Raw genomic sequence first — 72089 nt, forward strand, 5'->3', positions numbered from 1 at the left:
TCTTGAAGCTTGTCCTTGCCTTTTTGCTTGTGGTCTTGTGGTGGAAGATCATCTTGAGCTTGTGTCCCTTTGAAAGAAGTAGGATCATTCTTCTCTTGTTGAGGAACAAACTTTGTCTTGGGGTATTGATCTTCTTCCCACTCAACTCCATTGGCATTGAACTTTCGTTCAAAACCAACACCTTGATTCTTCCGGTGTCTTCCTTGCTTGCGTAAAATTTCCTCAAATTAATTACTTCCGGCAAGGCTCTTGTAAACACCTTTCTCTATAGTTCCCTTCAATAAGCTATTTTCTTTCTCAAGTGTAACTTGGCTAAGAGAATCATTAGTGGAATCAAGAGAACTACTAGAAGCAACAACATTGGATTTAGCATGATTGTTGTTACTACTAGATGAAGCATCTTTCTTGTTCTTGTTGCTAGATTTAACTTGTGGCATGTAAGTAGACAAGAGTAAATGCTGGGCAATGTAAGAAGAACTTTTCTTGCGAAGATCATCATTGATTGCCTTTAAAAACTCATGCTCTTGCTCAAGGTTGAGCTTTTCAAAGCGTAGCTTATCATGAGTCTTTAAAAGTTCTCGATGATCTTCCAAGGTAGTCTCATGAGCTAACTTAAGAGTGTTTAGTTCTTTAGTTAGACGCTCAATCTCCTTCTTATCATCGTCATTCGTTTTAGCATGATTAATTGACGTTTTGATCATAGTCTTCATCACTAGAGTTGTCAACAAGTAAATCATCATCACCTAGCAAATCATCTTCATCACTATTGAAATCAACATACTCGGGACGTGTTACCTTTGGACCTTTGGCCATGAAGCATCTTCCAATTCCTTCATTTGGTGAATCAAATATGTCATAGGAGTTGGTTAACACAAGTGCTAGACCGGCAACACCTTCATCTTGAGTGTATTCGGAGTCGGAGTGATAACTTCTTTCGGAGTGGTTGTCGGAGTCGGAGCCGGATACCCATTCACCAACATGAGCTTTATGTCTTCTTTTTATGTAGCTCCTTGATGACTTTTCCTTTCTTTCTGAGTCTTGCTTCTCCAAGAGGGTTTTCGTTCATAACGATCATCTCTACTCCTCCTTTCTCTTGGTGGTGATTCTTCTCTTCTACTTCTTCTTTTGGGAGAATCTTCTCTTCTTTTGTAGGGGGCCGTACACTCATTGGAGTAGTGTTCAGGTCTTCCACAATTGTAGCAATTACGCTCACGACTAGAAGATCTTTTGTCATTGTAGGACCTTGACTTGGAACTTCTTTCTTTGCTTCTCACTTGATGATGTGGGAGCATCACACGAGGCTTTGTAAGCACCGCTTGACTTGTTGTGAAGCTCTTCCTTATCCTTGAGTGACATGTCATGAGCAACAATTCTTCCAATGACTTCCGTTGGTTTGAGATCTTTGTAATTGGGCATCATTTGGATCAATGTGCACACGGTATCATATTTTCCATCCAAGGCTCTTAGGATCTTCTTGATGATGAATTTGTCGATCATCTCCTCACTTCCTAAGCCGGCAATCTCATTTGTGATGAGAGCAAGCCTAGAGTACATTTCAGTGACACCTTCACCATCCTTCATTTTGAACTTGTCAAGTTGACTTTGAAGCACATCCAATTTGGATTCCTTGACGGAGTCGGTACCTTCATGCATATCAATCAAAGTATCCCAAATTTCCTTTGCATTCTCAAGACGGCTGATTTTGTTGAATTCTTCGGGGCACAATCCATTGAAGAGAATATCACAAGCTTGAGCATTGTATTGTAGCATCTTCAACTCCTCTGCGGTAGCTTCACGGTTAGGTTCTTTCCCATCGAAGAATTCACCTTGCAAGCCAATACACACAACAGCCCAAACGGCGGGGTTATGTCCAAGAATATGCATTTTCATCTTATGCTTCCAACTAGCAAAATTTGTACCATCAAAGTAAGGACCTCTACGGTGGTAATTTCCCTCGCTAGACGCCATACTCTCCTAGGTTGTGAAACCAAGGCTATGACCACCAAAAGCTATGGGACTCAATGCAAATGGAGACCAAAGCTCTGATACCACTTGTAGGATCGAAAGTATGTCTAGAGGGGGGGTGATTAGACCACTTGATCAAATAAAGATCTAGCCTTTTCCCAATTTTAGTTCTTGGCAGATTTTAGCAACTTAGCACAAGTCAAGCAATCAACCTACACATGCAATTCCAAGAGTATAGTAGCGGAATGTAAAACAATTGCATATGAAGGTAAAGGGAGGAGTTTGAGGGAGCAACCGCAATGTTGACACGGAGATTTATTATCCGTGGTTCCGATAGGTGGTGCTATCGTACATCCACGTTGATGGAGACTTCAACCCACGAAGGGTAACGGTTGTGCGAGTCCACGGAGGGCTCCACCCACGAAGGGTCCACAAAGAAGCAACCTTGTCTAGCCCACCATGGTCGTCGCCCACGAAGGACTTGCCTCACTAGGGTAGATCTTCACGAAGTAGGCGATCTCCTTGCCCTTACAAACTCCTTGGTTCAACTCCACAATCTTGACAGAGGCTCCCAAGTGACACCTAGCCAATCTAGGAGACACCACTCTCCAAGAAGTAACAAATGGTGTGTTGATGATGAACTACTTGCTCTTGTGCTTCAAATGATAGTCTCCCCAACACTCAACTCTCTCTGATAGGATTGGATTTGGTGGAAAGAAGATTTGAGTGGAAAGCAACTTGAGGAAGGCTAGAGATCAAGATTTATGTGGTTGGAATGGAATATCTTGACCTCAACACAAGTGTAGGTGGTTCTCTCTCAGAAAATATGTGTTGGAAGTGTAGGCATGTTCTGATGGCTCTCTACACGAATGAAGAGTGGGTGAAGGGGTATATATAGCCTCCACACAAAATCTAACCGTTACACACAAATCACCAAACTCGGTGGGACCGATTCAAAGAACTTGGTCAGACCGATTTGGTTCATAATATGACCGTTAGGCATTTCGGTGGGACCGACATGTCAACTCGGTGGGACCGATATCATTAGGGTTAGGGCATAACGTAATCTTGGTGAGACCGATTACACAAACTCGGTGGGACCGATTTTGGTAATAGACTAACAGAGAGTTGGTCAGGCAAACTCGGTGGGACCGATTCGCGCATCTTGGTTGGACCGAAACATTACTAAAAGGAAACAGAGTGTTTGCATTGCAATCTCCGTGGGACCGATCGCTCATCTCGGTTTGACCGAAACGTTACGAAGGGACAGAGAGTTTGCAATCCCATCTCGGTGAGACCGAGATCCCTATCGGTGAGACCGAAAAGACTAGGGTTTCTGGCAGTGGTTATGTCAACTGAACTCGGTGGCTTCGGATAGAAAGAATCGGTGGGGCCGAGTTGGACTTTGGTTTGGGACATATGTGGATGTGAATAAGTAGTGGAGGGTTTTGGAGCATATCACTAAGCATTTTGAGCAAGACCCTCATTAACCAACACCTCATCCCTTCTTAATAGTATTGGCTTTTCCTATAGACTCAATGTGATCTTGGATCACTAAAATAGAAAATGTAGAGTCTTGTGCTTTGAGCTTGAGCCAATCTTTTGTCCTTAGCATTTTGAAGGGTCCACTTTCTAATCCATGCCATGCCAACCATTGAGCTTTCTTGAAATATTCATCTTGGAATAGAATTAGCTCAATGAGCTATATGTTGTTAGGAATTACCAAAACCACCCAGGGATAGTTGCACTTTCACTACGCCAGCAAGGCACTTTTTGCCACAGCATAGCTAGGCTTTTTCCACTAGTGCGCCCACATATCAAATTATCAAAGTAGCGAACGTGAATCAAATAAACATGATGAAAGTGACTACATGAAGTTCCCATGTGTCCTCGAGAATGCTTTGCTTACTATAAGAGAATGTTCCAGCCTGTCTTTTGCTATAAAATGGATTGGGCTACCTTGATGCACCTTTGTTACTACTGGTACTTGTCAGTTGTTATGAGTTACTTTGCTATCAAACTATTTGTTACAAATAATTTCAGTAATTGTAGAGAATACTTTGCTGAAAACCGCTTGTCATTTCTTTTCTACTCCTCATTGGGTTGACACTCTTACTTATCGAAAGGAATATGATCAATCCCCTATACTTATGGGTCATCAAGAAGTGTTCTCAAAGTGGAGTAAGTGTAGTAGCCATCAGTAAGCTTAATGATCTACTTGTCACAGACGTAACGCCTATGTATCGATCATGCCATGAATATAGGACCGGTCCTGAAAATTCAGGGGCCCAGGGCGAAACTATAACTTGGAGCCCCTTTACGGAAAAAACACTAAAAATGTTGCCAATAAACACTAAAAATGCAGAGCCGGGGTATACCTCCTTTGCGATGAAAAGACACTAAAAATGCATCCAAAACTAAGTAAGTATATATATATATATGTATATATTATGATGGAATTTTCTCCTAAATGGGAGGCAACCCCCAAAACTCATAAATAATAGTTTTGCAGCATCAAAACCATGACATGGATAATCAATTTGAATAAACAAGTTTATAAAGAACTCAACACAATTTACTGGTTCATCTTTCTTTAGAAGACATTGTCCAATAGTCAATCATGGAACACAACTACGTAAACACTTCGTCTTCACTCAAATTTAGTAGGTGTTCTATCCTGTCCTCGACCACAGTTTTGTCATGTACTGATTTTGGTAATTTATGACTTACAAGATGTCCATTATGATCTATTACTCGGAATCAAGATGTGCTTCTGACACATTTTGTGTTGTTCCTGCTAAATTACGCAAGTGTCAACCATAGCGAATTAACAAAAATATTGTGCCTCCTGACTCGGGTAAACACATCATGTTGACTAGTACGTATATGATTTGCTACAAGAGTCAATAGTGTTTCTGGTAAATAATGCTTAATCAAAAAAAAATGATGGCTCCTTGTTTTGAATACCAAGGGAAAATCCTGCACATGGTGAAAACAATTTTTGTTGTAAGTAAGAAAGGCAGAAATCTCAAAATCCATACAATGATACAACCTCACAAGATTAGATAAAAAAGGAGCGAAGCATTCCTTACTGGAGCCTGACAAAAAGCCTACTTGTGCGCTACTCCTTCGTCACCGCTACTGCGGTATCGGCGGCAATTGCTTTGCTACGATTAGGGGTTGAAGTTTGATGTGAGCGATGGGCGTCGGCGGCGAAAAAAAAGACATGGGCGTCTACTACCTAGACTCCTGGAGGGCTTCATGTCCTGCTACCCATGCGGTGGGCCAGGCTCAGTATAATGTGGATGCACTCCTACTTTGTTTGTTTTGAGTCTATACAATGCGCAGCTACTTCTTCAGCTTGCGTTGGTTTTTCCCTTGAAGAGGAAAGGGTGATGCAGCAAAGTAGAGATAAGTATTTCCCTCAGTTAAGAACCAATGTATCAATCCAGTAGGAGGAACACACAAGTCCCCAATGATTGCACCTACACAAACAAACAAATACTTGCACCCAGCGCAAAAAAAGGGTTGGCAATCCCTTCACGGTTACTTGCAAGGATGAGATCTGATAGAGATGGGTATAAGTGATAAGTAAAAGTGAAAAATAAAGTAAAGATAAATAAATTGTAGGAATGTATTTTTGTGTTTTAGATTTTATAGATCTGAAAATAATATGGTAGAAATAGACCCACGGGCCATAGTTTTCACTAGAGGCTTCTCTCTCGAAAGAAAGCATACGGTGGGTAAACAAATTACTATTGAGCAATTGGTAGAAAATCACAAAGTTATGACGATATCCAAGGCAATGATCATGAATATAAGTTTCACGTCTGTGACAAGTAGACCGACTACTGCCTGCATCTACTACTATTACTCCACATCGATCGCTATCCAACATGCATCTAGTGTATTAAGTTAACAATAAGGGAGTAACGCCTTAAGAAAGATGACATGATGTAGAGGGATAGTTCCAATCAATATGAATAAACCCTACCTTTTTATCCTTAGTGGCAACAATACGAATACGTGTCATGTCCCCTTCTGTCACTGTGTATGAGCACCGCAAGACTGAACCCACTACAAAGCACCTCCCCCATTGCAACAAACATCAATCTAGTTGGCCAAACCAAATCAATAGATTGGAGAGATATACAAAGCTATATTAATCATTCATAAAAGAGTTCAGGGAGGACCCAAATAATATTCATAGATAATCTGATCATAAATCCACAATCCATCGGATCTCAACAAACCCACTGCAAAAGAAGATTACATCGAATATATCTCCTAGAACATCAAGGAGAACATTGTATTGAAGATCAAAGAGAGAGAAGAAGCCATCTAGCTACTAGCTACGGACCCGTAGGTCTGTGGTAAACTACTCACACATCATCGGAGGGGTGGCAAGGTTGTTGTAGAAGCCCTCCATGATCGAATGCCCCTTCGGTAGAGTGCCGAAAAAGGCCCTAGATGGGATGTCATGAGAACAGAAGCTTACGGCGGGGGAAAAGTATTTTTGGTGTGCCCTTCGGTATATGGGGAATATTTGGGTATTTATAGAGCAAAGATTAGGGTTGGAGGGTCATCAGGGGGCCCACAAGCCTTGGGGGCGCGCCTCCTGAGCTTGTAGCCAACTGGTGGTCCCTCTGACCCCCTCCCGAAGGTTCCTGGGTGTCTTCTGGTCCAAGAAAAATCCTCAAAAAAATTTGTTCCATTTGGACTCTGTTTGGTATTGATTTTCTGTAAAGACAAAGACAAGGAAAAAACATCAACTGACACTTGGCACTAGGTTAACAGGTTAGTCCCAAAAATGATATAAAATAGCATAATAATGCATATAAAACATCCAAGATGGATAAAATAATAGCATGGAACGATAAAAAAAATTATAGATACTTTGGAGACGTATCATGCGCTGCTACTGGGATTGAAAGAAAAAAGGTCGGATGACGAACTCCTGGTCGTGGGCGACCTTGCATAGTGTACATGAGAGGGGGCCCCTTGGATGTTGGGGGCCCAGGGCGGCCACCCCTGCTGCCCCCTCAGGGCTGGCCCGACATGAATAACATCATAACTATGCGCTTTTCTATCAATTGCCCAATAGTAATTTGTGTGCCCACCATTTTCTATGTTCTTGAGAGAGATGCCTCTAGTGAAAGCTATGGCCCGTGAGTCCATTCACCTCATATTACTAAAACCCTAAAATCTTGCTGCAATTTATTTACTTTTGCAATTTATCTATCTACCACTATCAAAATTAATCCTTGTGTAGGAATGAAGTATGTCTACCAGAGGGGGGGTGGTTGGGAGTTTTAAAATTTCTTTGGAAATATCAAAACTCTCAGAACCCAGTAGCAGAGCAAATGAAAATAGTGTACAGTGAGCAAATACAAACTAATGAACGGAAACTAAAATCATGCTTCAAGACAAATCACATGATTAATTTAGTTCGAAAGTAAAGAGGAGAATCAGAGGTAACCAGTGATGCTCGATGGCGATAAGGAATTTGGTAGACCAGTTCGTCCTTCTACACAAGGACTACGTCTGGTTGGAGGGGCTGTGATTTAACACAGAAGATAAACTCTCTTCACCCTATTCTCCTCGACAATTGGTCCGTCAACCAATGCTGATCACTCATGGTAGATACTTGAGGCGATCTCTGAACCTTTACATACTTCTTCTTCGACAACCACAATTACTCTTGGTCTCTGAAGAAATTGACACCTAACTGTCTAGCGAGTTTGCAGCTCTCAAGAGTAATAGGCGGAGCGTTCTAGACTTGGATTCGAGTGATGTTGAACCACTATCTAATTTTTTGGCTCTAGAGGTTTTCTCTCTATTTATTTTAAACTCAAATCACTCAGGAGAGGGGGTTGCTCAACAATCTTCTCACAATCAAATGGAGCAGCCACCGGACAACGCCGGTGCGGGGTGGCTATTTATAGCCGCAACCTTCGCTGGTGGGAAATGACCATTTTGGACACGTGGTCCAGCCAATGGCCAACCGACACTTTTCAACGGTCGGATTTTAAGAGCAACGGTAACATTACTTGAGGACCAAGTAATGCTAACTCCTCGGTCAGAGACAAATCCGTCGCAGCGAAGAAGATCACAGTCTCTTGCTGGCAAGTATTTGCTCGGAACACAAAGAGATTTCTCTCACAACTTTCATAGGATATGGGTTTAGCATCAGAGAATCAAAGTTTCGAACGCTACACCCCTCTTAGTAGTATGGTGGTCCTCTGACTCAATAAAGCAGAGAGAAACAACGAAATAAATGGTACGTCTTCACTTAGTCTCCAATCTTCTCGGTGCAGTCACTTCCTTCGGACGAGCACCGAACCAATTGCTTCACGTCCTCAATTTTTGAGGGGTCACTCTTGGTATCATACTCTTCGGTAATAACCTTCACTGCCACGTAGGGGGGTTATCTTTGTCGTTTGAATCAAACTCCTCGTGACTCCAGGGACATGTTACTCTTTGTGCACTAGCAAACACATAAGTCCCATACTGTTTATGTCAAGAAACTCCAAAATGTAAGGAGGCAAATTGTTGCACAAACACCTTGCAATTAACGAGTACAAGGGGATTGACAACCCTCATGCCCGCGTTAGGTGCAAGTATTTGTTTGTGTGTGTGTAGGTACTGATGACCTTTGTTTACGTCATTCTCCAATTGCTCCGATAAACCTTGTTTTTTTTACTGAAAAATAGTAGGAGAGGCTCCTACTATGCTATATTAATATATAATAGGTACTTACATGACTGGGAGGGAAGTCCCCCAAAAAGAAAACAAATAAGCAGAGTCTAAAGTGAATTTACAAAAGAAGTGATATAATCACTCAGATCAGGGACACTCTGTATCTAAGCCAGGTAAGATCAGCCTTGGTTCTCTCAAGCCAAGCTCTATATGAAGGACTGATCCAATAACCTTGGTTCTTTACTGAGGAAAATACTTTTTGCTACTATACTATTTCGCCCTTCCTCTTTAGGGAAATACCAACGCCTATGACAAGTAGCACGTACCCTGAAAAGCTACATGTTATAGATGGTTGCTACACTGGGCAAAGCACTAACAACTTGATATTTTCAGTAAGAGATCACCCTAATAATTGACTACGGTGCAATCAAGGGTGCAATAAAAAAGGGATAAACATCTCAGGCAATTCATAATAGTATGATATGGTATAGCCCTTGGCAACGGGGATGTCTCCATGATCCTCAAAGGTGTTCATGAAAGTACTATCAGGTGTTGTCGTAACAACCACCATGACCTCATGCACCTGCTGAAGCCACCTTGCTCCGGGGTCCTCCGTAGCACATCCGTCGTGTCCATCGATAAAAATAAAATAATGAGGTTGACATGCAGGTCATTAAGGTGATAATCCTTTGGCTCCAACCATCATGTCGTACTATGATGCGCATTTCAATTAACATTACATCATATAACCATCAAATACATAAACTCATTATCATGACGAAGGCTATACCACATCATATCCATCCTACAAAACCAAGTTAGACGCCCTATAATCGGTTTGGAAAATTTTAATTACGTGGCTTATAGGGTTTTCAGAGAACTCTAGCTACCTACGTCAACCATTAAGGCTATAATTCTTGTTGCTAGATTAACTTTCAGGGTGTGTGAGGGAAGAGACTTAACTAAAAATCAATACCCCACACTAAACTTCATCAATACGTGTGACCTCCCTAGAAGATCGAACATCTTCATTTCCCTTTTGTGTCTGCGACAGTTCACTATTCTTGACTACGATGAAGCCCAAAGAACTGTTAGCAGATCGTCGACAGCCAGAGTCGATCGAGTTTGTCAGAACTTTGTACAAAGCTACATCTTGCCATCAATGAACTAAACCAGAGCAACATTTAAGGGAAGCATAAGAATAACATCAAACCCTCACATCCACATGTGATCTAGATCAAAACCTACATCTACTCATAGAACCGCTCATGATGCCACTTTGGGAAACATAGTAGAAAACAAAAAAACATCCTATGATCAAACAAGGAACACTATGAAGATGCATAAACGGTTTAGATCGTATTGTTACGAACTCTGAGTTACAGCGGAAGAAGAGTCAGTGTATATCATACTTGACGTCCCTCGAACCGTTCAAGAACGATCCCTCGAAGGGAAGAGCGAAAGCACAACCTCTCCATAGTTTGCAAGTGTACGGTCTTCACGATCCAGCAGCGCTTCACCATCCAGAACTAATCATTGCCGGCGAATTAGAGGGAGAAGATTAGAACCACACGGATATTCTAATTATGAGGACTGGAGAGGATTAGATCTAGCTCTAACTGGATCAACTAGAACTAGCACTACTGCAGGAATGCTGCTAACACGACACTACATTCAGAGACCCTTCGACGAAACTATATGCGATGCATTAATCGCAAACGGCGATGTAAAAAAAAGTCAAAAAGATGCAAAATGTTTGCGATGGTGGATACATCAAACACGGTTCAGATTTTAGATGTGTTTGCGATGCGGGGCATACGGTTGATCCATACGAACTGTTTGCGATGAGACAGAACAACAGAAACAGGCAGCCAGATCAAGGTGTGCACGATATACGACATACAGTTCACCCCGATAAACTGTTTGTGATGAGGGGAAACAAAAGAAACGGGCAGCCAGATGAAGGTGTCTGCGATATACGGCATACAGTTCACTCGGATGAACTATTTGCGAATAGGCAACACAAAAGAAACGGCAGCCAGATGAAGGTGTGTCCGATATACGGCATACAGTTCACTCGGATGAACTGTTTGCGTTGAGCCAAGAGAACAGAAACGTTCAACTTAACAGGTTGTGTGTGATACGCGGCAAACAGGTCTGTAATCAGAAATGTGTGGGAAGACCAATAACAACACAGACGATTCCTATTAACAAGCCATGTGTTTTGTGAGCAAACGATTGCTGGTATACAATTGTGAGTGATTGATGAAATCATCACCGACGGGTTCCATTGTTTAGTCCGTGTGTGATGTGATTTGCCCTGTCTACAGAACATCAACATATATACTTATAAGAACAACATTGCATAACCAAATTAAGCATACAATTACATAAGTGACTACACACATAACATTTCCACACACCAAAGTAAGCAATTACATGCATACTAAACTAGGAGAAACGAGCATCTAATCATCTAAATCTTGGTACGATGACGCTTGCCATTGCACTCCTTCCGGCTGGATCCCTGGCCGTTTTGGGGAAGGAGGCACTTCCTCATGTCAACAATCCGCCTATACATCTCGTAGCTCATGTACGCCTCCTTGGCCGCGTACACGACGTGAGCTTTGTCGAGTTTCTCCATCCAGGACGAGTGCCAGGCATGCTTGTCCTTGTTGCAGGAATCCTTCATGTCTCTGTAGTAGGGGTCGATGATGGCCTCGGCGAGGTTAACAAGTGAGACCTTCCCATGCTCCTTGCTACCCCAGATCTTGTATTGGCCCTGAATGTCGACAAGATTCGGGCATTCTTAAGCACCTTTACATCGCTGGTGATGTCCACCATAGCGAACATGTAGTGGGGGCTGGCGACAAACCTGGCGAAATGCTCGCAAGGCCTTGTGGCCAGGCAGTAGTGGTAGACGAGGACATGATTGCGCATGCACATCTAGGCGACGGCGACCTTGGGACGAGACCCGGTACGAGCGCGGGTGTACTCGAGGTTGAACCCGACCACCTTGTACTTCTCCTCAGCAAGCAACAGCTCCATGATGTGGATGGAGTGCTCCACCCAGACCGGGTTGTTGGTGTACACCACTGAGAGCTCCGTGAACCTACTGTGGGTGTCCACCGCGGCATGCATGGTGAACTGATGCTCGTCCTCGTTAGCCGCTCGGAGCACCATGGGAGCCGCGCAGGATACCCGCTAAGAATTTGTCGTCGTGGGTGTGCTTCTTGCAATACTTGGGCGTGATCGAAAGGTTGAAGAGGCACAAGGGTTAAATGGCCGCTATAATAAATGGGGGCCGACCGACCTGTAATCGTCACGTCTTGTCACCACGTTCATAGCGGAGGATTCCAGTGCACGCTTGAGAACACCACACGCATTTCATTTGACCACACGTGGACTCGAAGAGGCACCAAATGTATCGTTGGTGAGCCTGTTCCCGCGCAACCGTGCATTTTACCGCGCAGGCTTCCTGCCCGGCTAGTTTGGCCACGCAATGGCTAGAAGAGGGGCAAATCATGGGCGTTTATTAGCAAAAAGCTTTGTAAAAATGAAGTGTGTGGAATGACTTCGGTCATAAGTTTACCCGTGAGTGATGAGGTCAAAGTTACATAGAAGGGTGATGATGGACACTCGAGTGTGATAATTAATTATGCGCTCTGCAGGGCACATGGTTGAAGAAACCAACTGTGTGAAATAATGTCGAAGATCGCAGTCGAGTTAGCTATACAGATCGTGTGCTATGGGATCGAGAAGGTAAACACAGTCGAGAATGGTTAATAAAATCTAAGTCCATTGCATATTAAGGTCAAAATAGTGCTACCAATATACGAGTCTCATACGATGCCATTTCAACGATTGTACCACAAAAGCTGGAAATATTACAAGGTTCAAACTGATATTAGAAATGAAATTTAGCTCATCAGCTGCAAATGCCTGTGCTGATCCGCCGAACATGGATATAAAAGAGGTTCAAACAAATATTACCACTTGTAAGGCTAGTTTCGAAACTTCATCATTTTTGCAAAGGGATCAGCCACTGAGAAGTCATGTATGGGGTTGACACGATGATTTTCGATTACTCTGTCATCTGAAGTTCCAAAACAAAATTCAGCTTTTTTGGAGCCTTTTCCATTCTGCCGCAGCCGCCGGTGCTGATCAACAAACCATTCATTTTTGCAAAATAAATGTAGGGCAAACCTCATTACCTTCAGCACCCTTACTCTGACAACAAAGAACCTGGCGAATATAATCTCCGGTAAGGTCCCTCAGTATGAGTTCAAAGTAATTTCTGAGAGATGCAGATCTAGGCATTCGATGTGATTGTTATATTGTATCACATTATCCACCACCGGGCCTAATCTTATCTGCAAAAGAAGAAAACATGTTAGTGCCGACATGCAGTTTTGTACACTGCTACATGCCTATTTGGTTTGCAGGATTTGTAAAATGCACGAACATGCCATCTTCGATCCGACATGATTAACATGGGCATTTGATTACAATCTAGAAAAATATAGCCTTCTTACAAGAGGTTGGAGTGGATGAAAAAATCCCTTAGAAAACTAGTACAGATGAATCCAAAGGAGAAATGCTTATGGATTGTAACCATATGGATCAAGCAACCAATGGGGGGCATGTATGTACTGAAATCCTCCAAAATTCCTTCAGAAATCATAGTACATTGTCATTGTAAACTTGGGGAAAGGTGTCAAAAATTGAACTCCCTTATGGTTAACATTTATCAAAGAAAGGAACATCACCTCGATATATAGCTTCTCCAGGCACGGAAAGCATCTCAGGAAACTGACAACTTGGTCCAGGTTGGGGCCGATAGATTCTAGTGCCAAGCCCGTCACTGTGCACAGATTCATGGTCAAGCTTGTCGGAATCATTTTCTGGATGACAGATGAACATACGTCTTCAAAATTAGAAATAACGTTAATTTCAAGAAGGAGAGGTAGAAGGCGACTATTGTACCTGAACGGGTGTGGATCCAATAATAAGTTCAGAGTATTTGTCAGACGAGTAGCCCACCACTGTCAATTTCAGCATAGAAATGACATTGATTCTTGTTGGACCTTCTTGATCAACTACAAGTAGTCTCTCAAGTGAAGGAGTGTCCTCAATGACCATACCATGGTACACATTTGGTGATGTCTTGTTGCAGCACCAGCAACACACATAAATAGTCCGGAGAGTCATGGAGGTGATGTGGAAGCTACTCAACCCATTGATCGCCTGAAGACGAAGGTGCTTGAGTGTAGTACAGCCCCGGAGCAGGCGCTCAATGTCACCGTTTGGGAGGCAGACCGCGACGAGTTCAAGGTGCTTCAGTCGTGGTCAGGGGCGGAGCCAGAAATTTTGTAAAGCCTGGGCAAGTTTAAGCCTAAGTGTATAATCTGGAATTTTTGGGTGTTTGGCTCAAGTATTTTTTTTCTTGATGCGGGGTTTTCTGTAGGAGGCGAAAGAACCAGTTTTTTGAAAATTCTCCATTTTTTTGGCTTTTTTGCCTAAAAGCATTTAAACAAACTTTTAATTTCAAATTTATTTATAAGCGGAATATATAATATTTAACCCTTTGTATACACAAATCTCTTTGCATTCTAGTGGTCAACACACGTCAATCCTTTCCCTAATGCGCGGGTTTGACGCCTCGGTAATCCTTGCCCTAATGCGCGTGTTTGGGGTATGCTGGCAAGACGGGTAATTGATCATGCGACCACGAAAGCACTTCCACCAGCCTCTGGGTTATTTTGTGTTAAGAGATGCATACGGATTTTATTTTACAGTACCTAAATGTGTAGCAAAAAAATCAGGTTCCAAAGAAATATAAGGTAATCCATTGGTTTCCAAAATTTCTGACCAGTTAAAGTAAACCTTGATTTGATTACAGTACATATAAAAGAGCACCAAAATCCCAGACCAATTCTACATTAAATGACGAAGTGAAATTATGAACATAGTTGTCATACAAATGCAATTTTCAATTGAAGTAATATATAACCACAATGACGAACTCTGCACGCTCTAACCTCGAAATTTAAATCCTAATACCAATCTTTAAAAGTTAGCATTATTAAATAATGAGTAATCACGAAGGAACGGACAAGCAGCCACTGGCCGATGATGTAACAAGCCGCTCCTGTGATGGATCAGCTCAGGCTCAGCCCATCGCCGGCCACACGCCCAGCCCAGGCCAGACGAACCAGGGTGCCGCCGTCTCAAACAGAGGAACAGACGGGGTTGTGGGGAGGTGGAGCGGTCGACAAACCATCCTCTTTTTTTCTGAGAAAAAGATCATGGCCCTTTTTGTCTGGAGTAAACAACAGCCGAACGGACTGCTTACTAGGCCATGGCCCACTACGCCTCCCACGTCCGATATGCAAGTCTCGCATAATTACAGAAGGAAAAAGAAGTCAATTAGCTGATTAGACAAGCAGCCCAACTGCCTGGGTAAAAGCACGATGCGTTGACGTGTTTTGCCAACGTAGCGGGGCCATCATAGCTGGAGCGTACCGAGCGAGCCCGGGCAAGTGCCCAGGGTCACCGGGCGCTGGCTCCGCCACTGGTCGTGGTAGAATAAGAGCGGACGCGTCATTAAGGGGGGATGGCAGTTCATGAACTTGGCGATGCGCATCGTGGGCACGAGGCGGAGCACGGATGTTGGCAGCGAGCACATATGCCCATCATCAAAAATGAGCTCCTCGAGATGATCTAGGGTGGGGGATCGGAACCACTCGTCAAGCTTGGCTCAGTCCTTGCCATTGGAATGGAACTTGCCCATGCTAAGGCCTCTGGTTGGGCCATGGTGACTGCTGAGAATCTAGGAGAATGCATCCAAGCTTTTGCGATAGCCATGGCAGAGCTCGCGGGTGTCGATGAGGTCGAGAGGGGTGAAGTGCCGTAGGGGGCACCACCACTGAGAAAGGAAGGTTGTCCGCGCCCCATATTTGAATGGGAGGAGGGATATGATGACTATCAGCATATCATCGCGGAGCCCGATGATGAAGTCTAGGCCTGCTGGAGTGGCTTGCGGTTCTTGCTCGACCCGCCTCCGCTTGTTGGCAGCCCCATTCTCCACCTCCGGAGTCTCCTCAGCGGTTCTTTCTGATAGAAGTGGGAGTACAATGAATATTTAGTTAAAACATGGCAATAGAAAAGTGTATAACTAGAAATTAGTAGGTAGGAATAGAGTAATAAAATGGAATAACAATTGGGTGCTTAAATACTACACAATTCCTTTGATATCCTTGGGTAAGTCAACATGTAGAAACTTGAAAAGAACACTTACATCGATCGAAGTCTGGACGGATGATATCGTCGGGGAAATTAGCATATATCTCATGACCAGGCTCTTTTATGTGCAGTGCAATTTTAGTGCCAGCTTTCAGTACATAAAACTTAGAAATTTCTGTCCAAAGGCCCGTGGCAAAATAGGAGTGACCACATTCATCAAGTCTTACAGAAGCAACGATTGTAAATCCATGGTTTGTGTTCAGTGTGACATCCCTGCAGTCTTGATTTATGTAAAGGGCAAGATTGTGTACTACAAATGTTGTTGCATAGCAAGGGATGTGCTGCAGAAAATGGTAGGATTGTTAAAGAATATGGTAACATGCAAATATGGGCGAAACTGAAAGAACTGTACAGAAGTTGAAATCAAAGGACAAAAATCTATAATTAAACAGATAGGGTAACCATGATGCCATGGAAATATGAAAGTAATCGAAAGAACAATACATCATTAATTTGCTTAATATAGAAAGAAGAGAGAAAAACCTTTGACGTATATGCCGCATGTGGCACCTTTTATCCAAATGTAGCAATATATAGTATATGTTTAGGAAAGTAGGCCAAGCCAACCGATTTAGGGTGAGATTGAACATACCGCGCACATCCTCTCCATGGATGTCTGGCCACAAAGTCCTGATGTGTCCACGCACTGTACACTCTATGAATGAAAGAAAACCCTCAAATAAGCTCGAATAAAAATGAATTCATGGCGATTTCGGCCAGGTGATTAAAGGAGGCAGATGAACTGGGATAAGAGATGAGATAATATCTCATTAAATTGGCTACCTTGTTGTCCATGAGAAAAACCCTCAATACGGCGGATTCCCCAATCGGGCGGAGTTGGGTTGACCGCGAGTAGCATCGAGAAAGTCGATGGCGATAGGCAGCGACAAGCGGAAGTGGCGAAATGCAGTGGGGTTTGCCGGTAGCCTGGCGGCGGCGACAGGCGTCAAGCTAAGTGGTTGGTGTGGCAAGAGGCGGTGCCATACAGAGTCGCGGAGGAGCTTGTGCAGGTGTGAATGGGGACCGGAGGGGGTGGCGGGCGGGGTGAGGGTTTTTGTGACGTGGGGATGGTGAGGGTTTTCTTTTGTTTTTTTTTGAATTGGGTGGTGAGGGTTTTCTGTCCCACAAAGAGTTTCGGTGGCAACGGTTTGCTAGAGCCAACCGTGCGTGATTGACGCAACTGAGAAAATGAAAGCCATTGCACACGGTTCCAATTTGGGAACCGTGTGTGATTGACGTACTACCTCCGTCCTGATTTATTGGCCCCCTTTGTAATTTGTACCAAATTTTGACCAAATATTTAACTAACAAATATTTATGCATGTCACCAAAAATTATATCGTTGAACACTATGTTCAAATATGCATCCAACGATATAATTTTTCCTGACTTGCACTAACATTTTGTTAGTTAAATCTTTGGTCAAAATTTAAAACAAGTTAGAAAGGGGACCAAAAACTAGGACGGAGGCAGATTCCATCAACCGAACAGATTGCATCCATATCCCACATTTAGACATAAGTAAACATAGATTAAACATACTCAGGCATAGATAATAAGCATACACAAGCATAGTTCAACCATAAGTATATAGTTCAACCGTCATTAAGCATACTCAAGCGCATTTATAATTAAGACAGTACATAGCCATACATAGTTCAATCCCACATCTCATTTTATCTGCTGGCACGATCCTGAAGCTTGTCCAGGTACTCGGCGTACACGGCGTGCGCCACCCTGCGAGAATACTTCTGCTTGAAGGAGCCAACGGCTCGTCCTCTTGCATGTGCCAGAACACTTTGATACGTGTCATGAAGCTTTTGGTTACAAAATGGGCATTGATAGCCCCAGTTCCAGGTCCTAATATGCCTGTTATGCATTCCCGCATAAAGCTCCCTGAGGATTTGCCTCTTGTACCTCCTCTGGCCATCTTCATCCTCATTGTCGACATCGTCAGATAGCACCTATACATATAGTAAAAAAATGTGGCGTCAAATTTGGAATACAAACTAATCTCTAGCGAACATTTGGCAGTTGCCAAAATTTGGCATCAAATCAATGTTTACATGTCGTAAAGTAGGATTAGGAATTTATGGTTATTTTTTAGACATATCCATAGACTATGGTTTGATTTTTAAGCACAATCGTTTATGTACAGACCAATCTTGAAAAAAATAATGGCACAAACATATATGAAGGTCATTCAAAATCAATTGTCAAGACCTGGCTAGGAATTATATTGCACGGACACTAACCCTAGTCGGATTATTAGCAGATATCATTTGCACATATGAAACAACTAATCACTTATCATTTGTACCATTCAAACAATCAATACACTACATAGATCTAACGAAACTTACTCAGATTTCATGGATGGAGAGAAAATAACCATAGGATTTCTATTCCAAAAATGGGGAGGCAGGAGTAACCAGAGGAACCCTAGGATATATTTGACACACAAATGGGTATAGATGACTAACCGGTTCTCCGTCATCGTCGGAGTCATCGCCCGAGTCATCAACGGAGTCTGTGTGGACCTCCGGCACCGGCTGTGGTAGCACGACGCCGTCGACGATGTCATGGTATAGCAATACCTCATCGGCGGCAACGACAACCTCTGTCTCCATCTTCACGCCATGCTCCGGTGCTTCAGCAGCCCTAGTGTCGCCACTCCCTCCGATGGGGCGCTTCGGCGGCATCCTCATACACTGACGGCTTTGTGGACTGAGAGCGGCGTCAATGATGCAGGCAGAGAGAGAGAGAGAGAGGATTGTCTGTGTGGCAAGGATGGGGGTGCGGCCGCTCGGGCGCGCCATTAATATAGAGTAGTGGGAGAGAGGCGAGCGACAGTCAAACCGCTGGCTCGCCTCCTGGTGAGCCTACGCACCGGACTGCTGGCATGCCTACCGTCATTTCACACAGCTACTCGCACGCCTCTCAATGACACTGCGCAACAAGCACGCCTCCCGTCAATTCACACACCTGCACGCACGCCTCCCGGTCTACCTACGCGGCGGACTGCTCGCATGCGTCCTATCAACTCACGCCTGCTCGCACGACACATGGGTCGCGTGGCGGCACATATATTGTTTTTCTATTTTGATGATTAATGATGCCACTTTATTGCTTAACCGAAGCATGGCATGTATCTATTGTTGGTCTAGCGCCCACGGTTCGAATAAATAATCCGTTTGCGATATTGGTTCCCAATTATTAATAATCTTCTGTTTGTAAGAAGATAAAGATTACATCAAAACTTGTCTCAAATTCGACAAAAAAAGTACAATGCCACTGTGTATTGGTGTCCATATGACAACACGATAAGTTTCAGGAATTCCAAATAAGTTTTAGATGTACTATATTTTAAAAATCAAGATTCCCAATATTTGAAATTTCTTGCATGGGGAGTAAATATGCACCCAGTGAGACACATGTGTTTTTCCAATCCATTTAGATGCACTGTCACGTGTGCATGTAGCTCAAATTTGATTTTTGCACATTATACCCCTAGAAAATTAATCAATGTACTAAACCATCTTAATGATCTCTGTTTTTTTTCCAAAATTAAAACGTCCCTCCTTTGGTAACATATGTTCACCGCAGGAAAATTTAACATGCATCGTAGTTGCGGCGGATGCGCGCTGTGTGTGTGTGTGCGCACGCGTGCGCGTCTGGGTTGGGGGTGGGCTGGTAGTACACTACGAGTTGTGAGCCCCCGTGTGGGTTGGCCGTTTTGAGAGGCAGGTGCCACATCAAAGTCGGGAATTCGTTATTTAAAACATTACACAACCCTTTCATGCATACATGTTTTGGCTATATGCAGTCGGTGGTTGTCCTACACGACACTCACTAGCATGTGACGCTTTCTATGGGCCCGCGAGGTTGTCGTCCATCACTTCGACCAACAGCCGGCAGAGAGGTTAAATTGACCAGCAAGGTAGAATCTTTTTTTTGTTTTATGGTGGGAGTATATATAGTACGCGCCGAAGAGGTGGGAGGGGACGAGCATATATACTACGTACACGTCCGTGAACACATCTTACTCAGCGTCGGGACTTTTCGGTTTCCGAGGCACATGCCACATCAAAGTTGTGCATTGGCTATTCAAACATCACACAACACCTCTTTGGGCCACATGCATGCAGGCAGTGGTTATCCTAGGACACTCACGTGTGATGCTTCCATCTGTGGGCCCGCGAGGTCGTCGTCAATGCATGCATCACTTTGACCTACATCGGGAGAGGTTAATTAATTTCACCATCAAGGAGGATTATTTTTAGTTTAATTATGGTAGAAGCATATAGTATGCGTCGAAGAGGGGGAAGGGGACCAGCATATGTAGTACGCTTCATGAACCTCATTCTGTGTGGGGACTTTACGGTTTCGAGGCATGTGCCACATCAAATTTGTGCATTTTGGGTATTCAACATATGTTTGACCCACATGCAAAGCGATGGTGGTTGTCCTCTAGCACCCACTCACACGGTTATCAGCGATATCGATGCTTTCCATCTGTGGCCCCGCTTGGTCCATCACTACTTTGCTTGACAACGAGAGAGGTTAATTTGACTTAGGAGGGATTTTTTTTGTTTGTATTATGGTATATAGGTCATGCTCTGGGATGACATGATATAGTTTGAGCACACATGCATGTGTACGCATGAATCCCTCCCATCGAGTCGAAGTGGCCAGTACCATGACACGTCATGAACCGATCTCGCTCTGTGTGGGGACTGTACGATTTTTGACGCACGCGCCACATCAATGTTGTGAATGGTATTCAAACATGCATGCACGCACCACCTCCATACATACATATGCATGTAGTGGTTGTCTTTGAACGGTACACTCCCTCACGTGGTTATCGATGACAAGCCTATATATTCATGGGCCCGTGTGGACATCCATGATCACTTTGACCGACAACGAGATAGGTTACCATGGTGGATTCTTCCTTTGGTTCGTGTTATCGTAGTAGGTCATGGTGAAATTCACACCTAAGTTTGAGCGCATACTAAGCATGCATGAATGAATCCCTGTCATCGGCTCGAAGTGTGGTGTCACATACATATGCATCGTCAACTAACCCTCGCTCTGTGTGGGGATTTCTGGTTCCAAAGCACAGTGCCACATCAAAGTTGTTCCACTCTGTATTCAAACATCAACACTCCGTACATATGTTTGGGCCACATGCAGGCAGTGGTTGTCTTCGGGACTAGATACTTGCATGATTATAGGTGAGCTGTAGCGACCCGGCCTCAAACGGCCAAGTCTCTGTGCTTCAGTGTCATCCCTGGATCGGTAATGCTGACACACACAGTACTCGAAGGATTTATAACAGAGTAGCAATCACACACTTATTACATCGAATGTCTCAAGAGAGAACTTATTACAATAAATATGGCTTAAGGCCATCTAAAACGATAACAACGGAAGGCTTGGAAGATAAAGTGAGTCCATCAACTCCAACGGCATAGCTGAGTGCAAGACAACGACCTATCGCACCTTTACTCGTCGTTTGAAAAGTCTGCAACATAATACGTTGCAGCCCGAAAACGGGTCAGCACATGGAATATGCTGGGAATATAACACAGTAGAGCAATGAACAATAAAGGCTATCACTACATGCATATATGGCTGGTGGAGGCTCTATGGTTGTATGGTCTTTGCGAAAAGCCAATTTTTTCCTACAACAAAGGAATATATTTTATTTAACTATCATGGTAGTTGAAACATCATTGAGAAGGTACCTCCAACTCAATCCCAATTAAAAGTAATTATCAACCCAGCAAATTAAATTAGAGTGATGAGATACAATAGGATAATCCAAGTACTAGATACTAAAAATGTCCATAACCAGGGACACGGCTAACCATGATTAGTTTGTACACTCTGCAGAGGTTTGCGCACTTTTCCCCACAAGACTCGATCTCCTCCGTTGGATTTCTCGCACTACAGGGTGTTTGAGAAACGGGTGACCGAGACACAGTCTTTCAGAAGCATTAACTCTTTACTCCGGGTGGACAGTTACACCTACTTTCCCTCTACATCTGCTAGCCCACCACTGAAAGAGGTCACACAACATACTCAACTATGCCAGAGCCCATAATGGCTTGTGGCTGCACACGGAATTTTCTAGCATGAAATATCTCACGATCCCTTTGAGCCTGGGTGGCGGACCGTAGGAGGATCACACGGTATATCCCCGGGATCTCCTAGGACAACACTGGTATGACCCCAGGTGCCCAAACAAGCAATCCACCCAGATGTGTATTAAAGTTGCCACCTTAAGTTGAACCATTAATTAACAACTCACATCTGTCATGGATACACTCAAATCCAATCCACGTCTACGAGCATAGCATGCACTACAAAAAAAAGACACTTCCGTGATGATACATGTTTGTCACAGTAGGTCGCGTTTTTTGTCATGCATGTGCATCCATGACAAGTTTATGACAGAATCAAGATAGTCATACCTGTGCTGTCGTAGAAGTGTTCCATGACATTACCAAAATTATCATCACGGAAGTGTCCAATTCCATGACGATAAATCGCGCGTCACAGAAGTGCTTTCGTCAAGGGTGACCAACACGTGGCATCCACCATAACGGAACGCCGTTAAGCTATCGGGTCCGATTTTGGATCCGATAACCCGTTAACGGCCCCGACCAATGGGGATTTTCCACGTGTAAAATCATCATTGGCTGGAGGAAACACGTGTCGACTCACCGTTGGGACAGATGTCATCCACTCATTGGACCCAAAGCGCCTATGATACGTCGACACGTGGCACGGCCCAACAGAGGCCCATTCCTTTGAAAAGGCCGGCCTGTTTGACTTGGTCAAAAGGTGGCGGGCCGGCCCACGGCAAGCTTGTTAACGGCATGTTCGCATATAGCCCATTTACAGCCTGCTAACCCAGGGCCCGTTTACGGCCTATCCAAATTAGGCCGAGTAGTGTCATCTAGGCCGTCCAATATAATTCCAGCCCGTTTTAACTTCCGGCCCATGTATGGCCCATGATGTCTTTTGGCCCATCTGAGGCCCTTAGTAACCCTCGACACGTTAATGGCCCGTGGTAAAACTGGCCCGTAATGAACAGTGTATCACTTTATACCCATTAATGGCCCATTATTCCGTTGGGCCATTTCCAACCCATGTTATCTTTCGGCCTTCTCAGGGCTCATTTATTCTTGGGCTCATTTCCAGCATTCGGTTACTTACGGCCCGTTACTGTCATTTTCTGCATGTGGGCCAAATTCAGCCCGTGCTTACAGTCGGCCCGTTTGTGGCCCGTTAATACGTTGGGCCGTTTTCATAGCGTCATCAAATACGGCCGATTAACGACGGCCCATTATGGTCGGCCCATGAACGGATGATTCCAACTCTAGCCCGTTTACGGCCATAAAGCGGTATGTTATGGGCCCATGTTTGGGCAATCGATCATACGACCCGTAGAAGGCCCATTGATAATACGCCCTGTAGAAGGCCCATTGATGATATGGCCCGTAGAAGGCCCATTGTTTCTATGCCCCGTAGAAGGCCCATTGTTTCTACGGCCCGTAGAAGGCCCAGTGTCACTACAGTAAAAATGTAGCCCATGGTTATTGTGGCCTAGTTTAAAAAAAGGTTATTGCGGCCACTAGCAAACCGCGGAAAAAGAACAGCACTGACTACAAGCAAACAAATAAACAAGACAACAAGGAAATAAATAAGCAAGCAACTTAAGCTAGGCTATCACGACTATTACACATATTACATCCACTGGGCATCAAAGTTCTCCACCAGTGCAAATATAGGGAACAAAGCAGCATATCATATACACTAGTTGTCAAAGTTGGCGACTAGTGCAAATAAACGCCGCAGCAAAACATGTCCAGAACTGAAACCACTTCAGAAGATCTCTAGAAACAATATCCTGGGTACCCATAATGCTGGCAAGATGCTTAGCAAGCTTATTAACTTTCTCTTGTTTTTAAATCCTCCAGCGCTTGCTGTTGCACCAGAAAGTATGCATCTGAATTCTGCAGGGACTTCCTCAGTCCTTCAGCTTCCTGTCGCAACACATTTGATCGATGTCTTTCAACTTGAAGCTGAGAATCAAGAAGACGAACTGATTCAGGTAGCGAGTTCGAAGAGCTTGTGCCAGCGGTAGTGGCCAGTAACTCGAACACTACATCAAGACAGGACTTCTGGGTTCTCTCACTATCGTCAAGGTAGTTTTTATCAGCTTTCTTGGAGACCAACAGGGATGTCTCACTATCTTGAACCTTATCTCCATTACTTCCTTCACCATTGCATAACGGGGTACTATTCTCCAATATTTTGTCCGCATTCTAAAAGAGCAACAAGCACACACATCACAGGTTTACCATGTTGTATATGAAACTCATTTTGGTAAACCAGTTCAGTAGTAAAGTGCACAGGATAACTGCATGAAACAAACATATATCTATGTACCATGGTCACTTTATGGTCTATATCATTCTATTTTTGTTGCCAAATCAAGATAGAGACACAGTTCAAATAATATTTGTTCAAGACAAAGCAGAATAGACAAAATATAAGTGTGGGGAACTATAGAGACACTTGTAATGTGCATGACATGAGAACATAACTGTTTGTTCAATTGAAACTGAAATCAATATAGAGCAAGTTACAACAGCAAACCAGTTAAAGAAACAAGTTTAAAACATACCTGTTGTGCCATTGGAGTTTCAATTCCATCCTTCAAATTTGAAAATAGTTGGTCTGAGTAAATATAGTGATGCAAGAGCAAAGGAGTATGAACCATAGCTACAGAACCTGACTTGAGAACAATTCTTCTTCTCCTTTAAGCGTTGAGTTGGGATTCGGAGTGGTGGTACTCGTGCTTTGGGCACTGCAGTTCCCTTACTAACTGCTCGTGTTTGGGTGCTCTGTGGTGGAGACGGTGTTGTGTCAACTGGAACTGGGTTACTATCTGCTAGGGTTGGGGTTAGAAGGGGTGTAGCTGGTTCTCTGTCCAACTGGGTAGGGGTACAATCTGCGGGAGTCTGGGTTATGTGTGGTGGGGCTGGTTCTTGGGCAAGTACAACCATGGTTCTATCTGCATCAACTGGTAGCACTATCTTTTCTGAAGACCGTGTTGTTACTCCCTTAGATACTGCCATCACCCTCTCCAATTCAAATGGCTGATAAACAAGAAAAGTAATTGAATGTACAGACATTGTATGATAGACAGGTGCAATGGATAGTGGGGAATAAAAGAGGGCATGAAATAATTCACATTTATGTTGTCTAACCAAACAGGATAGCATGACATAATTTCACATATATGATGGCTAACTAAATAGGATAGCATGATACAATATCACATTAGGATGGCTAACTAAAAAAGATGGAAAGACATAGTTCAAAATATGATGACTATGTAAACAAGATGACATGATATAACTATATAATGTGTTTATTTAATAGGTTGGCATGCCATAATTCACATACATCCCGCCTATGGAAACATGATAGCATGATATATCCCGGATAGAATGACATAATTCAAAATATGATGACAAATGGAACACGTAATACAAAAAATGATAGTATGATATAATTCACATACATGATGATTGGGGCAACAGCATGGCATTGAATAATTCACATATATAATGCCTTTGCAACAAGATAGCATTGCATAATTCACATATATAATGTCTTGCAACAAGATGGCAATGCATAATTCACATATATGGTAATTAGACACTAAACAGGTGGCATTCACACAAAGCATGTCTAAACTAATCAAATGGCATCGCAATGCAAGGCACCATACGCACGATATGAGCAACATAACCCTGCCAAGTTAATTAGAGCATACACCTCAGGGGGGAAATAGGACTGGTCATCTGTCTCTGGATCCTCCTCTGAGGAGCTATCCGTAACCAGCTAGATATGCGCTTCGGCAGATAGCATAGTCTGCTATGAAGACCTTGTTTTCACTCCAGAATTTTCCATCACCGTGTCAAATGGCTGATGCACACGAAGAGTAGTTGAATGTACTAACATTGTTGACAAATGTAATACGTAACAAAAAAAAGGATGGCCTGATATAATTCACATATAAGATGACTGGCTAAGCAGGATGGCATTGCAAAATTCACATATATGATGCCTGGCTAAACAAGATGGCATTGCATAATTCACATAAACGATGAATAAACTAAACAGATGGCATTCACACAAAGCATGTCTACACTAAGCAGTTGACATATTTGATGTATAAAGTAAGCAATGCAAGGCACCATATGGATGATATAACCAACATCAGCATGCCAAGTTAGAGCGAAGACCTCATGGGGTAAATAGGAGTGGTCTTCTGCTTCTAAATCCCCCTCAGAACAGTTATCTTCCTCTTGATTGCCATCCGAAATGGGTGGAGGGGGGCTGCCTTTGCACCCACCATGGAGCGACGTCTGCATGAAATTTTATTGCCACGCAAGGCTCGTCTCTTTTGCTCTACATGTTCAGTTCCATTGTGTACAATAACTGACATGCATAGGAATAAAACATAGTGAGATTATGTAAGGAGTGCATGCACAAATCCAGAGTGATGGTAGCAAACTGTGGATAGACCCAAAACCAATGATAGCAGGCAGATAATAGCTTTAGTTAAAAAATACAGATAATGGCTCCTTTAATGTTTGTTTGCACCCAACAGGAAACTCATAGTAGACACCCGAGATTAACCAGATAGTAGACATATAGTACTGATTGCTGCCCCAATATGTACCCCACAACCATTTAAAAACTCAAGTTTCAGCATAAGTTTGGACCTGACTCAGAGTCTAATAGGTGAACACGACGATAAAGTAGCATGTCATCATATTAAGCGATGCATAACGTAAGCAGACACGGAAGAGTGCGACCTCTCTTGCGTGTAGTCCTCAAGGTCATCTGCTCAGTTGATGATGGTAATGCAGTTGTCGTGGCTGCCGGCGGCGGGGAAGAAGATCTGAGGCGGCGAAAGACAGTCTGGAGAGCGGATCCCTGCTGTGGTGAACCCTTCCATCGTTGGAGCAGCTGAGCTGGGGTGGAACACAACACCGCAGGAGCAGGACAAACCACACAAGGTTTTCTTTGACACATATCTATAATAGAAGTAATTGTGTAAGGGTTTGTTTGAATTTGAGGATTCTAACAATGCAGGGATAGGAAATAGACAGGAATAGGATAGGAACGCATGTGCAAAACAGAGAATTTAAAAACACAGGATTTCTGCCAATCTGGGTGTATGGTTCACAAGAATTGGAAGATCACAGGATGCAAAGAAGCATGGTGAGATTAAGTCAAACCACAAGAAAATGTACGGTTATAATGCTATTATGCTACTATCTCTTAGTCTTGTGCTTCATGAATAGGAATTTGGAAAGGAGGACAAGTGGAAATTAAAATTCCTACGGTTTTTCTTTCAAGGAGACACTAAAGGAACAAATCATACAATTTTCCTCTGCTCCATTCCTTTGCACCAAATTTATGAAAAGTAGTACCATACGAAACTTTCCAATTCCAATGTTTTTCATTCACTTTTCCTTTCAAGCACTGGTGATTCCAGTAGGCAGGCTTGAGCAAGGAAAAGCCTACACTAAAAAAATGTTTTTGTGCTACTTCTATTACTTTGGACCCAGGCCACTGCCCTACTAGCTCAACTCCCAGGGCCATCAACAAATGCACAGCTCAAACGCACAGAGATAAATAATGATGGCGTTCAAGAGAGTCCATCACGGATAGCTAAGTTGCCTGGTACCTCACTGCTTGTCATATAGTAGGATAAAATAATCGTATTTCCCGTTACTCCGTGTGCTCAGTGGACAATATATATAACATGTAGAGTAAAAAAGATATGCAGCAAGTGTACAACCTCTTTGGCGAAGCCATGTCGATCTCAACGTGATTGGGTTAGCCGGAGAGGATGCTCCGGCTGACTTGGCTGTCGGAGGAGGGGAAGAAGATCTTAGGCGTCTGGAGATGGAGCCCGAGGTACTGCTCCGCTTTGATGGAGGGTTTCGTCGTTGGAGCAGCTCCGGTGAGTTGTACGACGCCGAGGCTGAAGCAGGACAAGAGAGACAACGTTAACCTGAGTGGAATTCTAATAGCGTCTCCAATAGATGACGTAAAATACATAACCACAAAGTGCTAGATGTATACATCAGCCGCTCATCTCTGAACTTAACTGTCGAAACTGAATTTCACTGTCGGAACTGAACTTAACTGTCGAAACTGAATTTTGCTGTCGAAACTGAATGTTACTGTCGAAATTGAACGCACTAGAGGTGAGGCTACACGTCAGTCGACTGACTTTTTCATCTCTGGTCAGTCGATTTTGGAGCCGTTGGATATGAAATCAAGGGCCTGCAGTTCATCTTCAACCTCCACCCGCCTGAGCCGCCAGCCACCATTGGCCAAACAGCCGCCCCGCCCGCCCCGAAAACACTCCCCACCACCGGTCCGCCGTCGCCCCGGCCATCCCTCTAGCCCCCCCCCCCCCCCGTGCCAAGCTTTTTCTCCGGCGATCCCCACGCCACCGCCCCACCACCGTCGGCGACCACCGCCCCCACCCTGAACCCTAAGATAGATAGTGGGGTACTTCTCTGGCGAGCCCCCCTCCCCGCTGTGGCTGGTTCTTCCTTAACTCCGGCGAGCGCCCCCCACCCCCTGAAAATTGACTGACCCAAAAGTTGATTCAGTCGACTCAAGTGTAGCTAAATCGGAGCAGCATCACAAGCAAGAGCAAGAGCGAGAGCAGCAGCAAGAGCAAGAGCAAGAGCAAGAGCAGAGCAGCAGCGCGAGCGAGAGCTAAAGCAGCAGCAGCTCCTACTGATGTGGACGACACCGCCGAGGGAGAGACGCCATGGAGGAAGTTGCCGGTGACGCCGTGGTGGATGGAGCCGCACCGTGTCGGCTCGGGACTGAGCGCCGGCAGCACCGTGAGATCGAATCAAGAAGAAAATGCGGCGATTAGTGTACAACCTCTTTGGTGGCGCCGATTAGGCCGCAGCTTCATCCGAGAAAACCGTGAAGCTGATGCTCTTCCGGTGGTGTAGGTGAAGATGGCGGTGTGGGAATGGAGGTGGCGCGAAAGACGAGGGGAACGTCGGGGCAGCTCCTTGGAGGTGGAGGACGGGGTGGCTGAACCGGCGGGACGACCAGATCGACGATGGATCCTCATCCGGTACAGTGGATGAGGGACGTCGAGGTGTTGTTGTGGACGACGTCGTCAGGGAAGAGGCTCCGGCTAGGTGGCGGATGGAGGAGGGTGTGGGGCTTCGCGGGTTTTCCCGGCCTCGGTGTACGAATGGGTGGGCGGATGGGATGGGAGTGGGAAACCATGGCTTAGGGACGCGCTTGTCCGAAATGTGGGGTAAGTTACGAAAGTACCCCCACCGATTTGAGGCGGTTCTTTTGGTTCTGGGGTATCACGGGCATTTCGTGTGTCGGGATTTCACAGGAGGTGGGAGTTTTCGCGTGCGTTGTAATTTTGGAATAGCAAGGCGCGGGTTGAGATGGAGGGAGTTGTCGGAGCACAACGAGACAAAGATATATCTTAAATATTTCGGGCTAACAAGGCGCGTGTTGAATAGGCGGGAGTTTCGCAGCACGATAGACAGAGACGCTAGCTTGAAATTTCGGCATAACAAGGCGCGGCTTGAAATTTCAGGAGAACAAGCTTAACGTGTACCCAAAAGAAAAAAAGACAATTTAGACTAGTATGATATACTACGTACAATGTGTTTAACACGCACAACACACACAGACACCATTTAGACTAGTAAGGTACACGTGCATTGCACGCATGAGATTTCGCAACCAAATTATGAATAAATACCACATTATAGCATGTAAGCTTTGAGTCATATATGCATGATGTAGATGTTCCTTTGATTCTTATAGTTCATTTCATTCAAAATCATCTAGTTTTTATAAGAAAGCTAATCTATTTTAAGATTCATGGAATTGTGTGTTGTAAGGCATAAAGTAAAAACAAATCATGTAGAAAAACATTTGGGCAATTCTGATACGGAAGATTCTAGAACAAAGAAGAAGTGCTTGTGTTTTGACGTTTGTGCATTATGCTTAAGTTCAACCATAGAGTCTTCTATATTGTACATGTGCTAAAATCTGGTGGAATCTAGATGATATCCAACGGCGAGTAGTGCTCAAATTTGCCAGCTCTGCACCATCGGATTGGCGTCATCCAACGACCATCTTTCAAAGTTAAAGTTATCCGCACACTATATAAAAAAATATAATATATAATATATATAGGTGTATAGATATAGATATGTGATGCGAAAGCCACCCATCATCTCTAGTTAGAATAGTTTGTCCATGCACGGATGCAATGTGGCCAAACGATGTCTGCCATCGGTAACTCAAATTCAAACCAATCTGACCTTGTTCAATGTGTATACATTGCAACATGCTCGTTTCCAAACCACACCGCGCAGATCTCCGTTATATTCATGCATGCATGGGTTTCAAACATCATGATCTGTTATTCAAATATTTGAATTCAACTTTACATTGATTATGACCTCACCTAGTCTTTTACACCCACACATTGGTCTTCTCTTTATAATTGTACCACTAACTTTCTATCGTGCATGCATGCACACACACTACCAGTCGGCATTATCCATCGCACACATGCAATCTTTTTCTTCAGGTCGGTCTCCCATGAAGGCACACACACACACACACGCACATCCCCCTCTCCATCATATCGGGCATTCTTTATCTCTAACGTGCATGCGCAACGATCGATGTTCCTCTATGTGTGTGTGTGTATAGCTAGGTCTTTCATAGTTTTCCACATAAACCGATCAATCTATATATCTAGTGAGGTCTCACCCTCTTTCCCACGTCCACATCGAACAATCTATACCTCTCTATATAGGATTACATATATAGCTAATACACCCACATTAATTATATATCCAACACCCCCTCTCATCATCCATGCCTTCCGCTTCATCTCTCAGACGCGCGCACAATGGCCAAGACAGGGGGCAGCAAGGGCCCTGCCCCCCCTAACATCACAATATATCGAGGCTAATATGAATGTGATCATTAGACAATTGCTGGTAAAAATGGTTTAAGTTGATGAATTGGCCCTCCTCGTAAAGGATTAGGAATGCTTGGCCCCCTAGCTCAAGGGACATTTTTCATGGCTCTGCCACTGCGTGCAACAGCGCACGTTCTCGCCCCCTCTCTCTAAATATCGATCGCGCAGTTGTGCACTCCTTCATAGTCTCCCTCCACTCGGCCCCTCGCACCATCTTCTAGCCCCCCACCGGATTTTGCCACATGTACAATCTAGCAGACTCCATGGTTGAACTTAAGCATAATGCACAAATCTCAAAACAAAAGTGGTTCTCCTTTGTTCTAGAATCTTCCATATCGTAACTGCCCAAACTTTTTTTCTAGTTGAATTACCATTCTTTGTTTGTACTTTATGCTTTACAACGCACAATTCCACGAATCATAAAATAGATTAAGGGCTTCTTTGATTCAAAGGATTCTCGAAGGAATTTTGGAGGATTCTAATCCTTAGGAATTTTTCCTATCTTGGTTGTTTGATTCGTAGGATTGTAAACCATAGGAATTTTTCCATATGATTCATTTGCACTAGATTTCATAGGAAACATCCCATCCACTCAAACCTCTTTGAAAGAATTCTACATTTTTTCTATGCACAATCAAACACTCGTACCATCCTGTAGGATTCAAGACGACATTCCACTCTAATCCCATGTTCTTCCTATTCCCGGGTTTTGGAAATCCTATGAATCAAAGAGGCCCTAGGTTTTTTATAAAAACTAATTGATTTTGAATGAGATGAACTATAAGAATTAAACGAAGGTCTACATCAGGCATATATGACTCAGAGCTTACATGCTATAGTGTGGTATTTATTCGTAATTTGGTTGCAAAATCTGACGCGTGCAATGCACGTGTACCTTACTAGTACTTCGAGTATGTGCAAAACACAATGGCACGCTACACAGTGTCTCTCTTACAGTTCATGAAGCCACGTGGGCACGTGGCACATGTGGAGGCATTGTCGTGACATCCTTGTGTGGATTGATCACAGCGACGTGCTGCTGGTTCCAGAAGAATGTACTCGTCCTCCCTGAGCCGCACAGGCAGTACATGCATGAAGCGAAGATGTGCACGCACGCCACGCACGCACTCATTCCCTCGCACGCACACGCGGGTACACGGGCGGACGCAATTTTGTACCAAGATCCACCCCATGTGATAATTTGACGCGTGTAAAGTCCTTCACTTCATTGATGGTCAATTAATACAGCGCATGCAAATTGAGTGGACGTGAGGGTGGAAGAAAGACATTACTACTCCACTGCGCGCATGCGAGTAGTTAAATCATGGGTTTCTAGTAGTACTTCCATTGGTCTCCTTCGTATTTTGTGCCAATTTTTGATAGTAACATAATATTTACGCATCTGAGCAGTGCAGTCTACTTGAAATTTATGTTCCACTAAACTCATCGGGAGCCGTTTCGGGCCTCGAAACCAAAAACCATCAATTAACCTTTACCTTGTTCCCATCACATTCGAAAGTACTAGTGCTACAATTAAGTGCAAGCCTGCTCACACCTACCAGTACGTGCCAAACCTGAACGTGTTCCCACTATGCAGGTTTTAGTACTAGTGCTAGTACTTAGGCTATAAAAAGGGGAACTACCTAACCAAAAATTACTCTACCTTCCTCCCCATAAGTCCTGCTTCTTCGTCCGTCCTTGCCATGGCCGGTGTGCAGAGCTCTAGGTCGAGAACTACTCGTAACAAGGGAGCGGCAACCAAGGCTGCGGAAAACAAGAGAGGGCTCACCGCCACGCAGAGACCTCGAAAGATCTCTCACGGGCAGGTGATGGCTCCCAGGAGCGCCCTAGACGCGGAGGCGAATATGCCGAGATGGCGGCGCTGGAGTCGTTATCCCTCGACGGCATGCCCGATCAGCTCAATAAGCACCTCAATAAGCAGAAGGAGTTCATCCACGGCCTGGTGGAGCTGCTGAAGGAGAGCCTCGACGACATGCCCGCTGAGCTCAATGAGCAGGGGGAGTTGACCGCCGGCTTGGTGATGCTACTGAAGAAGAGCATTTCCTCAGAGAAGAAGGCGACCGGCGAAATCCTGCAACTTCAGGAGGACAACGCGAAGCTCTGCCACGAGCTCGACCTGCTGAAGGAGGAGAACACTGGCTGGAAGAAGCTGCATGAGAATAGTAGTTCCTCGATGAAGATGTTGCAGGCCCTCGTCATGGAACAGAAGGAGGAGTTGGCGAAGTTCCGCATCGAGCACCCAACTGCTGTCAAGGTACATAATGCGGCCGTGGAACAGATGATGAAGGCTCGCGTCGAGAAATCCCGCGTCATGGACACAATGATGAAGATGGCGGAGGAGACGCGAAAGGAGATGGAGGTCGTGGAGGCGATGAAGAAGAAGTTACGACTCCGCGGCCAGCAACCCTTCATGTAGTGAGAGTAGCGCCCCAGGCATGTGTGTGCGTCTTCCTTCTTTTTTTGGGGTGATAATCCTCCTTCTTCTTTTGCTCCTGTGTTTCTTATTTTTCTTCGGGTGTTTCGCCGCACATGTCACCTTCTCTGCGAGGCATGAATAGAACAATGCTAAAAATGAGATGACTAGCAAATTAGATCATTCTTTATCGCCAATAGAACAATGCCTCTTGCTAGTAATATATAATAAGAGTAGAGAGTAGAGGATATGACACTGGGCTGCCGTGTTTCGTGCTCCTCCGTCGTACTCCAGTGGAAAACTTGAGTATACCGCACGTTTCTTTGCTCCTCCTCAGGTCGTCGGCACATTTATACGAGCAATCAAATCACAAGGCCCCGCCTTCCAGCAATAATGAGCCGTCAAATCACAAAGGCCCTCGCCTCTCGTGAAAAGGACCAAGCTAGACTGCCCCCCACTAGCCTTTTAAAAAATGTATACATTTGTACAGTAGTAGTATCGATGGATTGCGCCATGGAGCAAGACTAGTCTATAGCTCGCCACGAGGCTATTCCTGTCGAACGCCAAGCGTAAGATATGTATCCGACGGTGCCAGTTTTTGCATGTACACAACTGTAGAAAAAGAACTAGTAGTACCATGGCATATGCTACACCACGGCCGAGAAAACGTACCGACGTTACGCCATCCGGGAATAGTGCCGCACTTCGAAACTAGAACTGTCAATAAATCTTAAGCGCGTCTCGTCACATTCCAAATTACTACTACTACCACGCTATATTTAATTGCAAACAAGTTCACACCGATCACAATCTAAACGGTTTCCCACTTAGGAGTGTATTAGTAGTACTCGGTTATAAATACTACTATGCTAAGATGACTGCACATTCCTCCTCAACTCCTCATCCACAAGAAACAATCAAGCCATAGCCAGCGTGAGTTCTGGGTCGAGAGATTTCCACCAGGGAGAGGTGAGCATGGAAGAGGAAGCACGAGAGATGTCCCGCCTCGCCGCAAAAGCAGCCGACATGTCCAGCCGCGCAGCAGTAGCAGCACAGAGGTCCCGCCACGCCGTCGATGTAGCAGACGGGTTCGGCCACGCCGCGGAAGCAGCAGAGACGTCCCGCCGCGCCGCCGAAGCAGCAGGGAGGTCCCGCCGCGCCGCGGCGGCATGGGAAAATTTCTCGCGAGCAGGCGAGGACTCTTACAGGCGCATGCATGCGATAGTCCATAGCCAGATGGATCAGATCTCTGGCTGGGCGAGGATGCAGGACGAGGCTACCGGCGTTATCCGACAACTCGGGGAGGGCAATGCGAAGCTCCGGGGCAAGCGCAACCTGCTGAGGGCGAAGATCGCCGGAAGGGCGAAGCAGGAAGACGAGATAGCTGCCGTGTTACAGAGGACGGGCGTCAGCATCAAGAAACTTATGGACGAGAATGCCATGCTCCGCATCGAGCGCAACAGGCTGGTGGAGGAATCCATGGATGCTGCCAAGCAGCGTATTAAGGACATGAAACTGATGAAAGAGATCATCGCCCGCCGCGAGAACTAGTCTCCGCGACCTGCAGTGCATAAAGAAAGTAGAGATCAGCGAGCCAGATCATTGTATGTGTCTTCCTTCTTCTTTTGCCCTTGTGTATTTCGGGCGTAGCCGCATGTGGCTTTTTTCATTATCTTCCTAATTATGTAAGACAATTATTATCCCCTCTCGCCGTCCTTATATATATTCATCAATCTTGCTATAAGTCGCAGTAGATGCTATATAGGTCCGTCAGATCTTACATCAAGATCCGTGCAAAAATTTCTTTTCAGCTTTTCTTTTCTCTCTCTTAAATCTCAGTCGAGTGAGACATTGCCACGCCATTAAACAGAGGCTCGAGCGCCATTAATGGTACCTTGAGGCAGAGGTGGACAGCAGATGGAGGTTAAAGGGCTCTCCTCCCGATAAGCACGCGCAGGGGTCTGATCGCACGCCTCCCGTACTCAAATATCTACCCTGCATGGGGCCTCCTAGCTAATAACAAAAGGGGACGCGTGGCGGCATGTAAATGGTAAATAGAACGCCCACGGTTTCAATAATACTTGTGTTTCCGATTGTAACGTGACAACACTTGTTCCAAAATGACTTTGTTGATTGTTAATGTGTGCGCCTTCGCAAATCGGACAGCAAAATTACCACAGCATGTTGGTGCCATGTCATGGCACCAAGCCAAGTTTCATGATTTTCATGCGTGTTTCGGATTTACAGGAATTAAAAAACCAAGTTTCTCAATGTTTCCAGCCGAGCCATGATGCCCAGATGTTTGAATTTCATTCCCATTTCTGGCATGGGACCTAGAAATTTACCCGAGGACACACATGTGATTTTTCAACCAGCTTTGGTGCACTGGAGCATGTGCTTGTATTTAAAATTTGAATTATGCACACAAAGGTGACACGTTCCCTCTCAGAACCACGAGCCTTCTTGAGAGAAGCTCCGGTTTGCAAGAAACTTATACCAAAACTTGTTCCTATTCTGCGTTTTTTTGCCACAGCATGGTAGTACCTTGACATGACACCATGCCAAGTTCCATGATTTTCAGACGTGTTTTGGATTTACAAGAATTTTAAAACCAAGCTTCTCAATGTTCTCGGCCGAACCACGATGCCCAGATGTTTGAATTTCATTCCCATTTCTTGCATGCGACCTAGAAATTCACCCGAGGACACACATGTGATTTTTCAATCAACTTTGGAGCACGGGAGCATGTGCTTGTAGTTCAAATTTGAATTATGCACATTAAATGACCAGAAACTCAATTAATGTATAAAAAAGGCCAAACGAACCCAGAATAATTCCAAAATTTAACAGGGCACTCATATAGTTCTATGTTGCCTCTGTAAAGAAAATCTGGCGGTAGGCAGCGTATATTGTTTCGCACACAAAGAAATAAAGAAATTAGCCCTATTTAATTCTTGGGTTCTTATTATTTATGCCACTAGTTGTGTATCACTACTCAGTTTTGCCATTAGAAGTTACAACTACTCAAAAAATGTCATCGATCCGGGAGATGCCTGCTCAAAAATGCAGTTAGATATCTAAAAAATGCCATCGTTAAGTTAGATGTTTGCTCAGAAATGCCATTAAACATTGTTCTTTTCACGTCAAACCCCGTTGACCATGTTACATGACAAAAATAAGCCGATTCTCACAATGATAAGTTAATGGTGTCCAGCACAACACACCCCTCAAATAAAACTAAGCACCCTGGAATTCTTTGACAAAACTAAGCACCCTAAAATTCTTTGACAACTAAACTGCTGGCTATATGATGTTGGCCATATATATTGTACGTATATAATGTCAAGAAACGAGTGGTAGTACTATACCAACTAAAAGATGAAGCGTACGAAATATAACGAGAAGAAACATAACATAGTTCTGCTGGGGGCTCAGCACAACACACCCCTCAAATAAAACTAAGCACACCAGAAATTAAACTAAGCAACTAATCCGGTAGACACTGCATTAGAACCACCATGAGCAACGACACTGCCACCTTACTCGGAGTCCTCGTCCACGTCCTCGACTTCGTCCTTGTCCCTCCTCCTCTTGGGCGATACTTCTTTGCTTGAACCGCACACTTGGCTCTTGCTCTTCATCCAACCCTTGTAGATGTTGAAACAAAGGTAGCCATCCATTGCAGCGTAGTGGATGTGGTCCATATCTAGTACATTCCACTGCCATGCATGACAATGAAACGTGTACGGAGGTTTCTCTAGTTTACCATACGAAGGATGAACCATGGCTCCTGCCAGGGTCAGCATTGAAGGCTGATCAAGGGAGGGCACCAGCCCTTCCTTCTGGAGGTCGAAGGGGTTGCCTACAATGAGGCCTATCCGACCCAGGATTTCCTTGTCGTTCGTAAAGTCTACAGTAACGATTTTGACTCGGCCACCCTTGAGGCACTTCTTAAATTCCTCGCACTCAACGTCGGCATGGCATATGTGGTAGACCAAGCATAAGTCATGCACGCAAACCTGGATCACGGCGGGCTTCTTCTTCTCTGCCTCCTTTAGTTTCTTCTCGCTTCCCAGGACTGTGGTGTACTCAACATCTAGCCCAGCGACCCACTCATCATTTGAGTTTTCGAACATGCGTTTGAGGCGAGGAAGGAATTCTTTCACCGTTGTGGAAGAACGGGTGTAGATGACGTCGAACTCATCGTTGGTGATGGTTCTAACCTTGTACTCACCGCCGATCATGGAGATTTGGGACGCCATGGATTTGGGAGGAGGGTTCGTATTAGTGGAACTGCCGTAATGTGAAAGGACGGGACAACTAGGAGCGGTTTATCGATTGTAAAATTGTCGAGTGGGGGGCGCGTGCGAATGGCAGGGTAGTGGCTTGCCTGGTGGATAAATGGATTCATGCACAGTACTATGGGGGCCCAATTAGATGTCATGTCTACTCGACGCCTAATTAAATGGCTTTCGATGTCATGTCAAGCGTCGGAAAAATTACAGGTGATACCAAGCTTTCCATTCTCCCATGATACGGGCTTCTGAGAGCCCTTGGATCTGAGATCGAACAGTTGCATGGCGTGATTCTAGACCTATGGGTGAATATCCTATCCTGGAGGGTTATTCTGCAAATTTTCAGCAACTTAGCATGCAACCGTTCGATCTCAGATCCAAGGGCTGCCAGCAGCCCGTATCATGGTCGCGCCTACCACCAAACTAGTCTATCATCTAGGTACACGCGCTTAGCATCATTTCTTCCTGGGGTCACCAAACTAGTCTATCTCTTCTTAATTAACTTGCCACATCAGACTTTATGCCTATGTGGCAGGCTTAGCACATGTAGGATCAAGTACAATAGTGGGCTATAAGCTCGCTTTACATGGCATTTTTGCATATGTGGGGGAAAGAGGCAAGGAAAAAGTGGAGCAGTGGGCTCTCAAGCAAGAGCCAGCCTCTACATGGTGGAGCATCGGGAGAGGCACATGTATGGAGGTGGTTAGGAATCAGGAGACTCAAGCCGGTCGTAGCGCTGCAGTTAAAATGATAATGGCAAGTCAAATCACCGGGCCCCACCTCTCCAGCAGTAACTCACTGTCAAATCACACAGCCCTACGTTTGTAGCAGCCTACTCCCTCATCTTCTCGCGTCTCTGTCGAACCGACTAGGCGGAACTGCCCCGCCTAGCACGCGGGAAAAGCCCCGCCCTCGACTTTTAAATAGTACAGTATACTAATTTTGTATCCATGGATTGCGCCATGGAGCAAAGCCTCAAGAGAATGGCGGTACACATGTACGGTGTATACAGCACGCCCGTCGTGTTCGCGTCACACCACAGACGGTCGGTCGGTCTGGCACGCCGCTCTCCGAATGGAACGCGCGTCATATTGCGTTTGCACACACATGTAGGACCGCAATTGAGAACCGACCATAGGCACACTCGCCGGCCCCGCAAGTCGGCTGAGTTAATAGAAGCACATACTCCACCTTGGTACTTGGACGATCCCTACAAGATACGGAAGATCAGTTCGTCCATGCATGTGACCAGACTCCAGCAGACACGCCAGGATTGGCTATCGTCTACATATCGTGCAGGCTGTGTTGTACAGGGATGTAGTTCTGGTTAGAAATCTAAAAAAGGTTTATTGTCATCTCGCAAAATTAGGTGTCATGTGCTTCGGATCACTGCGAGGGTTAAACAGCGACAACTGAGTTGGGCTAGTCATTGGGGGCACATGCACGAATACTACTATCGACGAACCCCTTTTCTATGAGTTTATCTTTAATTTGAGCTTTGATCCTCGTCTAGTTTGTCCGCCGGGATTCATCTTGTCTCCTTTGGGCAGTGAGGTTATGATTTCTTGTCATGTTCCATTTTTTCATGTTATATGTTATAATCCGGTGCTTCAGATCAAAATGACGACAACTGCGCCTCCGGGGCACGTGCATGAAGACTTCTCGACAGTCATTGCCGAGGTCAAGCCGGCTCCGGCCGGTAGACAAAATAAAACTAGTACTACACTATATAGGCAGGAGCCTCCACGCTCGCTTGCTAGTGTTGCTCTCTTCACACTATCTCGTCCTCTCCAGATCTAAACAGGACAGCGGTGGCCACACTCTGTCTCTCTACTCACCGCTGGTCATAGATCCAGCCGGACCCTCTCCGCTGGGGAAGGTGAGAAGGTGCAACGTTCATGCGGTCGTCCTCGGCGATGGCTCTTACCCACTGCCGGCGCGTCCCGATCAGCGTGCCTTGCCGTTCTCTCCCAAGCATCGCTGGCGAGGGAGGGACTCCCACCCCTTCTTCCTCGCTGTCGTAGTGTGGGAAGATCCGGCCTCCCGCCGGCCACCTAGCGACATCCCGGCGACCCTCAGGTATAACTTCCTTAGAAACCGGCCTTGCTCTACTTCCCGAGCTCCTGACGTCGCTGCATTTGTATCTTTTACTATTTCTCAGGCCCCTCGTGTAGATAGGATCGATCGGCTGTTCGAAAACCACCTAATTTTTTACTGTTAAGAGGTAAAACTAGTTCATGCACTCGAATCTAGTAGTACTTGGTTCAAACAAGGAAGAAAGGGGGTGGGGGTGGGGGAAGATTTGTTGCCTGAATCTAGGACTTGGTCAAAAGAGGAAATGATAGGGGCGAAAAGTAGCAGAGACTGGCCATCCAACTGGTCTCTAGTCTAATAGGGAAATAAAGGGAATGCAGTACAAACTCAATATAAACCCGATCTATTGGTTGAAAAAGGAAAGAAAGTGGGGACTAGGGGACAAGTCAAGAGAGTAAGTCCAGCACTAGATTTGCTAGCCTCACACAGTATAAGGTGGCTATATACCGAACAAAAATGGCACCAACCCAGATATCCTCTTGTGATGTTTGTTGCCCCGAGCCGCTCTTATGTAATTCCACTGGTAAAATGTAGCAGTCGCACTATTAAAAGTAAGGACACGTTAAGCCAATGTTGTTTTCAATGTAATGCCTCCAGTAATATGAATCAATGGCACTTTTTTTCATGTCCTGCTAAATTTCCGATTATGATAAGTTGCTTCTTTTCATTAGAGATGCAACTGTCCTGGTCCGCCTACTCTCCCGTGCCCAAATACCGACTCTGTAGCAGCTGTTAATGTAATGTTGCTGGTAAAATGAAGCAATGGCACCATAAAGTAATGTCGTATTTAACGGTTGTCATAGTTAATCCTAATGCCCACACTAATATCTAGCAATGCTGCTAGAAATTGCTACTGTCCTTGTATGATTGCCATTCAAATAAGGAACATGCTTTTTTTCATTTGATGCATGTTTCATCACTTGTTAGTCACCTTCCTTTCCACCTTTTTTGTGCAAACAGAGATATACATTTCACGCTTGATCTTAGTTGAACTGCACAAATGATATCCAAATTATAGTTGAACATTCCAGGAGCTTCACGACCAACCTTGATGTTGCTCAATTTTATTGCAACTAATGAAGAAGCTTTGTGGGTTTCGTTTTCTGATGGAAATGGAACCGGAGCTGGAGCCCTTTTCTTAAAAAAAGAAGTAGAAGAAGCTGCTAGCTCATGGGACATTGCTTCATTTTAGGTGAACTGCACCAAAGGGTCCCATGAATTGAATCATCCATGTTGGTGACTGGTGTCATCCCTTCTATGATGGCGTTGACTGCAGATATGGTTCCCATCACGAGGTATGTTCCTTTTTGGTCTGACCGTTTGCCAAAGATCCTGCATGTTGATCCTGCTCTTGTGCTACTGTTTTGGCACTGCCATGATAAAGCAGTAATGTTATTATTTTGCACCTTAATCTAGTGGCACTATTAATTTGAGGCAATGTTTTGGCACCGCTAGTGCCACTGTTTTTTTATATATCGAAAGAGGGGGTTCCCTCCGATTTCATTAAAGAAACCCAACCATAGAGAACCATTATTCGACAACATCTCAGTGTAAACGGGCAGTTATGCAACTACTACTAGAACGGACTGAGTACTAGCAGGAGACAAGTTCGCCACATAAGCTAGGCAGGTAGGGGGACGCAGCACCAGCTCGACCAAGTTAGGATTAGAACCCAAATGCTACCACAGAAACATCAGGGGGAAGATAGGGACTGGAAGAGCCAGTTTCAGCATCCCAGTCTAAGCACCCCCGGCCTTCATCCTTGCGACGCACGGTACACCTCGTTTGCCACCTTCTCGACCCTAGTGTCACTGATAAAATTAAGTAATAATACAGTTAAAATAGAGCGAGCGTCCTCTCTATCATTTCATTGCCAATGTAGATAAAGAAAGTGCTTCTCTTTGTTAATGTATGTTTCATCAACTAGTCCCATTGTTAATGTTTAAGCGTTTCTGCAAACTGGGGTGCTTAATTATAGTTGATCTGCACAAAAATAGAGATTTGAATGTCTCAAGGCCCCTCCTTGTACTACCGTTGTACACTGATGTTCATCACTGGCAGAAGGTGTATCGGGGAGACTTGGGTCGATTTCTAGTATGATGTAATATTTTCTTCTGTTTATTAGTGTATGTTTCATCAACTAGTGCCACTATAATGTAATCACGCCTTTTCATTATCTGTGCAAACAGGGTTATTCAGCTGCATTTTGGTGGAACTGCACAAATGTACGGATGGAACCGGCATATATGCAGAGTGCTAGGTGCCAAGTAAAAATTACCGACACCATCCCTGCTCCATCTAAGCATTGGCATCCACCACCATCAGTGGGATGTGTGGCGCTCACTGTGGACGGATCTTTCTCGGCAGCAAATCCTCTAACCAAATACTAGTAGCTTAGACTTAAAAAAATACCAGTAGCTTATATTGGCAGTTTTCTAGGGGTGTACTCTTTTCTGAAAGAAGCACCAATCTTTTTTCTTTATTTGTACATAGTGTCACAACTTTGACCCAAAGGTCCAGAGCTATTTTAGGGTGATTGGTGTAGTACTCGGAGACTGATTGTAAGCATGATTTTTATTAGTTGTCACACTGATTGTAAGCATGGGCAGATGGAAGATTAGGTTAGTGCGAAGCATACCATAAACCCTACCGACACCGTTGAAACGAGGCGAGCATCGAGGGAACCGTGGAGAACGGCGGGGAAGCGACGTCGCGCCATCCGGCCTCCTCTTGCAGTGGGACAACGAATACTCCTGTGGCTCCAACTAGCTCTGCACCCTCACTAACGGCAAACCGTACTCGATCGATTCATTATCCTCTGGGTGCTCGACCTTCGACCTGTACGCCCACCACCTCCGCCTGACTTTCGCCTCGGGCAAATCTATCTGCTCCATCGCCTAGAGGAGATACTCGATGAACTCGAAGGACTGCGGCGTGACTGCCGCCGAGCAGTACATCACCGCCCTCATCGCCGTCGTCTCGCTCTTTCGCATGCATTGCCACATGGCCCTCACCGTCCTTGAAATCTCCCACTCATTGTCAAACCAAGTAAGGATCTCCTTCAACCTGGCTAACTTTGCATGGTCGCTGCCGGCGATCCGCCAGATTCGCTGCTGCATCCCCTCCATAGATGTCCTTCTGAGTGGTCCGGTGCTAGCTTTGGAAGATGGGAGGAGAGACGGTGGTCTTGCAATAGAGAAGAGGGAGAGGCGAGACGGTGGTTTTGGAATGGAGATGATGGAGAGGAGAGGTTCCCCTGCCTTTCGGTCGCTGACAGGTGGGCCCCGCGCTTGGTGGACCCATGTGTCAGTGTCTCAATGGCAGGATGGGCTACGTCAGGGGATCCTCGTCCGAGGAGAGAGGAGGTGGTTTTGCAATGGAGAAGAGGGAGAGGCGATACAGTGGTTTTGGAATGGAGATGATGGAGAGGAGAGGAGGTGGTTTTGCAATGGAGAAGAGGGAGAGGAGCGTGCGTCAGCGATTGACTGGATCAAAATCAATTTACCCTTCAATTAAGAAAGTGACCCCACATTAACTAATCTCCCTTTTATTCTGGGTCATCATTGACCATGATTTTCGCAAATAAAATATATGTTATACGTTGCAAAAATAATATAATTTGAAAGTACATTCAGATCCGAACCAAACGATACAATTTTTGGTGACATGCATTCATATTTTGCTTGTCAAATACAGTACGTGGTCAAACTTTGACCCAAAATACGCAAAACAAAAAAAATACTTCCAAGACCAGCGCCGCTCTTCCGCTATTCTCCTCTTAAACCACCGCCACTCCTCTCCTGTTCCAATCTAAATCCAGCGCCGCTCCTCTCCTCTTCCATTTCAAAACCACCACCCCTCCTCTCCTGTTCCAATCCAAAACCAGCGTCGCTCCTCTCCCGTTCTAAACCAAAACTAGCGCTGCTCCTCTCCTCTTCCATTCAAAAACCACCGCCGGCGTGTAACATCCCAAATTTTCAATTTGGAATGTTATACATTAGATCATCATTGCATATCATATTTTATTGCATTTTTTATTTGATCCTAGAAATTCTACGCAACTCAAGGACCCACGGAGAGAGTTGGGGATTTCGTTATTTTCATATTTGGGTTTTCTCAAATTTTGAAAATAGGATCATTTGATTTTATTTATTTTATCTTCAATTATTTCATTTATAAAAATAAGAGAGAGGGAATAAAATGACTTTCCAAAAAATAAGAAATATTGAGGATTTAATAAAAAATCAAATCTTATTTTATTTGGAGTTTTGCTATTTTATTTGAATTTAGGAAAATTGCACGTTTTTCAAAATTGCATTTTAGGGCCAAGAAAATGTTCATCTCGTTCTAAATATTTTATTTAGACGGTGATAAATTTATTTTGGCATTTTTAGAATTTTATTTTATTTTCTCGAATTTTTCTTAGTCTCGGCGGAATTGTTTTTTTTTTTAACTCCCGTGCGCCCGACTGGGCCGAAGCCCAGCCGAACCAGGCCGGCCCGCCCGCGCCACCGCCTCCCGCCGCCGTCTCCGGATTGGAGACCGCCGTCGCCGCCTGAGTCCGGGAGGAGTACGCCTCCCGAGGCGCCCCCTTCCCCAAGCCGCGTCGCCCCCCTTCCTTAAATAGCCGCTGCCGCCGCCCCTCACCCCGCCACCGGAACCCGCAGCCCCCCCGCCGGAACCCGCCCCGCCGCTAGAGCCGCACCACCGCCGAGCCGCCCCGCCACCCAGGGTCGTCGCCGCCGCCGACGCCCGCAGCCCCGTCGCCCCACGCCGCCTCCCGTCGCCCCGCTGGAGCCGCCGTACTTTGCCGGAGCCCCGAGCCGAGGTAGCCGCCCGCCGCCCGGTTTTCTGAAGAAAACCGATTCGGTTTTTTTAGAAAACCCTAGGTTTTTTAGATCGGTTATGTTTTGTTTTTTTCGGTTTTCTTATTTAGCGAGCGTTTGCTCGTTCGTTCATTTTAACGAACGCGTTCATCGTTTAGTTACAGTTAACGAACGCCCGTTCGTTAAACTGTTCGTCAGTTTTTCTTTTTCTTGGATTTTCCGCGATTATTTCTGATCGCGATTTCCGATCTGTTTTTCGTTTTGGTTTAACTTTTCGCTCGTTTGTCGGAATCAGGCGATTCAAGCGCCTAGAGTTTCGTCTTGAAACCCTCTTTCTGTTTAACCAACTCAAACAAGTTTTTGCTACTGTAAAATTTGACTTAGGTCCAGATTAGTAAATGAAGCTTGTTTCTTTCGCCATTTGACTTTCGTTGCTTCGTTTGATTTGATTCTTTTTGCAAACCGGAGTTCTTAAGTTGAACTTTCTGGTTAGATCTCTTATTTGAGTTTTACCTATGGATTAGAGGAGTACTTATTGTATGATTGTTTGTTTGCGATACAGTACCCGGAGTGCGCCGCTTGCTACTTCGAATCCCTAGGTTTCACGGATCATTAGCAAGGCAAGTAACACTTTGACCATACCTCTTTTTATACCCAGTTTTATTGCATTAGATCAATCCTCAAACAATTGCATGATTAGGATCTGATTAAATTGTGGGTTGGGAAGTAGCTGATGAGGTAGAACCTATTGCCCTGTTTATTACCAACCCCTTGGGAGTTACTTCTACGTTTGCTTATATTGCTATGCTATGCTAGTAGACGTGGATTGGGTGAGTGTATCCATGACAGATGTGAGATTGTTAATTAATGGTTCATTTTAAGGTGGCTACTTAAACACACATCTGGGTGGATTGAGGCACCTGGGTATTCCAGCGATTGCCTGTTTTTTTATGGACCGCCACCCAGGCTCAAAGGGATCATGAGATTATTCATGCTAGAAACTTCCGTGTGCAGCCACAAGCTATTATGGGATTTAGCATAGTTGATTAAGTTGTGTGAACTCTTACAGTGGTAGACTAGCAGATGTAGGGGTTGTAGGTGGTACTGTCTACCCGATCGTAAGGTGCAAACGCTTCTGAAAGACTATGTCTCGGTCATCCGTTTCTCAAACATCATGTAGTGCGAGAATCCCAACGGAGGAGATCGAGTCTTGTGGGGAAAAGTGCGCAAACCTCTGCATAGTGTATAAACTAATCATGGTTAGCCGTGTCCCCGATTATGGACAACTTGAGTATCTAGTACTTGGATTATCATGTGAATCTCATCATGTTACTTTAAATTAATTTTGTTGGGATTAAAGTTGAAACTTAATTGGGATTGAGATGGTGTCACCCATTCTCAATGTTTAACAACCACCATGATAGTTAAATAAAATGTATTCCTTTGCAGTAGGGGAAATTTGGCTTTTCGCAAAACTGTAACCATAGAGCTTTCCACCAGCCTAATATGCATGTAGTATAGCATTATTATGTTCATTACTCTCTATGTGTTACATTGCCAGCATATTTCATGTGCTGACCCATTTTCGGGCTGCAACGTTTCATGTTGTAGACTTTTCAGACGACGAGTAAGGTGCCTTAGGTTGTGGTTCTATACTCAGTGATGCCGTTGGAGTTGATGGACTCGCTTATCTTCCAAGTCTTCCGCTGTTATCGTTTTTAGATGGCCTTAAGCCATATTTATTGTATAAAGTTCTCTTTTGAGACATCCGATGTAATAAGTGTGTGATTGCTACTCTGTTATAAATCCTTCGAGTACTGTGCGTGTAAGCATTACTGATCCAGGGATGACACTGATGGACAGAGACTTGACCGTCTGAGGTCTGGTCGCTACAAGATGGTATCAGAGCACACGCTGACTGTAGGACACGACCACTAAGCTTAAACCCTAGATCACTATTCTCTTCTCATTTCTGACTCCTCTCTATTTTCCACTCTTTTAGGATGGCGGATGCCAGGAACAAGTTCATGCAACCAGATGAAGATACACCCTTTGGACGCCACTTGAAGGAAGTCACTAGATACCTGAACATCGGAATACCAAGCTTCACCGAAACCTACAACGCCACACTACCAGAAGAGGAGCGTTGGATGATTCAAGTTCAAGTTCCAGGAAGGACGTTCATGCCCGTCACCGAGCCCATAGAGTTTTCCTTTGATGCACCAACATGGAGTCTAGGAAAGAGCATGGCAGCCCACATCACCATGGGACGCATTGGAGAAGTTTACCACAAGGAGCTTAAGGATACCATTTACCAGATTTGTGGGGTCCGAGATGAGCAATGGGAGATGATCAGCACCAAGAAGGATAGATCAATTGCAACTTTCATCCAGGAGCAAAACCAACACATTCGTCGCCAGGAGAACCAAATGTGCACAGGCATGATAGATCTGAAGAAGGCATTGACCAAGATCACGGAGTTGGAGGAAGAACTCAAGTCTACGCGCGATGGATATGAGGAGGAGATCGCCACGTTGTTGGAGAAGAATGACGACCTGATAAAGAAGATCGGAGTATTCATGGGAGACCCAGCACCAGGAGGAGAAGACGATGATTGCGCTTGCCCGAATAACTACATCATCATCGACGACACCGACTCGGACCCCAGTGAAGATGACTTTGTTGATGAAGCTGGAGCAGATATCATGGAGTCTTCGACCGATCAAAATTTCTAGTAGACCACCATAATCAGTAGTAGTATTCCCCCATGTATATAGTATAGTCCGAGCACTTTGTGACGATAGTTAGATCGATTGTATGCCTTGTTTGAATTGATTTGAGTGATATTGATTGTGTTTGTCTTATGTGCATATGGGTAGTGTTTTCTCTCTAGACCTCATTCTATTCTAAATTCTCATCTTTTCTAAACCCATCAGATGCCTCCGAGACGCGACACCGGATTTGTTTTCCCACCGAAGATCACTCAGTTGATTCAGCAGCAGAATGTCTTGATGCAAGCACTAGTACAGAACCAAGGCAACAACAACAACAACCCACCACCACCACCACCTGTCGATCATTTGACCCGTTTCTTGAGGCTAAATCTGCCGATGTATTCCAGTAGCACCGAGCCGATTGTTGCAGATGATTGGCTCCGCAAAGTTGGAAGGGAGTTGACCACTGCAGGATGCACAGATGCGGAGAGAGTGCGTTTTGCCGCACATCAGCTTGATGGACCCGCAACATCATGGTGGGAGAATTACACAGCCACTCACCCCATCGACACTGTCACATGGGACCAGTTTCAGCAAGCTTTCCGTACTGCCCATGTTTCGGCAGGAGCTATGGCCATGAAGAAGCGTGAGTTTCGCAACTTACGCCAAGGAGGACGCACCGTAGGCCAGTATGTGGAGGACTTTAGTAAGTTAGCACGTTATGCCCCAGATGACATTGCTACAGATGCAGCCAAGCAGGAGAAGTTTCTGGAAGGGCTGAATGATGAGCTGAGCATGCAGTTGATGGTAGCAACCTTCAACAACTACCAGGAGTTGGTAGATAGAGCTCTCATGATTGAAGGGAAGCAACAGCAGATTGAAAGCCGCAAGAGGAAGTATGGACAAGGGAAGTACAATTCTGGAGCTCATAAGAAGCCACGTTTTACCCCGAATTCGGGAGGACCTTTTCAGCATACCCATGGAGCAGGAGGTTCGCACAACCATAGTGGACCCAAGAATGGTAATGGGAATGGAGGAAGCAACGGACAGAACCATACCAACCCATCGACCCCAGCTAAGAGAGATCTGAGCCAAGTCACTTGCTACAAGTGCCAGAAGACTGGACATTATCCTAATGAGTGTCCTGAAGCTAAGAATGGAAATGGCAATGGAAGCTCTGGGAAGAAGCCCAAACCTTTCAACAAAGGACATGTGAACCACCTTAGCGTGGAGGAGGTTGAAGCCCAGCCAGATGCAGTAATAGGTAAGTTTTTGGTTAAGTCATTTACTGCACTCGTTCTTTTTGATATTGGTGCATCGCATTTATACATATCAAGGGGATTTGTTGATAAGTATAAATTGCCAACCCAAGCCCTTAGGTCACCCATGTTAGTAACCTCGCCAGGAGCAGAGTATATGGCTAGTCTATGGTGTGATAGGTTACCATTAAGGATTGGTAACTACGTGCTTCCCTCGGACCTAATAGTATTGGAATCGCAAGCACTGGATGTGATATTAGGCATGGATTGGTTATCGAAGTATGAAGGGAACATTGAATGCGCTAGTAAGTCGATTTTGCTTACCACCCTAGAAGGAAGAAGGATCAAGTATGTATCCCGGCATGTGCCGAAGAGGACTCAGGTGAATTCTTTATCAGGAGTTGTACAGGAGGAAGTACCAGTGGTGAAGGATTTCCCTGACGTATTTCCAGAGGAGTTGCCAGGCATGCCACCGGATAGAGACATTGAGTTTTTGATTGAGCTTTTGCCAGGCACAGGGCCAATATCTAAGAGACCGTACAGGATGCCCGCAAAGGATTTGGAGGAGATTAAGAAGCAGATTAAGGAGTCGCTGGATAAAGGCTATATTCGCCCAAGTTCTTCACCTTGGGGATCGCCAGTGCTTCTAGTGGAGAAGAAGGATGGATCGTTAAGGATGGTTGTTGATTATCGAGGACTGAATGAAGTGACCATCAAAAACAAGTATCCACTGCTGATGATCAATGATCTGTTTGACCGCTTACAAGGAGCTAAGGTATTTTCCAAGATCGATCTGTGGTCAGGATACCATCAGTTGAAGATTCAAGAGCAGGATATACCTCAGACGGCTTTTACGACTAGGTATGGGCTGTACGAGTATACTGTTATGTCATTTGGTCTGACTAACGCGCCTGCCTATTTCATGAACCTGATGAATAAGGTGTTTATGTAGTTTTTGGATAAGTTCGTCGTGGTGTTCACTGATGATATTTTGGTCTACTCCAAGAATGAAGAGGAGCATAAGGAACATTTGCGTTTGGTACTTGAGAAGCTCAGAGAACATCAGTTATACGCCAAGTTCAGCAAATGTGAGTTTTGGTTGAAGAAAGTTGGATTCCTCGGACATGTTATATCCGGAGAAGGAATAGCAGTAGACCCCACCAAAGTCGACACTATGACAAAATGGGAATCACGCACATCAGTTGGAGAGATCCGGAGTTTTCTTGGACTTGCAGGATACTACCGGAGATTCATTGAGAATTTCTCGAGGATTGCTAAGCCCATGACGGAGCTGTTGAAGAAGGACACCAAGTTCAACTGGACTGAGGAATGTGAATCTAGTTTCCAAGAGTTGAAGAAACGTTTGGTTACATCACCAGTGTTGATTCTGCCAGATCAGCGCAAGGATTATGAAGTATACTGCGACGCTTCTCGTCGAGGACTTGGAGCAGTGCTTATGCAGGAAGGAAGAGTTGTTTCATATGCTTCACGACAGCTTAAACCCCATGAGATGAATTACGCTACGCATGATTTGGAGTTAGCAGCTGTAGTACATGCGTTGAAGACATTGAGACATTTTCTCATCGGAAACCACTGTGGGGTGTACACGGATCACAAGAGTTTGAAATACATCTTCACGCAGAAGGAGTTGAATCTCAGGCAAAGGACATGGTTGGAGCTCATAAAGGATTATGATATGAGATGGCATTATCACCCCGGAAAGGCTAACGTAGTAGCAGATGAGTTGAGCCGCAAGAGCCATGTCAACACACTCATGACCGGAGAGTTATCGAAGGAATTAGCCGAGGATCTTCGCGAGCTATGTTTGGAAATAGTTCCGAGAGGCTATGTTGCAGCATTGGAGATACAGTCTACTCTGATGGATAAGATCAGAGAAGCTCAGAAGACAGACAAGGAGATTGCCGGAATAAAGGAAAGGATGAGCAAAGGAAAGCCAGGGGATTTCGTGAGGACGAGCACGATACCTTATAGTTTGAGGACCGCGTTTATGTGCCTAATGACCCGGAGATCAGGAAGTTGATTCTACAGGAGGCTCATGACTCGCTGTATTTGATTCACCCAGGAAATACTAAGATGTATTTGGATTTGAAGGATACTTTCTGGTGGACCGGAATGAAGAAGGATATTGTGGAGTATGTAGTAGTTTGTGATGTATGTCAGAGAGTGAAGGCAGAGCATCAGAAGCCAGCAGGATTGCTACAGCCATGCCGATACCCGAATGGAAGTGGGATAAAATAGGCATGGATTTTATCACGGGATTGCCCAGGACTCGTTCAGGCTATGACTCAATATGGGTTGTAGTCGATCATTTGACGAAGGTAGCTCATTTCATCCCAGTGAAGACCACTTACACCAGTGCTAAGTTGGCGAAGATATACATGATCAGAATCGTATGTCTGCATGGAGTTCCGAGGAGCATTGTATCAGATAGAGGAACCCAGCTTACCTCAAAGTTTTGGCATCAGTTACATGAAACTTTGGGTACCAGGCTAGAATTCAGTACAGCCTTTCATCCACAGACAGATGGATAGACCGAGAGAGTCAATCAGATTCTAGAGGACATGCTGAGAGCTTGTGCGCTAGATTATGGATCTAGTTGGGACGATAACTTGCCATATGCAGAGTTCTCTTACAACAACAGTTATCAATCCAGTTTGAAGATGGCCCCTTTCGAAGCTTTGTATGGAAGGAGGTGTAGAACACCATTGTTATGGGACGAAGTTGGAGACCGCCAGTTGTTTGGACCAGATTTGATTAAGGAGTCTGAACAGAAGGTGAAATTGATTCGCGATAGGCTCAAGGTAGCCCAATCCAGACAGAAGAGCTATGCGGATTCAAAATGTAAGGAGACAGTTTACGAAATCGGAGACAGAGTTTATCTTCGTGTATCTCCACTTCGGGGAGTTAAGCGCTTTGGAATTAAGGGAAAGTTAGCGCCACGTTTTGTAGGACCATACAATGTTTTGGAGCGTATGGGAGAAGTTGCTTACAAGTTGGAATTACCCGAAGGATTGTCAGGAGTTCACGATGTGTTCCACGTTTCCCAGTTGAAGAAGTGCCACGCAGAGATGGCTGATATACCGCCGAGAGATACAGTGCCACTGGAGGCGATTCAGTTGGATAGTGATTTGACTTATGTGGAGAAACCAGTCAAGATTCTTGAGTATGCCAGCCGAGTCACCCGCAGCAAGGTTATCAAGTTTTGAAAAGTTCAGTGGAGCCACCATACCGAGGATGAAGCCACCTGGGAGCGAGAGGAAGATCTACAGAAGGACCACCCTCACCTATTTTCTAGCCAACCCGAATCTTGAGGGCGAGATTCATCTTAAGGGGGATAGGTTTGTAACATCCCAAATTTGTAATTTGGAATGTTATACATTAGATCATCATTGCATATCATATTTTATTGCATTTTTGGTTTGATCCTAGAAATTCTACGCAACTCAAGGACCCACGGAGAGAGTTGGGGATTTTGTTATTTAATTTCATATTTGGGCTTTCTCAAATTTTGAAAATAGGATCATTTGATTTTATTTATTTTATCTTCAATTATTTCATTTATAAAAATAAGAGAGAGGGAATAAAATGACTTTCCCAAAAATAAGAAATATTGAGGATTTAATAATAAAAAATCAAATCTTATTTTATTTGGAGTTTTGCTATTTTATTTGAATTTAGGAAAATTGCACGTTTTTCAAAATTGCATTTTAGGGCCAAGAAGATGTTCATCTCGTTCTAAATATTTTATTTAGACGGTGAAAAATTTATTTTGGCATTTTTAGAATTTTACTTAGTCTCGGCGGAATTGTTTTAAAAAAAACTCCCGCGCGCCCGACTGGGCCGAAGCCCAGCCGAACCAGGCCGGCCCGCCCGCGCCACCGCCTCCCGCCGCCGTCTCCGGATCGGAGACCGCCGCCGCCGCCCGAGTCCGGGAGGAGCACGCCTCCCGAGGCGCCCCCTTCCCCAAGCCGCGCCGCCCCCCTCCTTAAATAGCCGCCGCCGCCGTCCCTCACCCCGCCACCGGAACCCGCAGCCCCACCGCCGGAACCAGCCCCGCCGCCGGAGCCGCACCACCGCCGAGCCGCCCCGCCGCCCAAGGTCGCCGCCGCCGACGCCCGCAGCCCCGTCGCCCCGCCGGAGCCGCCGGACTTCGCCGGAGCCCCGAGCCGAGGTAGCCGCCCGCCGCCCGGTTTTCTGAAGAAAACCGATTCGGTTTTTTAGAAAACCCTAGGTTTTTTTTAGATCGATTTTGTTTTGTTTTGTTTTGTTTTTCGGTTTTCTTATTTAGCGAGCGTTCGCTTGTTCGTTCGTTTTAACGAACGCGTTCATCGTTTAGTTACAGTTAACGAACGTCCATTCGTTAAACTGTTCGTCAGTTTTCCTTTTTCTCAGATTTTCTGCGATTATTTCTGATCGCGATTTCCGATCTGTTTTTCGTTTTGGTTTAACTTTTCGCTCGTTTGTCGGAATCAGGCGATTCAGGCGCCTAGAGTTTCGTATCGAAATCCTCTTTCTGTTTAACTAACTCAAACAAGTTTTTGCCATTGTAAAATTTGACTTAGGTCCAGATTAGTAAACGAAGCTTGTTTCTTTCGCCATTTGACTTTCGTTGCTTCGTTTGATTTGATTCTTTTTGCAAACCGGAGTTCTTAAGCTGAACTTTCTGGTTAGATCTCTTATTTGAGTTTTACCTATGCATTAGACGAGTACTTATTGTATGCTTGTTTGTTTGCGATAGAGTACCCGTAGTGCGCCGCTTGCTACTTCGAATCCCTAGGTTTCACGGATCATCAGCAAGGCAAGTAACACTTTGATCATACCTCTTTTCATACCCAGTTTTATTGCATTAGATCAATCCTCAAACAATTGCATGATTAGGATCTGATTAAATTCTGGGTTGGGAAGTAGCTGATGAGGTAGAACCTATTGCCCTGTTTATTACCAACCCCTTGGGAGTTACTTCTACGTTTGCTTATATTGCTATGCTATGCTAGTAGACGTGGATTGGGTGAGTGTATCCATGACAGATGTGAGATTGTTAATTAATGGTTCATTTTAAGGTGGCTACTTAAACACACATCTGGGTGGATTGAGGCACCTGGGTATTCCAGCGATTGCCTGTTTTTTTATGGACCGCCACCCAGGCTCAAAGGGATCATGAGATTATTCATGCTAGAAACTTCCATGTGCAGCCACAAGCTATTATGGGATCTAGCATAGTTGATTAAGTTGTGTGAACTCTTACAGTGGTTGACTAGCAGATGTAGGGGTTGTAGGTGGTACTGTCTACCCGATCGTAAGGTGCAAACGCTTCTGAAAGACTATGTCTCGGTCATCCGTTTCTCAAACATCATGTAGTGCGAGAATCCCAACGGAGGAGATCGAGTCTTGTGGGGAAAAGTGCGCAAACCTCTGCAGAGTGTATAAACTAATCATGGTTAGCCGTGTCCTCGATTATGGACAACTTGAGTATCTAGTACTTGGATTATCATGTGAATCTCATCATGTTACTTTAAATTAATTTTGTTGGGATTAATGTTGAAACTTAATTGGGATTGAGATGGTGTCACCCATTCTCAATGTTTAACAACCACCATGATAGTTAAATAAAATGTATTCCTTTGCAGTAGGGAAAATTTGGCTTTTCGCAAAACTGTAACCATAGAGCTTTCCACCAGCCAAATATGCATCTAGTATAGCATTATTCTGTACATTACTCTCTATGTGTTACATTGCCAGCATATTTCATGTGCTGACCCATTTTCGGGCTGCAACGTTTCATGTTGCAGACTTTTCAGACGACGAGTAAGGTGCCTTAGGTCGTGGTTCTATACTCAGTGATGCCTTTGGAGTTGATGGACTCGCTTATCTTCCAAGTCTTCCGCTGTTATCTTTTTAGATGGCCTTAAGCCATATTTATTGTATTAAGTTCTCTTTTGAGACATTCGATGTAATAAGTGTGTGATTGCTACTCTGTTATAAATCCTTCGAGTATTGTGCGTGTCAGCATTACTGATCCAGGGATGACACTGATGCACAGAGACTTTACCATCTGAGGTCTGGTCACTACACGGCGAGTGAAGGTGTTGTGGATAAGTATATCGATGGAGGAGTACAACCGATACGTGAGGATCGCAGACGGCGACCCTCTGAAGCTAGCTAGGATGTTGGAGATACGCCTTGGTTTGACAACAAGGACCAACTTGCGGCGACGGCGACATCCATGGCCAAATATCTGCAACAGAGCGAAAAGGCGGCGATACTCCCGGAGGGAGTCGCGCGGGAGTACATAGAGCTGCTCCTCTGGGCCATGGAGCAAACAGATTCACCGAATCCGATCATGAGGGAGCGGTGGTGGGAGTATCGATCCCAGATGGAGCATCCACCAGAGATTGAAGGGATGAGCATCTACAAGGTGCCGTTTGTGAGGGTGACATGCCAGAGCGAGCTAGTGGAGTCTTCGTCGACCGAACCCAACTTCAAGAGGAGAAAAACAGTTGGCCCGACGATGCTTCCCCGCCATCCTCTCCCCCGCCGTTCACATCGTCTCACGGGGTGGCTGTCTGCCGCCGAGGAATAGGAGGGATTTGCCACCCCAGACCAATAGTCGGGCATGTTGTGAATTGTCAGGAGGAGCTTAGGGTTGTTAGTATTTGCAGGTTGTGAATTGTGTTTTGTGTTGTGTATTTTGAGAGTACTTTCAGATATGAATGTCTTTTGAATTTCAGATTTGCAGTATTGAGCATATGAAGTATTTTATGAATTCTAGAGATATATTTTTAGCACTTAAAAATGTAGTTTCATAGGAGTATAAAAGTGCAGACAATGTGATTCTCAGAGAAGAAACTGCAAGTTTCAGTTTCAGATAAGAAACTCCAAGTTCAGTTTCAGATAAGAAACTGCAACTTTCAGAGGCAGAGCATTTATATTAACACGGCCTTTTCAAACAGTGTTAACATCATGCTGGAAGTTTTATTCATGGTCGAAACTGGAACTACCAGCCAGTTAACATCATGTTGATCAAGATTCATGCATAGCACATCTTCATATGATGCACAGTCAAAAAGATATGCTATTTTCAAAATGCCCACACAATGTCGAGTGTGCGAAAAACAGAGAAAACGAGGGACGAAGTTTTGTCAAGTGTAGGACATGGTGTGCATAGATGACAATTGGGACCCACATGTCAATAAAGGCAGAGGCAAAAATTTTGCAGATATTTTCTCTGCACAGGTGGAATCGAACCCGGGCGGAGCAGCTGCCTCGTCTAGGCTTTCTTTTTTAACATGCGCAGCCCACGACCTCGGATGGGAGGTTCATAAGGCTGTTTGTATTTTCTTGAGGGCCATCATGTATCAACCGGCCTATGGACCTCCCATCTGAGGTTTTATTTTTCCTGAAACATCGCCAGCCCAATTTATGTTTTTTTAAGAAAACGCAGAGGTCTGTTCGATTTTTCTATATAAGAATAGGAACGCCTCGTCCAACTTATGTTTCCCTTCTAACTATATTATATATATTTAAATTATTTTATATGTTATTATATATTATTGTTATTGTCATCATATATTTAACAGATACTTACATATGTAAGAAAACAACATCCCACATCTTGTTAACTTATAAAAATAATTTCTTAACAATAAAATCCTGGAATTTTTTTGGCAACGAAAATCCTGGTGATTGTGTACAAAAGCTTGGTAAGATTTAAGGACCAATGTAATAATAAATCACTTATTATTTAAATATATATATATATATATAACAAAATGCTCAGCCCCTGTTTATTTTTTGATAACATTGCTGCGCCCACCCCAACATTATAATTAGAATCAGCCCAGCAAAATCGTGTATTTCGAGAAAGTGCAAATGGCCTGTAATTTTTTAGGAAAAACATAAATGGGCTGCATGGACGCTACATTATTTGTTCACCCAGCCCAGCTAATGGACTGTAATTCAAAAAAAGAGATCAAATGGACTGTAAATTCTACCCCGCAAAAAAAGACTGTAATTCTGAAAAATGGATTGAATACGTGCCACATTTTTGGAGGCTGAAATGTGGGCCAATAGGCCGAAGCCAATGCAAGTTGTTGTGAACTTAGTCAACAAATGATCCTGACATCGTTAGCCATTGGATTTACATCCAACAACCGGCATCCATCTTCAATCTCTCGTCTTCTTCCTCCAGCGCCGCCGGGACCACCTGCTCCCGCCTCCTGCTGCCAGCAGCTCTGCTTAGCACGCTTCGCTATGAAGCGCTACTCCACCGTTGGCCAGGCCATCCCTCCACCCCTCCACACCTCTTGTTCTTCTCCACCGACTGCCGAACCACACCGCACCAGAACCAGTTAACCCTCGGACACCTCTCCGTTTGCGACTCTACTCCCGCGTCTTCCCATCTCCGGCTCGTTGCTGTCCGGGGCCTCGCCGTCGTCCACCACCTTGGATGCGCTCGGCGCGGAGTAGTCAACGTGGTCAACGAACGAAACCATCGGAAGTAGACTGTGCGTGGAGAGGCTGACAGCTGGGTCCACGGCCGCACGCAAGGAAATGCCTCCTTATTATGCGCAAAATCATGATTCCTCCACCTGACATCTGGGACCTACCGGAAGGGCCTCTGTATTTTGCGAAAAAAATGTTCCCATCGCTGACAGGTCGGACCCACCAGCTATATCTTCGCACGCAAGGAAGTGCCTCCTTATTACGCACAAAAAAATGAATACTCCCCCTGCTAGTTGGGACCCACCTTGGTGGGAGGCTAAGTTGTGGGCCTACTAAGTTGACGGGGACTGAGTGCTTTGTCAACTTAGTCAATATGAACGATTCTAGCTCCAGTGACCGTACGATGTCCATCCAACGGCCGTAGTGCTTCTTCAACCTCTGGTCTTGTTGCTCCAGCCGCCCAAAGCAGTGCCGGTCGTGCCGCATGCTCCTACCTCCCGTGGCCGGCTGTGATGCCGTGGAGGCCTCACCGCCCCCTACTATTCCCACCGCTGACCAGGCCATCCCTCTACTCACCCACACCCCCTATTATTCTGCAGCGACATCAGCCTCACACCACAGCGAACCAGTGAACCCTCGTACTCCTCTACACGTGGGCATCCACTGCCGCGTCTTCCCCGGCTCCGCGTCGTCCCCTTCCTAGGCCTCGCCATCGTCCACCGCCCTGGTGCTCTCGGCGCGGCGTGGTCAACGTGGCCAAGGAACGGCTTCCATCGAAAGAGTACTGTCGTGGAGAGGCTGACAGCTGGGTCCACGGCAACCGCAAGGAAGTGCCTCCTTATTACGCGGAAAATAATTATTCCTCCACCTGACAGCAGGGACCCACCGGACGGGCAACTGTATTTCGCGAAAAAAAGTTCCCCCCTGACTGCTGGGACCTACCAGCTACATCTTCGCACGCAAGGAAGTGCGTCCGAGCAAAAAAACGATTCGCCCCAATGACTGTTGGGACCCACCAGCTACATCTTCGCACGCAAGGAAGTGCCTGACAGTCGGGACCCACCTGGTCAAAGCGTACGTAGCGTTGTCATTCTGGTCGCGAACGTGTACGTACATACTGGTCGATGTAGAGGCGTGCATGTGTCGTAGTAGAGGCGCGCATGTAGCATGACACGTACGTACAACGACCAGTGTGCAAGAAAAAAAATACGGCCACGTACGTACCTACGGGCAGGGTCTCGAACGCCTACTCGCGCATACGTATGGCCAGGGCTCGTGTACATGGCTGGGTCGAAACGGAGAAACAACGTCGTCGTCGTCGTGTTCATGGGGAGCCAACCAGCTGGGTCGGAACGGAATGCATCGTCGTGTTCATCGGGAGGGCTTGGACGGAACAACCGATGGAAACGAGGCCTGGCATACCCAGAACGGAGGAAACGGCCTTGTGTTCGACTGGCCACATTCGAAACGGGGTCCTGTTCATCGGGAGGGGTCTGGCGTACCGCAAAATGGAGGAAACTGACCTCCTATGGTCGAAACAGGGGTCCTGTTGATCGGGAGAGGTGTGGCGTACCGCAGAACGGAGGAAACGGACTTGTGTTAGAGCGCTACGGTCAAAACGGGGGTCCTGTTCATCGGGAGGGGTGTGGCGTACCGCAAAACGGGACTCCACGGGACACTGTTCATCTCCACCGTCGACCCCCTCCAGCCTCCATGGGCTACTGTTCATCCACCGTCGACCTCCTCCAGCCTCCACCTGCGACTGTTCATCCACGGGCTCCTGTTCATCCAGCCTGCACCGCACGCTACTCCACCGGCTACTATTCAACCAGCCCTCTCCATGGGCTCCTGTTCAACCACCCCTCCACGGGCTACTGTTCATCCTGCCCTCCACCATCTACTGTTCATCCTGCCCTCCATGGGGTGGTCCTGTTCATCCTGCCCTCCACGGGGTCCTGTTCATCCAGCCCCAACCGGCTCGAACGATCGGGGTCATGTTCATCCACCCCCACCGGGAACTGTTCATCCAAACCCCCCAGCAACACTCACTGTTCATCCAGAGGCAACGCCACGGGGTCCTGTTCATCCACCCCCACCGGGAACTGTTCATCCAAACCCCCCAGCAACACTCACTGTTCATCCAGAGGCAACATCGATCGGCTTCAGTTAGCAGCAGTAGCGTAGGAATCGCTCGATCGGGTTCAGTTAACAGCCATTGATCGATCGCTCGGGTTCAGTAACGCGTAGCCTGCAGTGCAATCGCTTGGGTTCAGTTAGAGCCCAACACCTCGCTCGGATTCACTTAGAGCCCAACGCCTCGCACACACGCGCGTACGTACGAGAGAAACGCGCATCGCTCGACCCCCGACCACCCACCGTAACCAGGGACTCCTCGATATTTTCTGCGCCCTCGCTTCTACCACGGTTTTTTCGTCATGGACGGCCCAAAGAATGTCATGCAGCTGCGTCTCCGGCCCACCCAGGACGAAAAGCCCATTTTCTGTCATAGAAGTAGGACCCCACCACATCTATGATGATACCGGGTTTTGTCACAATTATCGTCATAGAAGTGTCATAAGTATGACAGGAAAAAAATTCGTTCGGCCCAAAATGTTACGGATGTGTCTTTTTTTTGTAGTGATGGCAATATAAGCATAACATAGAAGTAACTCCCAAGGGTTTGATAATAAAACAGGGCAGTAGGTTCTACCTCATCAACTACTTCCCAAACCCACAAGTTAATCACATCCTAATCATGCAGTGTTTGAGGGTTGAACTAATGCATAAAAACTGGTTATGAAAAGAGTATGATCAATGTGTTACTTGCCTTGCTGACGATCCGCAAAACCTAGAGACTCGTAGTAGCACGCTTCGCACTCCGGGAATTCTATCGCAAACAAACAATAGCATACATAAGCAATCCAGTAGAGATGCGCGGGTAAATCTCAAATAAAACGATCTAACCAGAAGTTCAACTTAAGAACTCCGGTTTGCAAAAAGAATCAAATCAAACGGAGCAACGAAACTCAAACTGCAAAAGAAACAAGATCTGATTACTAATCTGGACTAAAGTCAAATTTTATAGTACTAAAATCTTGTTCAAATTGTTTAAATAGAAAGAGGGCTTCGAGACGAAGATCTAGGCGCTTCAATCACCTGATCCCGATAAAAGAGCGAAAAGATAAACTAAAACGAAGATCGGGCCAGAAATTGCGATCGAAAAATAATCTCGAAAACCCTGGAAAAAGAAAAACTGACGAACAGACTAACGAACGAACGTTCGCTGTCTGTGACAAACGGGTGAACGGCGTTCGTTAAAACAAATGAACGGACGAACATCCGCTGTTTAACCGAACCGAAAAAAACGAACAGATCGATCAAAAAACAGATCTTGGGTTTTCGAAAATAAACCGAATGGTTTTCGAGAAAAAACCGACAACGGCGTGGCGGTGGCTACCTCGGCGAGGTCGGCGGCGGCGGGCAGCAGCGGCGGCTAGCTCCGGCGACGGGCGGGTGAGGTGGCGGCGCGGCTCCGGCGGCGGAAGGCGGGACGGCGGCGACGGGCGGGCGAGGCGGCGGCGCGGCTCCGGCGGCGGCGAGCAGCGGCGGTGGCGTCGGGCTAGGGTTTCAGGTGGGGTGGGCTCGCAGGCTGGCGGCTTATAAGAGGCCGGCCGGGCGAAGTCCTAGTCGGTTACGGCCCAACTAAGTCGGTTTGACATTTTTTTAAATAAGTCCTGATGCAGAAAAACAAAGAAAAGAAATACTAAACGGACTCCAAAAATCCCGAACTAAATTTTTCCCGTCTTCTAAAAATATGACGGACAGAGTGAACATTTATTTGGGCCTATAATGCAATGTTCAAAAACACGTATTTTCCTAATACAAATAAAACAGCAATAAAATCCAAATAAAATCAAATATTTGATTTTAATATTTTCCCTCCAATATTTCATTTATTTTGGAGAAGTCATATTATCTCCTCTCATATATTTTGATACGAAATATTTTCGGAGGGAGAAGTTGATTAAAACCAAAGTGATCCTTGTTTCCACACTTGATAAAATTCAAATATGAAAAACGTGAAATCCCCAACTCTCTCCGTGGGTCCTTGAGTTGCTTAGAATTTCAAGGATCACAAAACAAATATGCAATAAAATATGATATGCATGAATGACCTATGTATAACATTCCAAATTGAAAATTTGGGATGTTACAAACCTACCCCCCTTAAGATGAATATCGCCCTCGAGATTCGGGTTGGCTAGAAAATAGGTGTGGGTCGTCTTTGCGTAGATCATCCTCTCGTTCCCAGGTGGCTTCATCCTCAGCATGGTGGCTCAACTGAACTTTGCAAAATTTGATAACCTTGCTGCGAGTAACTCGGCTGGCAAACTCTAGAATCTAGAGAGGTTTCTCCTCATATGTCAAGTCACTATCCAACTGTATTGCTTCCAGGGGCACTGTATCTCTCAGAGGAATATCGGCCATCTCCGCATGGCACTTCTTCAACTGGGAAACGTGAAACACATCATGTTCTCCTGATAGTCCTTCGGGTAACTCCAACTTGTAGCCAACCTCTCCCATGCGTTCCAAAACATGGTACAGTCCCACAAATCTCGGGGCTAACTTTCCCTTAACTCCAAAACGTTTAACTCCTCGAAGAGGTGACACTCGCAGATACGCTCTGTCTCGAATTTCATAGACTACCTCCTTGTGTTTTGAATCAGCATAACTCTTCTGTCTGGATTGAGCTACCTTCAGTCTATCTCGAATCAGCTTAACCTTCTCCTCGGACTCCTTAATCAAATCCGGACGAAACAACTGACGGTCTCCAACTTCATCCCACATCAACGGTGTTCGTCATCTCCTTCCATACAGGGCTTCGAACGGTGCCATCTTCAAACTGGGCTGGTAGCTGTTATTGTAAGAGAACTCCGCGTAGGGCAAGTTGTCATCCCAACTAGATCCATAATCTAGAGCACATGCTCTCAACATGTCCTCCAGAATCTGATTGACTCTCTCGGTCTGTCCATCTGTCTGCGGGTGAAAAGCTGTACTGAACTCCAGCCTGGTACCCAAGGTGTGGTGCAGCTGGTGCCAAAACTTTGAAGTAAACTGCGTTCCTCTATCTGATACGATGGTCCTCGGAACTCCGTGCAGACATACGATCCTAGTCATGTATATCTTGGCCAACTTTGCACTGGTATAGGTGGTTTTCACGGGGATAAAGTGGGCTACTTTGGTCAAGCGATCCACTACTACCCAGATAGAATCATATCCTGATCGGGTCTTGGGAAAACTAGTGATGAATTCCATGCCAAGCTTGTCCCACTTCCATTCGGGTATCTGCATAGGCTGCAGTAATCCTGTTGGCTTCTAATGTTCTGCCTTCACTCTCTGACATACATCACATATGGCTACATACTTAGCGATATCCTTCTTCATACCCGTCCACCAGAAACGCTCCTTCAAATCCAAATACATCTTGGTGTTTCCGGGGTGTATCGAGTATGGCGAGTCATGAGCTTCCTGTAGTATCAACTTCCTGATCTCTGCATTATTGGGCACATATACATGGTCCTCGAACCATAAGGTGTCGTGCTCATCCTCACGAAAACCTTTGGCTTTTCCTTCGCCCATTCTCTCCTTTATCTCAGCAATCTCTTTGCCATCCTTCTGAGCTTCTCGAATCTTTCCCAACAATGTAGACTGAACTTCCATTGCTGCAACAAAACCTCTAGGAACAATCTCCAAATGTAGCTCCCTGAGATCCTCGGCTAACTCCTTTGACATCCCTCCGCTTACGAGGGTGTTAACATAACTTTTACGGTTCAAAGCGTCTGCTACGACATTGGCGTTTCCTGGATGATAATGCAGCTTCATGTCATAATCCTTTATGAGCTCCAACCATCTCCTCTACCTGAGGTTCTGCTCCTTCTGGGTAAAGATGTACTTCAAACTCTTGTGATCCGTGTATACATCGCAACGGTTTTCGATGAGAAAATGTCTCCAGGTCTTGAGCGCGTGCACGACAGCTGCTAACTCCAAATCATGCCTGGAATAATTCAATTCGTGTGGTTTAAGTTGTCGTGAGGCATACGAAATAACCCTTCCGTCTTGCATAAGTACTCCTCCAAGTCCTAAGCGAGAGGCGTCGCAATACACTTGGAAATCTTTGCGTATATCTGGCAGGATCAGCACTGGGGCTGTAGTCAAACGTTTCTTCAACTCCTGGAAACTTGCTTCACATTCATCAGTCCAATGGAACTTGGTGTCCTTCTTCAACAATTCCATCATAGGCTTCGCAATCTTAGAGAAATTCTCAACGAATCTCCGGTAATATCCCGCGAGTCCAAGAAAATTGCGGATCTCTCCAACTGTGGTGGGTGCCAACCACTCAGTGACTGACTGAACCTTGGTGGGATCCACTGCTATACCTTCTCCTGATATAACATGTCCAAGAAATCCAACTTCCTTCAACCAAAACTCACATTTGCTGAACTTGGCATATAACTGATGTTCCCTGAGCTTCTCGAGAACTAAACGCAAAAGCTCCTTGTGTTCCTCTTCACTCTTTGAGTATACCAAGATATCATCTATAAACACCATGACAAATTTGTCCAAGAACTCCATGAACACCTTGTTCATCATACTCATGAAATAGGCAGGGGCGTTAGTTAGTCCAAATGACATAACTGTATACTCATACAGCCCATACCTTGTGGTGAAAGCTGTCTTAGGTATATCCTTCTCCCGAATCTTCAACTGGTGATATCCTGATCGCAAGTCGATCTTCGAAAACACCTTTGCTCCTTGTAGCTGGTTAAACAAGTCATTGATCATCGGCAGTGGGTACTTGTTCTTGATTGTTACTTCATTCAACGCACGATAATCAACCACCATTCTTAACAATCCATCCTTCTTCTCAACCAAGAGCACTGGGGCTCCCCATGGTGATGAACTTCGTCGGATGTAACCTTTCTCCAACAATTCCTTAATCTGTTTCTTAATCTCCTCCAGATCGTCTGCGGGCATCCGGTATGGTCTCTTCGATATAGGCCCGGTGCCTGGCAACAGCTCTATCAAAAACTCGGTATCTCGATCTGGTAGCATGCCTGGTAACTCCTCCAGAAATACATCCGGGTAATCCTTCACTACCGGCACTTCCTCCTGAACAACTCCCGTGAGGGAATTTACTTGGGTACTCCTTGGCGCATGCCTGGATACATACTTGATCCTTTTTCCCTCCAGAGGTGGTGAGTAAAATTGACTTACTCGCTCAATCGATGTTTCCCCCATACATCGATAGCCAATCCATTCCTAGTATCACATCCAAACCTTGTGACTCCAAAATTATCAGGGGAAAACATGGCTTCCAATGGTCAATGGCATCTGAAAACATCCTTGACTTGCCATATACTCGGCTCCTGGCGAACTTACTAACATGGGTGTCCTAAGTACCTTAGTGGGCAACTTATACTTATCCACAAATCCCCTTGATATGTATGAATGCGATGCACCAGTATCGAAAAGGACAATTGCAGTAAAAGACTTAACCAAAAACTTACCGATAACTGCATCAGGCTGCTCTTCAACCTCCTCCACGTTCACGTGGTTCACTTGTCCCCTGTTGAAAGGGTTGGGCTTCTTCCCAGCGCTTCCATTGCCATTGCCGTTCTTCAATTCCGGACAATCGTTGGCGTAGTGCCCGGTCTTCCCGCACTTGAAACAAGTAATGTGACTTTGATCCTTCTTGGCGGGTGTGGCTGGGTTAGAGCAGTTCGGATTGCTGCCTGCTCCATTCCCATTTACATTCTTGGGGCCATTGTGGTTATGCAAACTGCCTCCATTGTGGGTGTGGCTTCCATGGTTATGGATAAGTCCTCCCGAGTTCGGGGTGAAACGAGGCTTCTGCTGAGCTCCAGAATTGTACTTTCCTTGTCCATACTTCCTCTTGTGGCTCTCAATCTGCTGCTGCTTCCCTTCCATCATAAGAGCCTTGTCTACCAACTCTTGGTAGTTGTTAAATGTTGCCACCATCAACTGCATGCTCATCTAATCATTCAGCCCTTCCATAAACTTCTCCTGCTTTGCGGCATCTGTGGCCACATCATCAGGGGCATAGCGAGACAGCTTACTAAACTCATCTACGTACTGAGCCACAGTACGATTTCCCCGTCGTAAGTTGCGAAACTCACGCTTCTTCATGCTCATAGCTCCAGTTGAGACATGGGCTATGCAGAATGCTTGCTGAAACTGATCCCAAGTGATGTTGGCTATAGGGAAAGTGGTTGTGTAATTCTCCCACCACGATGCTGCTGGTCCATCCAATTGGTGTGCGAAAAAACGCACCTTCTCAGCATCTATGCAACCTGCGGTGGTCAACTCCCTTCCAATCTTGCGTAACCAGTCATCCGCAACTACGGGCTCGGTGCTACTAGAAAACACCGGCGGCTGCAACCTCAGAAAGAGGGCTAAGTTGTCAACTGGAGGTGGTGGCGGTGGGTTGTTGTTGTTGTTGCCTTGGTTCTGGACTAGTATCTGCATCAAGGCATTCTGCTGCTGAATCAACTGGGTGATCTCCGGTGGGACGACAAATCCGGTGTCACGTCTCGGAGGCATCTGATGGGTTTAGAGGGGAGAGATTAGAATAGAAAGAGGTCTAGTGAGAAAGCACTACCCAAATGCACATGAGACAAACACACATTCATATCATATCACTCAATCAATCAAGCAAGGGCATACAAACGGTCTAGAACTAACATTAAAAGTGCTTAGACTACTACTATATACATGGGAATACTACTGGTCATATGGTGGTCATCTAGAAATATTGATTGGTGGAAGACTCCATGATATCCGCTCCAGCTTCGTCTTCATAATCATCATCACTATCGTCAGGGTCGGAGTCGGTGTCGTCTAGTCTTCGGAACGAATCTCCTTGGGTTCGTCGTCTTCTCCTCCTAGCGCAGGGTCTCCCATGAAAACTCCTAGCTTCCTTGTCAGGTCGTCGTTCTTCTCCACGAGTATCGTCATTTCCTCCTCATATCCCTCGCGTGTAGATTTGAGTTCCTCTTCTAGGTCGGTGATCCTTGTCATCGCCTTCTTCAAATCTATCATGCTTGCGCACATCTGGTTCTCCTGGCGTCGAATGTGCAGGTTTAGCTCCTGGATGAATGCTGCAATGGACCTGTCCCTCCTGGTGCTGACTATCTCCCACTGCTCATCGCGGCGCCCACATATCTGGTAGATAGTATCCTTGAGATCCTTCTAGTAAACTTCGCCGATGCGTCCCATGGCGATGTGGGCTGCCATGCTCTTTCCTAGACTCCATGTGGGTGCATCAAAGGAAAACTCTATGGGCTCCGTAACTGGCGTGAATGTCCTTCCTGGAACATGGACTTGGATCATCCAGCGCTCCTCTTCTGGTAAGGTGCCGTTGTAGGTCCCAGTGAAGCTTGGTATTCCAATGTTCAGGTACCTAGTGACTTCCTTCAAGTGTCGTCCAAAGGGGGTGTCTTCATCCGGTTGTGCAAACTTGTTCTTCGAGTCCGCCATCGTAAAGAGTAGAAAATGGAGAGGAGTCAGAAATGAGTAGAGAAGAGTGACCTATGGTTTTCTTAGTTGTCGTGTCCTACATTCAGTGTGTGCTCTGATACCATCTTGTAGCGACCCGACCTCAAACGGTCAAGTCTCTATGCTTCAGTGTCATCCCTGGATCGGTAATGCTGACACACACAGTACTCGAAGGATTTATAACAGAGTAGCAATCACACACTTATTACATCGAATGTCTCAAGAGAGAACTTATTACAATAAATATGGCTTAAGGCAATCTAAAACGATAACAGCGGAAGGCTTGGAAGATAAAGTGAGTCCATCAACTCCAACGGCATAGCTGAGTGCATGACAACGACCTATCGCACCTTTACTTGTCGTCTGAAAAGTCTGCAACATAATACGTTGCAGCCCGAAAACGGATCAGCACATGGAATATGCTGGGAATATAACACAGTAGAGCAATGAATAGATAAAGGCTATCACTACATGCATATATGGCTGGTGGAGGCTCTATGGTTTTATGGTTTTTGCGAAAAGCCAATTTTTCTCTACACCAAAGGAATAAATTTTATTTAACTATCATGGTAGTTGAAACATCATTGAGAAGGTACCTCCAACTCAATCCCAATTAAAAGTAATTATCAACCCAACAAATTAAATTAGAGTGATGAGATACAATAGGATAATCCAAGTACTAGATACTCAAAATGCCCATAACCGGGGACACGGCTAACCATGATTAGTTTGTACACTCTGTAGAGGTTTGCGCACTTTTCCCCACAAGACTCGATCTCCTCCGTTGGATTTCTTGCACTACAGGGTGTTTGAGAAACGGATGACCGAGACACAATCTTTCAGAAGCATTAACTCTTTACTTTGGGTGGACAGTTACACCTACTTTCCCTCTACATCTGCTAGCCCACCACTGAAAGAGGTCACACAACATACTCAACTATGCCAGAGCCCATAATGGCTTGTGGCTGCACACGGAAATTTCTAGCATGAAATATCTCACGATCCCTTTGAGCCTAGGTGGCGGACCATAGGAGGATCACACGGTATATCCCCGGGATCTCTGAGGACAACACTGGTATGACCCCAGGTGCCCAAACAAGCAATCCACCCAGATGTGTATTAAAGTTGGCACCTTATGTTGAACCATTAATTAACAACTCACATCTGTCATGGATACACTCAAACCCAATCCACGTCTACAAGCATAGCATGGCAATATAAGCATAACGTAGAAGTAACTCCCAAGGGTTTGATAATAAAACAGGGCAATAGGTTCTACCTCATCAACTACTTCCCAAACCCACAAGTTAATCACATCCTAATCATGCAGTGTTTGAGGGTTGAACTAATGCATAAAAACTGGGTATGAAAAGAGTATGATCAATGTGTTACTTGCCTTGCTGACGATCCGCAAAACCTAGAGACTCGTAGTAGCACGCTTCGCACTCCGGAAATTCTATCGCAAACAAACAATAGCATACATAGGCAATCAAGAAGAGATGCACGGGTAAATCTCAAATAAAACGATCTAACCAGAAAGTTCAACTTAAGAACTCCGGTTTGCAAAAAGAATCAAATCAAACGGAGCAACGAAACTCAAACTGCGAAAGAAACAAGATCCGATTACTAATATGGACTAAAGTCAAATTTTTACAGTACTAAAATCTTGTTCAAGTTGTTTAAACAGAAAGAGGGCTTCGAGACGAAGATCTAGGCACTTGAATCGCCTGATTCCGATAAACGAGCGAAAAGATAAACTAAAACGAAGATCGGGTCAGAAATCACGATCGAAGAATAATCGCGAAAACCCTAGAAAAAGAAAAACTGACGAACAGACTAACGAATGAACGTTCGCTGTTTGTGACTAATGGGTGAACGGCGTTCGTTAAAATGAACGAACGGACGAACGTCCGCTGTTTAACCGAACCGAAAAAATGAACCGATCTATTAAAAAACAGATCTAGGGTTTTCGAAAATAAACCGAACAGTTTTCGAGAAAAAAACGACGAACGGCGCAGCTGCGGCGGCTACCTCGGCGAGGTCAGCGGCGGCTGGCTCCGGCGACGGGCGGGCGAGGTGGCGGCGCGGCTCCGGCGGCGGGCGGCAAGGCGGCGGGGCGGCTGCGACGGCTAGTTCCGGCGACGGGCGGGCAAGGTGGCGGCGCGGCTCCGGCTGGCTCCGGCGACGGGCGGGCGAGGCGGCGGCGCGGCTCCGGTGGCGGTGGTGTCGGGCTACGGTTTCGGGTGGGGTGGGCTGGCAGGCTGGCGGCTGGCGGCTTATAAGAGGCCGGCCGGGCGAAGTCCTAGTCGGTTACGGCCCAACTAAGTCGGTTTGACATTTTTTAAATAAGTCCTGACACAGAAAAACAAAGAAAAGAAATACTAAACGGACTCCAAAAATCCCGAACTAAATTTTGCCCGTCTTCTAAAAATATGCCGGACAGAGTGAACATTTATTTGGGCCTATAATGCAATTCTGAAAGATGCGTATTTTCCTAATACAAATAAAACAGCAATAAAATCCAAATAAAATCAAATATTTGATTTTAATATTTTCCCTCCAATATTTCATTTATTTTGGAGAAGATTATCTCCTCTCATATATTTTGATACGAAATATTTTCGGAGAGAGAAGTTGATTAAAACCAAAGTGATCCTTGTTCCCATACTTGATAAAATTCAAATATGAAAAACGGGAAATCCCCAACTCTCTCCGTGGGTCCTTGAGTTGCTTAGAATTTCGAGGATCGCAAAACAAATATGCAGTAAAATATGATATGCATGAATGACCTATGTATAACATTCCAAATTGAAAATTTGGGATGTTACATGAGCTAGCCCATCTCTGGGGTCGCATGTGAAGGAAATATGCCCTAGAGGCAATAATAAAGTTATTATTTTATTTTATTATATCATGATAAATGTTTATTTCATGCTAGAATTGTATTAACCGGAAACTCGATACATGTGTGAATACATAGACAAAACAAAGTGTCCCTAGTATGCCTCTACTAGACTAGCTCGTTAATCAAAGATGGTTAAGTTTCCTGACCATAGACATGTGTTGTCATTTGATGAACGGGGTCACATAATTAGGAGAATGATGTGATGGACAAGACCCATCCGTTAGCTTAGCATAAATGATCGTTTAGTTTTATTGCTATTGCTTTCTTCATGACTTATACATGTTCCTCTGACTATGAGATAATGCAACTCCCGAATACCGGAGGAACACCTTGTGTGCTATCAAATGCACAACGTAACTTGGTGATTATAAAGATGCTCTACAGGTGTCTCCGAAGGTGTTTGTTGGGTTGGCATAGATCAAGATTAGGATTTGTCACTCCGTGTATCGGAGAGGTATCTCTGGGCCCTCTCGGTAATGCACATCACTATAAGCCTTGCAAGCAATGTGACTAATGAGTTAGTTACGGGATGATGCATTACGGAACGAGTAAAGAGACTTGCTGGTAACGAGATTGAACTAGGTATGAGGATACCGACGATCGAATCTCGGGCAAGTAACATACCGATGACAAAGGGAACGACATATATTGTTATGCGGTTTGACCGATAAAGATCTTCGTAGAATATGTAGGAGCCAATATGAGCATCCAGGTTCCGCCATTGGTTATTGACCAGAGATGTGTCTCGGTCATGTCTACATAGTTCTGGAACCCGTAGGGTCCGCACGCTTAACGTTCAATGACGATTTGTATTATGAGTTATGTGATTTGATGACCGAAGTTTGTTCGGTATCCCAGATGAGATCACGGACATGATGAGGAGTCTCCAAATGGTCGAGAGGTAAAGATTCATATATTGGAAGGCTATATTCGGACATCAGAAAGGTTCCGAGTGATTCGGGTATTTTTCGGAGTACCGGGGAGTTACGGGAATTCGCCGGGAGAAGTAATGGGCCTTATTGGGCTTTAGTGGAGAGAGGGGGCAAGGGCCAAGAGGTGGCGCGCGCCGCCCCCCTGCCCAAACCGAATTGGACAAGGGGTGGGGGCGCGGCCCCCCTTTCCTTCTCCCTCTCCCTCTCTTTCCTTCTCTCCTACTCCGAATAGGAAAGGGAATCCTACTAGGACCTGGGAGTCCTAGTAGGACTCCCTATGCTTGGCGCGCCCCCTAGGCCGACCGCCTCCCCTCTCCCTCCTTTATATACGTGGGGAGGGGGCACCCTAGAACACGCAAGTTGATCTTTTAGCCGTGTGCGGTGCCCCCCTCCACAAAACACACCTCGGTCATATCGTCGTAGTTCTTAGGCGAAGTCCTGCGCCGGTAACTTCATCATCACCGTCACCACACCGTCGTGCTGATGAAACTCTCCCTCGGACTCAACTGGATCAAGAGTTCGAGGGACGTCACCGAGCTGAACGTGTGCAGATCGCGGAGGTGCCATGCGTTCGGTACTTGGATCGGTTGGATCGCGAACACGTTCGACAACATCAACTGCGTTAATAAACGCTTCCGCTTTCGGTCTACGAGGGTACGTGGACACACTCTCCCCACTCGCTGATATGCTTCTCCTAGATAGATCTTGCGTGATCGTAGGAAATTTTTGAAATAGTACGTTCCCCAACAGTGGCATCAGAGCCAGGTCTATGCGTAGATGTTATATGCACGAGTTGAACACAAAGAGTTGTGGGCGATAATAGTCATACTGCTTGCCAGCATGTCATACTTTGATTCGGCGCTATTGTTGGATGAAGTGGCCCAGACCGACATTACGTGACCGCGTTCATGATACTGGTTCTACCGTCGTGCTTCGTACGCAGGTGGCTAGTGGGTGTCTGTTTCTCCAGCTTTAGTTGAATCGAGTTTGACTACGCCCGGTCCTTGTTGAAGGTTAAAATAGCACACTTGATGAAAAATCGTTATGGTTTTTGATGCGTAGGTAAGAACGGTTCTTGCTAGAAGCCCGTAGCAGCTACGTAAAACTTGCAACAACAAAGTAGAGGACGTCTACCTTGTTTTTACAGGGCTTGCTGTGATGTGATATGGTCAAGACGTGATGATATATAAATTGTTGTATGAGGTTATCATGTTTTGTAACAGTTATCGGCAACTGGCAGGAGCCATACGGTTGTCGCTTTATTGTATGAAATGCAATCGCCATGTAATTGCTTTACTTTATCACTAAGCGGTAGCGATAGTCGTAGAAGCAATAGTTGGCGAGACAACAACGATGCTTCGATGGAGATCAAGGTGTCAAGCCGGTGATGATGGTGATCATGATGGTGCTTTGGAGATGGAGATCAAAGGCACAAGATGATGATGGCCATATCATATCACTTATTTTGATTGCATGTGATGTTTATCTTTTATGCATCTTATTTTGCTTAGTACGG

This window comes from Aegilops tauschii, chromosome 2 (genome assembly GCF_002575655.3).
Source record: "Aegilops tauschii subsp. strangulata cultivar AL8/78 chromosome 2, Aet v6.0, whole genome shotgun sequence".
Lineage (NCBI taxonomy): Eukaryota > Viridiplantae > Streptophyta > Magnoliopsida > Poales > Poaceae > Aegilops > Aegilops tauschii.